General features: G+C 51.6%; 1 protein-coding gene across 6 annotated transcripts; it reads right to left on the reverse strand.

The window, feature by feature from the left end:
* Window positions 1–18,243: 18,243 nt before the first annotated feature.
* Window positions 18,244–57,067, reverse strand: LOC123345519 (zinc finger protein 850-like). 6 transcript variants are annotated; one of them, XM_044982492.1, is made up of 4 exons: window positions 57,008–57,061; window positions 52,645–52,758; window positions 51,473–52,315; window positions 18,244–22,183 (listed from the first exon to the last, which is right to left on the reverse strand). In XM_044982492.1, the coding sequence occupies exons 1-4, from the start codon at window positions 57,039–57,041 to the stop codon at window positions 20,526–20,528; spliced, it is 2,649 nt and encodes an 882-aa protein (XP_044838427.1). In that variant the 5' UTR covers window positions 57,042–57,061; the 3' UTR covers window positions 18,244–20,525. The 6 variants fall into 6 exon arrangements, 2 of the variants coding, with proteins under 2 accessions (XP_044838427.1, XP_044838428.1); XR_006572802.1 differs by lacking the exon at window positions 18,244–22,183 and adding an exon at window positions 44,900–45,120 and having other exon boundaries at window positions 46,326–52,310; window positions 57,008–57,067; XR_006572801.1 differs by lacking the exon at window positions 18,244–22,183 and adding an exon at window positions 44,900–45,120 and having other exon boundaries at window positions 46,326–52,273.
* Window positions 57,068–70,772: the final 13,705 nt, after the last annotated feature.

Raw genomic sequence — 70,772 nt, forward strand, 5'->3', positions numbered from 1 at the left:
CAGTCCTATTGTACTGTCTGCCGTCCACAAGGGAAGGCAAGGGGATGCTGCTGTGTAGCTGAGCGGGCTCCATGCTTGCCGTGGTATGTCGTCTGCATGGGTAACCCAGGAAAAAAGGCGAGAAATTATTTTTTGCCATTGCTTTCAAGGAGGGAGGGGGGCCTGACGACATGTATGCAGAACCACCCGTGACAATGTGTTTGCCCCATCAGGCACTGAGATCTCAACCCAGAATTCCAATGGGCAGCGGAGACGGTGGGAACTGTGGGATAGCTACCCACAGTGCAACGCTTCGAAAGTTGACCCTAGCCTTGGTACTGTGGATGCACACCGCCGACTCAATGCGCTTAGTGGGGGCACACACAATCGACTGTATCAAATTGATTTCTAAAAAATTGACTTCTATTAAATTGACCTAAATTCTTAGCGTAGACATACCCTCAGAGTGCAGCGAGCAACTCTCGCTGGTGGCTGCTCAAAGACTATTTCCTAAAATACTTAATTAACTTTAGCAAAAACCATGAGATGTGCACACAGGCAGTGGTTGGCAACATGTCTGTACATGGACACAAGTGTCCACAGTAAAAATGTTGAGGTCCATGGGGGCTGCTCCCCGTCCTTGCTGTTGCTGGTGGAGGCGTGGCCAAGCGGCTCTGCACGATGCCTCCGTTCTCCCTTCCTGAGCGCTGACTCCACAGCTCTGAGCCCTCCTCTGGCTCCTACTTGTGCTGCCGCTGCTTCCGGGAGCTGCTTGAGGAAAGTTGCATGGAGCCTGAACACACCTCCCGCATCTCACACTCCTGCCCCAGCCCTGATCCCCCTCCCATCCTCCAAACGCCTTGGTCCCAACTTCAAGCCCCCTTCTGCACCCCAAATCCCTCATCCCCAGCACCGCACCACAGCCTGCACCCACAGCCAGAGCCCTCACCACGGCTCCCCACATCCCAACCCCCTGCTCCAGCCCAGAGCCCCATCCCACACCTCATTTTGGGCCCCAGCCCAGAGCCCCATCCCACACCTCATTTTGGGCCCCAGCCCAGAGCCCATACCGCCTCCCACACCCAACCCCCTGCCTCACCCTGGAGCCCCCTCAATGTCCATCACTGAGTCTGGTAATTTTGTCAAGTGTCCATTGTGCAACATGGTGGTGCTGACCCCTGAACAGAGGTAAGCGGGGGAAGGGTCCCACTGTGGGGAACTTTCCTGGCTCATACATCACATCCCAGTGGAATCGAATAGCAGAAGGATCTGAGTCCTTGTTCCCACTCCCTTCACCCAGGGGCCTGTCGGACCTCGAGGACACCCCATCCACTCTAGTCCCCGTAACCTGGACAAGGCTGGGCCAAGGATTCCTGAGGGGCTCAACCCCAATCTTGTCATGATCACTCAGGACAGGGGTGACAGTGTCCCCACTGTGGGATATTCTCTTCGCTCTGGATGCTTCCCTGACATCTTCACTGACCACTGCATAGAGTTCAGAACAAATACAATTCATTAAACAGCAAGTAATTTAAAAAAATGGGAAAGATGAAAAGAAAACACGTCACCCCGCTCTGTGGGCACAGGGGGAACCACGACCAGTGTCTCTGGATTGTCAGGGCAGTTCACAGACTGTTCCTCACAGGCCCTGACTGTGCTGCAGGTTGGACACGTGCTCTAGTGATGGCCACATGCCCTCAGGCTCTAGGTGGCAGGACCCTTCTTCCCAGCATCAGTCATTTCCTGTCAGAGTTATGCTCCCCCTCCAAGTCTGGCTTGCAAGGCCTCTTGGCTGGGGGTATCTCACTGCGCTGGGCCCTCTGCCCAGGGTTCCCCTCACTCTTCCCAGCTACTGACAGCCCCCGGGCTCCAGACTGCCCCAGCTCCCCTCTGCCTTGGCGCCGCTGCTGCTCTGCCTCCAGCTCGGCTCTCTGGGCTGCACCTCTCTGCTTCTGGAGGCTGCTGCTCTGACTCCAGCCCACTCAGGTTGCTGCTCTCCCCTTCTCTGGCAGGCAGCTCCAGCTCACACAGAGGACAGGCTCCCGACTCTATAGTAAACTAACTAAAGGTTCATTGCCTAAGGAAAGGAAGTGAGAGTTATTGAGAGGTTAAAGCAGGTAAAATATATGCACAGGTGAGTCACAGTTTGTAATTCCAAAGGGTGGCAGTGATTTAACAAACTGCCAGCTTCCCAAAAGTCATTTCAGGGTACCCAGATTGTCTCTGAGGAGCTCCACTTTCTATCTGGTACACTTCCCTGTAAGAATCCAAACAGTCCAGAGATAAAGGCGCTTTCCTTGAATCCATACTTATGGTGTCTTCTCACACACAGAAAAGGCTGACAGGGTCACTACCCACGTGGGCTTTTCCTCTCATGACAGAGAGTGAGGAACGCATTTTGAGTCTTTGACCTCCAGTCCTCACGCACAACGCCCAGTTGCTTTGAAATTAGCTCTTTTCTGTTAAAGTTCTCCATTTGCATTCCATGAGCTATCTTCCTCATTTGATTGGGTTAGTTAGTTACGAGGTGTACACAATGGAAATGTTCCCTACTACATTATAACAAGATACACTTAAGTGAAAACAATGCAAGTAACATCCCATTAGTTGTCATGAAGTTTAAACACCAACTACACTCTTATACATTTAACAATCACTTTGATCTATCCTAATAGACAAGTGAATTGGTCTGGGGCTCTGGCATGTGCTGGCACCTGTTCTGCACGCAGTGGAAAATACAGTACGAAGATATATATATATATACACACACACACACAGAGAACATGAAACAATAGGTGTTACCGTACACACTCTAAGGGGGGTGATCAGTTAAGGTGAGCTATTACCAGCAGGAGAAAAAGAAAAAAACAACTTTTTGTAGTGGTAATCAAAATGGCCCATCTCCAGCAGTTGACAAGAAGGTGTGAGGAACAGTAGGGGGGGGGGGGAAATAAACATGGGGAAATAGTTTTATTTTGTGTAATGACCCATCCACTCCCAGTCTTTATTCAAGCCTAACTGAATGGTGTCCAGTTTGCAAATTAATTCCAATTCAGCAGTCTCTCGTTGGAGTCTGTTTTTGAAGGTTTTTTGTTGTAATATTGTGACTTTTAGGTCTCTAATCGAGTGACCAGGGAGACTGAAGTGCTCTCCAACTGGTTTTTTAATGTTATAATTCTTGATGTCTGATTTGTGTCCATTTATTGTTTTACATGGAGACTGTCCGGTTTGGCCAATGTCCATGGCAGAGGGGCATTGGTGGCACATGATGGCATATATCACATTGGTAGATGTGTAGGTGAACGAGCCTCTGACAGTGTGGCTGATGTGATTAGGTCCTATGATGGTGTCCCCATAATAGATATGTGGACAGAGTTGGCTACCGGCTTTGTTGCAAGGATAGGTTCCTGGGTTAGTGTTTTTGTTGTCTGATTGCTGGTGAGTATTTGCTTCAGGTTGGGGGGCTGTCTGTAAGCGAGGACTGGCCTGTCTCCCAAGATATGTGAGAGTGAGGGATCATCCTTCAGGATAGATTGTAGATCCTTGATGATGTGCTGGAGAGGTTTTATTTAGGGGCTGAAGGTGACGGCTAGTGGCGTTTTGTTCCTTTCATTGTTGGGCCTGTCCTGTAGCAGGTGACTTCTGGGTACCCTTCTGGTTCTGTCAATCTGTTTCTTCACTTCAGCAGGTGGGTACCTTAGTTGTAAGAACACTTGATAGAGATCTTGTAAGTGTTTGTCTCTGTCTGAGAGGTTGGAGCAAATGCAGTTCTATCTTAGAGCTTGGCTGTAGACAATGGATCGTGTGATGTGGTCTGGATGAAAGCTGGAGGCATGTAGGTAAGTACAGCGGTCAGTAGGTTTCCCGTATAGGGTGGTGTTTATGTGACCATCACTTATTAGCGCTGTAGGGTCCAGGAAGTGGATCTTTTGTGTGGATTGGTCCAGGCTGAGGTTGATGGTGGGATGGAAATTGTTGAAATCGTGGTGGAATTCCTCAAAGGCTTCTTTTCCATGGGTCCAGATTATGAAGATTTCATCAATGTAGCATAAGTAGAGTATGGGCGTTAGGGGACAAGAGCTGAGGAAGCGTTGTTCTAAGTCAGCCATAAAAATGTTGGCATCCTGTGGGGCCATGCGGGTACCCGTAGCAGTGCTGCTGACTTGAAGGTGTACATTGTCCCCAAATGTGAAATAGTTATGGGTGAGGACAAAGTTACAAAGTTCAGCCACCAGGTTTGCCGTGACATTATCAGGGATACTCTTCCTGATGGCTCGTAGTCCATCTTGGTGTGGAATGTTGCTGTAGAGAGCTTCTACATCCATAGTAGTTAGGATGGTGTTTTCTGGAAGATCACTAATGGATTGTAGTTTCCTCAGGAAGTCAGTGGTGTCTCGAAGATAGCTAGGAGTGCCAGTAGCATAGGGCCTGAGGAGGGAGTCCACATAGCCAGACAATCCTGCTGTCAGGGTGCCAATGCCTGAGATGATGGGGCTCCCAGGATTTCTAGGTTTATGGATCTTGGGTAGCAGATAGAATACCCCTGCTCAGGTTTCTAGGGATGTGTCTGTGTGGATTTGCTCTTGTGCTTTTTCAGGGAGTTTCTTGAGCAGATGGTGTAGTTTCTTTTGGTAACCCTCAGTGGGATCAGAGGGTAATGGCTTGTAGAATGTGGTGTTGGAGAGCTGCCTAGCTCTACTACTATACTCTACTACAGTTACTATGTTCTTCCAGGTCTTTAACAATAAAAGTTTACATTTCAAAGCTCTAATCTATCTAATGTGGCATGGCTCTAATTACCATTTACACACTTTTCAAACGTCTCTAAAAGTTGATTTTGGGTCAATTATCCTGCAAGTTTCTTAACCCTTTCTGGCCGTGTGTCACAGAAGATTAGATCCTGTGTGGATTCTCCCATGTTTAATGAGATGTGATCTCTGTGTGAAACTTTTCCCACAGTCCAAGCACTTATGGGGTCTCTCTCCTGTGTGGACTGCCTGATGTCTAATAAGGGATGACCTGTTTGTGAAACTTTTCTTACAATCCAAGCAATTATGCGGTCTCTCGCCTGTGTGGATCCTCTGATGTGTTCTAAGATATGATTTCTGTGTGAAACTTTTCCCACAGTCTAAGCACTTATGGGGTCTCTCTCCTGTGTGGACTGCCTGATGTTTAACAAGGTCTGACCTCCATATGAATCTTTTTCCACAGTCCAAGCACTTATGGGGTCTCTCTCCTGTGTGGATTGCCTGATGTTTAACAAGGTCTGACCTCCATACAAAACTTTTTCCACAGTCCAAGCACTTATGAGGGCTCTCTCCTGTGTGGATTGCCTTATGTTTAACAAGGGCTGATGTATTTCTGAATCTTTTTCCACATTCCAAGCACTTATGGGGTCTGTCTCCCGTGTGGATTACCTGATGTTTAACAAGGTCTGACCTCTGTATGAAACTTTTCCCACAGTCCAAGCATTTATAGGGTCTCTCTCCTGTGTGGATTGCCTGATGCTTAACAAGGTCTGGCCTACGTATGAAACTTTTCCCACAGTCCAAGCACTTATAGGGTCTCTCTCCTGTGTGGATTGCCTGATGCTTAACAAGGTCTGACCGCCTTATGAAACTTTTTCCACAGTCCATGCACTTATGGTGTCTCTCACCTGTGTGGAATGCTTGATGTTTAACAAGGTCTGACCTCCATATGAAATTTTTTCCACAGTCTAAGCACTTATGAGGTCTCTCTCCTGTGTGGATGGCCTGATGTTTAAAAAGGGCTGATCTGTCTCTGAAATTTTTTTCACAGTCTAAGCACTTAAGGGGTCTCTCTCCTGTATGGACTGCCTGATGTTTAACAAGGTCTGATCTCTGTATGAAACTTTTCTCACATTCCAAGCACTTATGGGGTCTGTCACCTGTGTGTATTACCTGATGTTTAACAAGGTCTGACCTACGTATAAAACTTTTCTCACAGTCCAAGCACTTATGAGGTCTCTCTCCTGTGTGGACTGCCTGATGTTTAACAAGGTCTGACCTACGTATAAAACTTTTCTCACAGTCGAAGCACTTATGTGGTCTCTCTCCTGTATGGATTGCCTGATGCTGAACAAGCACTGATCTCCATGTGAAACTTTTCCCACAGTTCAAACACTTATAGGGTCTCTCTCCTGTGTGGATTCCCTGATGTTGAACAAGGTCTGACCTCTGTATGAAACTTTTTCCACAGTCTACGCATTTGTGGGGTCTCTCTCGTGTTTGGCTTATCTGCTGTGTACTTAGAACTGACTTCCAATCCAAACATTTCCTGTACTCAAGGGATTGATAGGGTTTCTCTCCCGAGTGGCTTCTTCCATGATTATTGAGGTCTGAGCGGTTATTGAAGGTTTCTCCATGGTCCAAGCATTGAAGGGGTTTCCCTCCAGCATGGACTATCTGATGTGTCACAAGCTGTGATCTCAGACTGAATCCTTTCTCACATTCGAGGCACTGACAGAGTTTTTCTTCCTTGGGATTTGTTTGCTGGGCTGTGGGATCCTTATCTCCTCCCCAACATTGAATGGATTCATCCACTTTCTTCTTTGGGTGGTTTCCCAGCGGCCCCTCTGACCTGTGCCAATTTCCACAGGTTTCTCTCTCTTCCAAGCACTGGGAAAAATTCCCTTCAGGTCTTCCCACAAAGTTACCCTGTGGTTCCACTTCCCCAGGAATGTGCTCATGATGATTCCCCTCCTCCTTCTCACTCACTCTCTCATCACCTGCTGGGAGAGAGAGAATCCAGATAGGAGTCATTGTGCTGGGGAGAAAGAGGAATAGCACAGGGGGAAAACCCAACACGCTAACACTGTGAAGACTGAGCAATTGGATTCTGCCTCCACATCCCACCCAAACACTCAGAGGGATGGAAAGATGGGAAGGAAACCCCTGCAGCTAACAGGACAGGTGGGAAGCCGTGAGCAATATCTGCTGACTCCAGCCCTGCTCTGGGTGAGATGAGGAAGAACTGAGGGCTTTTACTCATACCACATTTTTGGGATTCTCAACTTTTTCCTTCATTAGCCAAATGGTTTCTGTGGGTATGGCTACACTTGAGAGTTGCAGCGCTGGTCGTACAGCTGTGAAGGAACAGCGCTGGTGTGTGGCCACACTCACAGCTACCAGCGCTGCAGTGTGGTCACATTTGCAGCATTTGCAGCGCTGTTGGGAGTGATGCATTATGGGCAGCAACGTGCTTTTCAAAAGAGAGGGGTGGGGTGTAGTGTGTAGTGTGACAGGGAGCAGAGGGGAGAGAGAGAGAGTGGATTTTTGGAGCCAACACTGTGTGTTAGCTTCCTGCCTTGAAAAATCAGAAAATGTTCCCGACCCCTTAGTCTTAACTCTTAATTGCAAACAGCCTGCATCCCAACGGACTCCCTTTCTCTGTCAAGCAAACACTCACTCCCTGCCTGCCTCATTCACAGGGGGTTATCTCATTTGATTGTTCACAGCCAGGTACAGATTGATCACAGCAAACAGGAGCTGTGTTTCTTTAGATAAGCAGCTCCGGTGGAGCTCCGAGTTCACAACAAAACAAAGAGAGGCTGCATAACAAAACAAAGGGAATAATTTAGTTAAAAGCATTTTGGGATATCTCCTAAAACCCTGGAGGCCAATAACAGCGCTGGTGTGTGGCCACACTTTACGAGCAGCACTGCAACACCATGCTTATTCCCCATGCAGACCCAGGTGAATGGCCAGCGCTGCAGCCAGGGAGTTGCAGCGCTGGATGTGCCCTGCAGGTGTGGACACTTACTAATTGCAGCGCTGGAAAGCCTCCACCAGCGCTGCAACTCTCAAGTGTAGCCATACCCTAAGCCAGTCCTCACCTGTGCGGGTGCCTCTTGAGATCTCTCTTTCCTCCGAGGCCACGAGATCGGGCACCCACGGCTCTTCCCCTTGTTCCAGCCGGACGATCAGCTCAGGTTTGAGAATGGGAAACCCTGCGCAGGGGGTGAAATCAGACCAGATCAGGGTGCATGGAGGACTGAGAGAGTGTCTGTAATAAAAGACATTCCATGTCCCGGTGCTGTACTGGGAGAATCTGGAATCCAAGGGGATGGGAACATGGTCACTGAGCCCCGTTGGGGGAGGGAGACGTCTGGGTAGGTAGGGGGAATTGTTACGCCCTCACTAGCAGTTCCCAGGATCTGTGCACTTTGGGGGCTTTGCTGATGCACACACAGCTCTAGAGTTAAACCCCTGCCTATTTCTAAACCTGCAGAGCCCTCCCTATAGCTGGAGTAACTCCCAAGGAGGCAGGTGAACAGGGAATCTCTGTGTGAATGAGAAACAATATAGATGGGACAATACACGGCTTCTCCCCCTTGAAACCTGGAGGGGTTGGGATGGTTCAGCACATCCATTAGGTTTGACAGCTTTATCCCACTGGTGAGGGTATGGAGTTGCAGGTCTCTCTCACATGGCAGCTGTGGATTATAGAACCCATTCCCCTTCAGTCTACCTGACAAGAACCTGATCAGATTCAGCAATGTACATCATACATTTTCTAATAACTGAGGGGACGGGAATCTCTTACCCAGCGAGGTCACTGTCTCGTAGTTCTCCTGCATGACGTCCCTGTAGAGGGCTCTCTGAGCGGGGTCCAGCAGAGCCCCCTGCCCCTGGGTGAAATACACAGCCACCTCCTCGAAGGTCACTGGCATCTGAAACAACAAGAGTCCCCCACTCAGCACCTGCTGCCCCAGGTACAATCACACTAGTCACGAGAAAGGAAGAAAGAAAAAATAAAATCATAAATAAAACCAGACAAGCAGAATTCCCTCCCACCCTGTTCAGAGCAGCCAGGAGGCTTCAGGGGGTGGGAGAAGGTGAGAGCTCCTTGTCCCCCCAGCACACGGAGCAGGGCAGGGTCTTCTCATTTCCCACACACCTGCCAGCCACAGGCTGATATGGGAAGCAGAGCTCTGAGCCGGGGACAGGGACAGGAATCCCAAGAGCTTCCCTGCGTATTTCACAGCAGCCTCTGCCCAGTGGGGTCAGGCTCCAGCACTGGGAGTCTGGAAAATGTTCCTGGCCCTGCCGAGGGGGCGTTATGTCCTGTTTGAGAAATGGCAGAATGTCCACCACCCCACCACCCTCCGTCAATGGCCCTGCTTCATCCTGTGTCTTTCCTGCCCCTCCCCCTCTACAACACGCTCCCCACAGCTCACTGAAAATCCCCTACCTGAGCAGGCTCCATCACAGCCATTTCCCTTCCCTGTCTCCTGGAAGACGGGACGATCTGGAGCAAAATGCGGATGTGATTCCTCAGCCTGTCAGGGCGAGAGGGGCGATTGGGGAGGTTACAGAAGCAACTTGAGTCCATGTCACGCCCTGATTCCCCCCAGGGCTCTCTCCCTGCAGACAGACGCTCTGGACTCTGCCATGCTGCCAGGTCAGGCCCCTCCTAGCAGAACTAAACCCACCGGGGACACTTTTAAACCCTCCCGGGAACAGCATCTCTGCGCCAAATGCTAGAAAAAGAGCAGAATCAAAAGAGCCACTTTGGGAAGCTCCCCATATTATCATATAACCCCTCTAGCTCCTCCCCTTCTCCCCAGGCAGTGTGGTGCTCAAGAGTCGGCAACTGGCTTTTCCTCTCTCAGCTCCTCCCCTTCTTCCCAGGAGAGCTGACTGCCCCGGGGTGCAGGGAATGGAGCCGGGCAGGGCTGGGAGCTGGGAACCTCCCTCCCCACTTCCTGCTCCTGCTGCCCTTCCAGTCTCTCCGCTCCCCCTTTTATCTTCTTCCCTCACTCTGTGGGAATGGGCGACTGCCCCATTGCCCTGGGCCTTGGCTCTCATCAGGCAGATCATCCACTGACACTGCTAACGGGGTTTGAACCTGCCTGTGTCCATGAGGGCAACAGCTCTGGGACTTGCAGACACACAGGGAGCCCCCTCTCCACGTAGGCCAAACTCACCAGCAGGTGCCAGAAAGGGGCCCTTTGGGCAGAGTCACTTTCCTGTCCACCCTCAGCCCTGTCCCCGAGGTCTCTCTCCATCACCTGCAGGCTCCGGCTCAGGAGCTGGTGTCAGCAGAGCCAGGGGCTCCCCCAGGGACTGGTCCCAGCCACCGGAGAAAGTCCCCACCTAGCCTGGGCACAGAGAGGCTTTAACAGAGGTCTCTCCTCTGCTGGGTAAGAAGCAGCATCTCAATCTGGAGTCCCCAGTCAAAATGGAGGAGGCAGCAGCTTCTGACCCAGGGAGCTCAACTCTAGAGGTCTCATAACATGAGCAGGGAGAGACGCACACACCAGCATCCTCCTCTCCCTTAGCAATAACAGGAGCCCTTTGGTGGCAGCAGATAAGGATGAGTCTCCCTGTCCTGTCCCTGCAGCCCCCAGAGACAGGCAGGCAGATGGTGAGGGGGTGGAATCTCCATCCTTAGAGGTTTTTAAGGCCTGGATTGACAAAGCCCTGGCTGGGATGATTTAGTTGGGTTTGGTCCTGCTCTGAGCAGGGGGTTGGACTAGATGGCCTCCTGAGGTCCCTTCCAACCCTGAGATTCTATGATTCTATAACCTCATTGGCCCATTCACACTCACCCTCTGCCAGAGCCAGCAGTGACTCAGGTCTCAGAATGGGTCTGGCTCAGATCTGAATCCTGCCTGGAAATCAGACCAGGGCTTTGAGCAGCCCTGAACACTCAGGAGACAGATCCCAACCAACATCAGGAGTGTCTCTTTTTTTAAAGAAACTTTATTTTTTCTTTATTTAAATTCTAGACTTTTGGGTGCATAACTCATGGGGTTTGAATTCTTGGGGTTGTCGATCTATCTTGAGATCGTATATCTGTGCTTAGTAAACAATACCCTAGACATTTCCTTTTTGGAAGCAATTCATACAAGATACTCTAAGGCCCCTAGGGACAGATTATTAAAAGGATTTCAGCCACTAGTGGCATATTACAAAGTATCCAGGTGCCTTCAACCTTGAAACTTCTGGCCCTTAGTGAATATTCGGGAACCAAGTTCTACACACAAATGGGACATAGGATAAAGCACTGGGGTGCTGGACAGAGAGACAAAGCAATTGGCTAAGGCAACCCCCATTGGTGCATCAACGCAAACTGAAGGAGTTTTGAGACCAGCCCATGAGATCAGTCCGCACTGAACTCAAATTACAATATTGCAATAGAAAAGGGAACTGTTGCAGTGTCATCCTGAGATGTGATTGCCAAGCTACTAGCAACTATCAATATTTTCCATGACTATTTGCCTTTAAAAATATGAATTCCAGGGCACAATGACATTCACCTGCACAATGTTAATGAAGTTTAGGATGAAGAGCTCAGAGTAAGAAAAACAATACAGTATTTTAAAGGGAAATAATTTAAAGGAGTGAAACTCCATAGACTGGTTTACAAGGGGAATCAAACGCAGGGGAACAGGCACATTTATGAAGTGCTGGGCAGCTCTAAGAGAGCATATAAACCGTGAACCAGATTCTTTTAAACACTAAAAAGAGGTGTGACCATTTTTGGAGGGGTGGGGGAAGGGGAGGAGGAGGATCTGTAAATATTTCACTGGATCAAGTCTCCTTTAGCAGCTCAGTAACATCTTATACGGGGGGAGAGGGGCCCTGTCCAGGCTCTGCGATGCACTGGGTCTTTAAGGACACGGCCCTGGGAAATGGGAGCTAAAATCCTGCCAAAGGGGGCAGGAAAAGCCCCTCTGCTCTGCCCGCCCTCACCCTGTTTTTGCATCCACTGCAGCTGGCTCACGCCGGGGGGAGGTGGGGTTTTTACTCCTCTGCCGCCACCCCCCATCCCCGGGTTACCCCCCTCTGCCCTGTCTAGCAACGCCTGAACCCCGGCTTTCACTCCGATCTGCCCCCAGCACGGCCCGGCCCGGCCGGGCTCCCCCCACCCCGCCCCCACCGGAGCTGGCGGCAGCTTTCCCGGGCCCCGGGCGGGAATCGCAGCCAGCTCCGCTGGGAGCAGCCTGGGGCCAAACCTCCCCCTGCAGCCCGGGGGTGCCGGGGGGGGCAGGTCTCTCTCACCTTCCCTCCGAGCGGGGCCCCCGGGGCAGGGGCCGGGCCGGGCCGGGGGCTCTGCCCTGGGAGAGGCTCCTGGGCGGGGAGCAGCGGGAAGGGCCCTGCTGGAGATTCCCCTCTCCCGGCTGCAGCCAGGGCTCCGGGCACCCAGCACCAGCCGCCCCCGGGGCTCGGGGATCTCGCCAGGAGCCTGGGAGCCAGAGTCACCGCAGCGGCTGCGAGTCACTTCCTGCGGCCGGGCCGGAGCCCAGCGCTCGCTGCCCGGAGCCGCCCCCCGGCCGCTCCTGGGTCCTAGCGCTGAAGGGATCGCGCTGCAGCAGCTCTGGCTCCGGCTCCTGTTCCACTCCCAGGCTCTACGGGCCCATCATGAGCATCTAGCCCAGGGGTTCTCACGACCAAATTTTTGGTGGCCTCAGCCCTGGTCTACACTATGAGTTTAGCTGTTTAGGTCAAATGTAACAGTGTTAGATCGATTTAACCCTGCACCCGCCCACACGACATAGCCATTTTTGTCGACATAAAGGGCTCTTAAAATTGATTTCTGTACTCCTCCCTGATGAGGGGATGAGCGCTGAAATCACCCCTGCTGGGTCGAATTTGGGGTAGGGTGGATGCTATTCAACAGTATTGGCCTCCAGGCGCTATCCCAGAGTGCTCCATTGTGACCGCTCTGGACAGCACTCTCAACTCCCATGCACTGGCCATGTAGACTGTTTGGCCACCGTGGTGAGCTGATCATGGAGTCCCAGAATCACAAAAGAGCTCCAGCATGGACCGATCGGGAGGTGCATGGACCGAACGGGAGGTGGGGAGACGAATCCTTGCTATCTGAACTCCATTCTAAAAGACGAAATGCCGGAATATTTGAAAAAATCTCCAAAGGCATGAAGGACAGAGGCTATAACAGGGACCCGCAGCAGTGCCGCGAAGGGTGACCAGACAGCAAGTGTGAAAAATTGGGATGAGAGTGGGAGGAAATAGACACCTATATAAGACAAAGCCCCCAAAAATCAGGACTGTCTCTATAAAATTGGGACATCTGGTCACCCTAGTGGTGCGTGAAGCCTACCAAAGAACCAGAGAGGCAAACGGCCTCTCCGGGACAGAGCCCCAGACTTGCCACTTCTATGATGAGCTGCATGCCATTCTAGGGAGTGCCCCTACAACTGCCCCACCCCTGTGCTTCCCTCCTCCGCCACCCCTCCCAGGCCACCTTGGCAGTTATCCCCCCATTCGTGTGATGAATTAATAAAGAATGCATGAATTTGAAACAACAATGACTTTATTGCCTCTGCAAGTGGAGATCAAAGGGGGGGAGGAGAGGGCGGTTGGATTACAGGGAAGTAGAGTAAACCAAGGGGGCAGGTTTTCATCAAGGAGAAACAAACAGAACTTTCACACCGTAGCCTGGCCAGTCATGAAACTGGTTTCAAAGCTTCTCTGATGCACAGCGCGTCCTGCTTTGCTCTTCTAACCGCCCTGGTGTCTGGCTGCGCATAATCAGCGGCCAGACGATTTGCCTCAACCTCCCAACCCGCCATAAATGTCTCCCCCTTACTCTCACAGATATTGTGGAGCACACAGCAAGCAGTAATAATGATGAGAATATTGGTTTCGCTGAGGTCTAGCCGAGTCAGTAAACTGCGCCAGGGAGCTTTTAAACATCCAAAGGCACGTTCTGCCACCGTTCTGCACTTGCTCAGCCTATAGTTGAACTGCTCCTTACTACTGTCCAGGCTTCATGAGCCATGGGAGCAAGGGGTAGGCTGGGGTGCTACTCGGTTTCAGAGTAGCAGCCGTGTTAGTCTGTATCCGCAAAAAGAACAGGAGTCCTTGTGGCACCTTAGAGACTAACAAATTTATTTGAGCATAAGCTTTCATGGGCTACAGCCCACTTCATCAGATGCATGCAGTGGAAAATACAGTAGGAAGATATATATATACACACAGAGAACATGAAACAATGGGTGTTACCATATACACTATAAGGAGAGTGATCAGTTAAGGTGAGCTGTTATCAGCAGGAGAGAAAAAGAACTGTTTGTAGTGGTAATGAAAATGGTCCATTTCCAGCAATTGACAAGGAGATGTAAGGAACTGGGTTGGGGGGGGGGGGGGATGGTTTTACTTTGTGTAATGGCCAATCCACTCCCAGTCTTTATTGTAATTTATTTTCTGCTAGCTAGTAAGTCTGCCGCTGTGTAAAGTGATATTTGAACATTTGTTAATATTTTTCACAGCCTCTCAGCTAGCTACCTGGGTTGCCAAACTGGCAATTTAAAAACCTCAGACACTCCAGCAGGAGTGCCGGAACCTCCCCTGCCCCACCTCTTCCCCTGAAGCTCCACACCTGCCCACCTCTTCCCCCAAGGCTCCTCCCTCATCCACTCCTCATCCTCCCTCCCTGCCCAGGTCAGGAGGGACTTGCCTGTGGAGCCAGGCCTGGGAGCCGCAGCCGCCCGATGTAGGTAGGAGGCAGCCCTGGCTGAGTAGGGGCTGGTGTGGGTGATGACCCAGTGCCTCCCCACCCAGAGTAACTAGACTTTGGGTGTCCGCTCAGTAGATCTGACCGGACAATGGCAGGTTTCCTTTTTAACTGGACTTTCTGGTCAAAAACTGGGCACTTGGACACCTTAGCAGCACCCAATGTGCAATAAGTGCTGGGAACATGCCAGGGACAACTTCTGCTTTCTTATGGTGGGAGAAGTAACAATGGGAAAACCTGGGTTAGACTCGGTTCTGACCAGCAGGGAGGAATTCACTGGTCTAGATGAAATTATTCTAAGGTGGGTGCACAACTGGTTGAAGACTGTACCCTGAATAGTTATCAATGGTCTGGTGTCAAACTGGGAGGGGAATCATAGAACTTAAGATCAGAAGGGACCATTATGATCATCTAGTCTGACCTCCCGCAAGATGCAGGCCACAAAAGCTGATCCACCCACTCCTGAAATAATTCTCTCCCTTGACTCAGCTGTTGAAGTCCCCAAATCCTGATTTAAAGACTTCAAGTAGCAGATAATCCTCCAGCAAGCGACCCCTGCCCCATGCTTCGGAGGAAGGCGAAAAACCTCCAGGGCCACTGCCAATCTACCCTGGAGGAAAATTCCTTCCCGACCCCAAATATGAATGACGGGGGGGAGGAGCCCCAGGTGGCTTTTCCACACTCCCAGCAGGGAACAGGGAGGTGAAAAGCCCCAGGTGGCTTCCTCCACTCTTTATAGAGAACAAGGAGTGCTGGAGGGGCAGCCCACCCACAGCCTGTGGGGCAGCTAGGGTCCTGGGGTGGAGCCGAATTATCGGGTGCTCTGAACCCACCGGCAGCCAAGCTCCTTGCTCCTCACCACTCCCAGCTCGCCACATCCCAGGTCTTCTCCCTCCCTCCTAGCGCTTCCCATCCCCCACTGCCTAACAGCTGTTTGGTGGCACTTAGGACTTTCCAGGGGGGAGGGGGAGGAGTGGGGACGTGGCACTCTCAGGGGAGGAGGCACAGAAGAGGCAGGGCAGGGGCAGGAACCTGGAAGAAGGGGATGGACTTGGGGCAGGTCTGGGGTGGGGACTTTGGGGAAGGGGTGGAATGGAGGTGGGGTGAGGGCGGTGCAGGGGCTGGGCCAGGTGTGGGAAGGGGGAGGTCAAGCACCCACCGGGCAGAGGGGAAGTTGGCGCCTATGGAGGGAGCTGCCGCTGGAGATGACAGACTGGGCTCTCAGCTGCCAGCACGGCCCCTCTTAGGTCAGTGGAAGGGCTCCTCGGCAGGACACGCCCCAGCAACCCAAGGAGGGTAGCGTGGACATCAGCTACTGCAGTAATTACTATGGCAGCTGTAAGTCAACCTAATATAGGTCAACTTAGGTTTGGAGTGTAGATGCCCCTTACAAGCAAAGGGATTTCTCTCACCCAAGAGCTTTCAGCAGTCCCTGCTCACTGGGAAGCTTTCCAGCGAGGATCACTGCCCCCAGTTCAACGATGCTCCTGTCGTCTTTCAAGAGATCTTGCTACTGTGAGTAGAGATGGGGGAGGAGAAGTGGCCAGAGGCCTTCCTCCCCCTTTATACTCCCACCCTTTATAGTGTAAAAGTCATTGCTGGGTGATGGCCTATGTGAGCTCTAAACCGTCTTTCAAATGAATTGTAAATGTCTTTGTTTACCGCCTTCCTCCTGTTGGTGGACGGCCAGACAGTAGTTTTCTAACATAGATGGTCAGTTCTTTGTCGTCTCTGAGGAGTTAGTCTGTGGGGTGTTCCCCAGAACGTCAACATATTTCAGTAACAAATAAAGGTACCATATATCCGGGTTTTCCCAGGCAGAGCTTCTTTTTGGAACCCGTTTCTCTGTCCGAGTGTGATTTTCCCATAACAGCAAATGTCCAGGGGTTTTGCAGAGCAGATGGGCTACAGCTCAGAAATAGCCCTGATTGGTCACCTTCCCAATTGGTCTATTCCCCGGCATCCACAGCTGATCGGTCCATTCCTCTGCATCTGTAGCTGATTGATTGCTGCCAGATCCCACCCACCCAGGCCCCAGCTCCCAGCCCTGGGGAGCGGGTCCTGCAGGCAGGTGCTGACGGATGGCTGTTGCTGTGTTCTGGGCTTGTATCAGCGCCCTGCCACTGTGACAGTGACTGACACTGCCCTCACTTCGTGAGTACTCCCCCCGCAACCCTCCAGCACCCACAATTCTACCCCCCAGCTCCCACTCCTCGTCAGTGTCCTCTTTTTGGGCATGTGGAATATGGTCACCCTAGTAACAAACATACAGTAAAATCTCACTATTCTACCCATTTTCTTCTGTAGCGGTGTAAGCTGGTGGTCGGGGCTCGACCCTCCGGCTGGCAGGAGGGGAGCCACACCGACTCGCTCTTTGTCCCCTCTAACGGGTGGGACGGCAAGAATCAGGGTAGCACTGTCTCACATCTCCAGCCCTCTGGAGCAGGGGCTGAACAACAATCAGTCTCAGTACCTTCAGGCCCTCTGGATCAGGGGGCTGAATGGCAGTTCCATACAGGTCCAAGCCCTCTGGAGCAGGGGGCTGGATAACAGCAATCAGTCTCAATATAGATCCAGGCCCTCTGGAGCAGGGGGGCTGGGTAACAGCAATCAGTCTCAATATAGACCCAGGCCCTCTGGAGCAGGGGGGCTGGGTAACAGCAATCAGTCTCAATATAGACCCAGGCCCTCTGGAGCAGGGGGGCTGGGTAACAGCAATCAGTCTCAATTAGACGCCCAGGCCCTCTGGAGCAGGGGGCTGGGCGACAGCAATCAGTCTCAAGGGAAGGTTCACAGGTTCAGACCCTCAGGCAGGGGCTGAACACCAGGCACCCAGTCAATTAGGTAAGCCCAGGCCCTCAGTCAGGGCGGGGCAACAGCAGTTCAATATAAACCCCGGCCCTCTGGAGCAGGGGGCTGGGTAACAGCAATCAGTCTCAATAGAAGGTTCACGGGTTCAGACCCTCAGGCAGGGGCTGAACACAAGGCACCCAGTCAATGAATGGAAGCCCAGGCCCTCAGTCAGGGCGGGGCAACAGCAGTTCAATATGAGCCCAGGCCCTCTGGAGCAGGGGGCTGGGTAACAGCAATCAGTTTAGGGCTCAGGTCCTGGTGTCAGGAGCTGGGCAATGACAGCAACCCAGTTTAGTGCAGGCAGCTCTGTCTGCGCTGGGATGAGGGGGAGACTGCCACCCGTGAGTGGGGTGGCAGGGGGGACACAGGCCCACCCACTCCACTGTGTCCCAGCCTGGGGCCCTATTAGCGGCTAGCACTGCCGCTGGTCAGTGGGGTCCTGACCGCAACACACTGACATGGGCACCTCGGTGCCTATAGCCTGACAGGGGTCAGCTATCCCCGGGCTACATTCCATTTCCCCCTCTCCCGGTACCTGCTCCTCGGTTGCCGGGAGTTCGGACCAGTCCATCGGCATGGGGTCTGAAGGACCAGGGCTTGGGGGCAGGTCCGGCAACTCCTGCTGGAAGTCCGGCCAGGCTGCCTCCGATGGTTCCTCCGGATAACAGCAGGGCGGAAGCGGCGGCTCCTCCTCGTACCGGGCGGGAGGAAGTCCTAGCGGCTGCTCCGGGTTCGGATCCCGGGGAAGCTCCGCGGGTTCCTCATCGTACCGGGCGCGGGGCAATGGGGGCCAGTCCTGATCGCCGCCTTGGGTCCTGGAGGGTTCCCAGTCTGGAGCTCCCGCCGGCACGTCTGCTCGCGGCGGTGGCTGGCTCCTGACTGAGCTCTGGCGTTCTCCTTTTCTACTTCCTGTCCCGCCCCTTGACTTCCGGGGGGCGGGGACAGGACGTGATGACTCAGCCCACTTGGGCGTCTGGGAGGGAGCTCCCTCTGCTGGGCAGGAGGGGAGCCACACCGACTCGCTACAAGCGGCTAAACCAGTTTCACTTCTCGCCTCATTATTTGGTTGTATTACTTGCAAAAGTTTTAGCATCATTATACTAAAAGAAAGAGAAAGAAACACAAGTCTTCCCATCTACAAATGATCTGGACTAACCTAGAAAAACCCGGGAACTAATTTCACCAATAGATGCAAACAGGGCTCTAGGATCTGTAAGGTCAAACTGTGCTTTAGAGTCAATGGAATTTCCCCAGCCACTCCTGGCTCTGTGGCACTTTCTTCTCCAGCCCTCTTGAGTCTGACTTAGGATCATAGACATCAAACCTGTGATTCCTAGGCATGGAGAGCCAGGGACACGTTGGTAAGTGACACCTTGAGAGGCAGAGGGGTAGAATGAGGAGAAGATAAAACTGTCCATTGCTGGGACAGAGGCAGCTCTGTGGAGAGTGGAGTGAGTCCCTGCTCCCACTTTTTTAGCATCTAGTTAATTCTGGTGCATAAGGAAGAAAATGTACAAACACTCAATGCTTTACAGCAGGGCCTGGAGTAATGTGAGACTATCTGGGAATGAGACAATCCGGCCCCAAAGGGGGAACTCCGGGACTAATGACCACCCAGCAAAAGGGAGGAGGTCAGAACACGTAAGTAAAGGTATGATTTTACTACAGATTCGAAGAAGTCACAGAATCTGTGACTTCCAGAGACCTCTGCGACTTCAGCCCATGGCGGCTCAGAGCTGTGGGGTCCCCAAAGCTCTAAGCTGCTGCAGGCTGTGGGGGTACCCCACAGCACTCAGCTACCGGGCTGGCCCCCCGATCTATGAGTCGCTGTGGGGGGCAAGGCAGCCCCGGAGCTCCGAGCCATGAGAGGCAGGGGGCCAATGCAGCTCCCAGCCAGGGCCCCCACATCTGCCCAGCTGCCATGGGACACCAGAGCCCCAGCAATGGGTGCTGCAGCCTTCTCTCGCCCCATTTTGTCACGGATATTATTAATAAGAGTCCCGGACAGGTCACAGGCTTCCGTGAATATTTCTTTATTGCCTGTTACCTGTCCATGACTTTTATTAAAGATATCCATGACAAAACCTTAGCCTTACACATAAGATGCTCAGGATGAGGTTACACTAGGAAATCTGGTGGAGGGTCACAGAGTTGCGCTGGCTAATCCCAACCACATTTCCTACCGTAGACAGATGCTCGGAAGCACAGGTGGGATCTCTCGGCCTTCCTCAAATGGCTCTGTGGGAATCAGCCCCTCTCAGTGGTGCTGTCTGAATGCAGAGGGGGCAGGGAGATGGGGCAGAGGGAGAGAGTGATGAGGCAGCACCTCTCTACCCCTCTGCTCTCCCTCGCCTCTTATCCCATGATCCTCAAACACTCAATACCCCAGCACCCAGCTCCACCAGCCCCAATCATTCAATCCCCAGTTCCCTCCCCAAAACCCATCCTCCTGGTCCCTCAATACTTGATCCCCCAGAACCCAATGCCCAGGGGGATTTGGGGAGGGGAGAAGTTACCAGCCCCCAGGGACACTCCCCCTACAGGGAACAGGTCAGTGGGGTGGCCCAACCCAGGGGCTGGTCGAAGATGGGGGAGGGGACAGGTGTCTAGCGTGAAGGTGGGGCCTGGCCCAAGTGTCTTTCTCCTCATCTCCATGGCAGGGGGATCCCGGCTGGGAGGGGAAGGGAGAGCAGGAAACTTCAGCCAGGCAGAGGGAGCATCTGGAGGAGTTTCTCTCTTTCCCTTCCCCCACCTGTAGCCCATCAGCTCAGCAGCCAGGGCTGCAGCAGGGAGGAGGGACTGACCGGGGAAGAGCCAGAGGGTCACTGACCAGCTTATGCTCGGCTGCTGCTGGATCCTCACCTCAGCAATGGGCAGCTGGATCCTTGGGAGCCTAACACCCCTGATGTGTGTGGGAACGAGGAAATGGGTTTGTCACCATGGCCAGCCCTAGTCAGGGCCCTGAGAGAATTTCCCTGCTCTGTGGAGGAGCCTGAAATGACAGTTCCACTTGGAGCATTTTCCACACTGAGAACATCTCAGAGGTTTCTTCCCTGTGTGGATTTGTGGATCCCTGATATTCCAGGAACACCAAATGAAGCTTCCACCACATTCAAGGTCTCTCTGATGTGTGGATCACTGATGCTTGAAGTCAAATTGAATCTTTTCCTGCAGTCAAGCTATTTCTAGGGTCTCTCGCCTTTGTGGATTTTCTGATGTGTGGTCAGCTCTGAACTCTTACTGAAGCTTTCCCCACAATCAAAGCATTTATACGGTCTCTTGCCTGTGTGGATTTTCCCATGTTGATTAAGGTTTGAGCGCTGACTGAAAGTTTTCCCACACTCCAGGCATTTATGGGGTCTTTCTCCTGTGTGGATTCTCCTATGTTTAGTAAGGGATGAACTTTCCATAAAACTTTTCCCACACTTAAGGCATTTAAAGGGTCTCTCTCCTGTGTGAACTCTCTGGTGTATAGTAAGATATGACTTCTGAATAAAACTTTTCCCACACTCAAGGCACTTAAAGGGTCTCTCTCCTGTGTGGATTCTCCCATGTTGAGTAAGGTGTGAGCTTTGACTGAAAGTTTTCCCACAGTCCAGGCATTTATAGGGTCTTTCTCCTGTGTGGATTCTCTGATGCTTAATAAAGAATGATTGACGAACGAAACTTTTCCTACACTCAAGGCATTTATAGGGTCTTTCTCCTGTGTGGATTCTCCCATGTTTAGTAAGGGATGAACTTTCCTTAAAACTTTTCCCACACTCCAGGCATTTGTAGGGTCTTTCTCCCACGTGGATTCGCTCATGTTTAATAAGGGATGAACTTCCCAAAAAACTTTTCCCACACTCAAGGCATTTATAGGGTCTCTCTCCTCCATGGATTCTCCCATGTTTAGTAAGGTGTGAGCTTTGACTGAAAGTTTTCCCACAGTCCAGGCATTTATAGGGTCTTTCTCCTGTGTGGATTCTCCCATGTTTAATAAGGGATGAACTTTCCATAAAACTTATCCCACACTCAAGGCAACCATAGGGTCTCACTCCTGTGTGGGTTCTCTGATGTGTAGTAAGCTTTGAGTTATACATAAAAGTTTTCCCACACTCCAGGCATTTATAAGGTCTCTCTCCTGTGTGGGTTCTCTGATGTGTAGTAAGATGTGACTTCTGAATAAAACTTTTCCCACACTCAAGGCATCCATAGGGTCTCTCTCCTGTGTGGGTTTTCTGATGTTTAGTAAGCTTTGAGTTGTGAGTAAAAGTTTTCCCACAGTTCAGGCATTTATAAGGTCTCTCTCCTCTGTGGGTTCTCTGATGCGTAGTAAGCTTTGAGTTATGAATAAAAGTTTTACCACACTCAAGGCATTTATAAGATCCCTCTGATGCGTGAACTTTCTGGTGTATAGTAAGTTGTGACTTCCGAATGAAGCTTTTCCCACAGTCCAAGCATTTATGGGGTTTCTCTCCTGTATGGATTGCCTGATGTCTAGTAAGTTTTGTTCTGTCAATAAAATTTTTCCCACACTCAAAGCAATTATATGGTCTCTCTCCTGTGTGGATTCTCCTATGTTTAATAAGGTATGAGCTCTGACCAAAAGTTTTCCCACAGTCCAAGCATTTATATGGTTTCTCGCCGGTGTGGGTTCGCTCATGTTTAATAAGGTTCCATCGCGTACTGAAAAGTTTCTCACACTGAAGGCATTTATAGCATCTCTCTCCCGTGTGGATTTTCCTATGTTGAGTAAGGTGAATGCGCTGACTGAAACTTTTCCCACACTGAAGGCATTTGTATGGTCTCTCTCCCGTGTGGATTTTCCTATGTTGAGTAAGGTGAATGCGCTGAGTGAAAGTTTTCCCACACTCCAAGCATTTATGGGGTTTCTCACCTGTGTGAGTTTTGTGATGTGTATTAAGGGTTGATTTCAAATTGAAACTTTTCCCACACTCAAGGCATTTATAGGGTCTTTCTCCTGTGTGGATTCTCCGATGTGCAGTAAGGTATGAACTCTGACTAAAACTTTTCCCACACTCAAGACATTTATATGGTTTCTCTCCTATGTGCAGTCTCTGGTGCACAATAAAGTTTGATTTCTCACTGAAGCTTTTCCCACAGTCTACACATTTATAGGACTTCTCTCCTGTGTGGGTTCTCCAATGTTTAATAAGGCTTGCACTGAAATGGAAACTTTTCCCACGGTCAAGGCATTTGTAAGGTTTCTCTTCATTGTGACTTGTCTGCTGGACTGTGATTTCCTTGGGATCCTTGCATCCTCCACCACGTTGAATGGATTCATCCAGTTTCTTCCTGGGATAGTTTCCCAGCTGCATCTCTGATCTGTGTCGATCTCTCCAGGCATTTCCCTGTTCCAAGCACTGGGAAAAATTCCCTTCAGCTCTTCTCAAAAATATCCCCTGCAGTTCCACTTTCTCAGGACCTTCCACCTGCTGATTCTCCTTCTTGTTCTCAGTCACTGTCCTGTCACCTGCTGGAGGAGAAAGAATCCAGACAGGAGTCACTGCCTGTGCCGGGGGGAAAGGACAGAAAGGGGAATAGCAAAGAGGGAAAACACAACACAGTGATTGTTGGGGAGATGGAGACGTTGGATTCTGCCTCCACATCCCACCCAAACACTCCCAGGGGAGGAAAGTCAGGGAGGAAATTCCCGACAGCTAATAGGATGAGTGGGAAGCTGTGACTAATATTTGCTTTCAGGATATGACACCTACTGACTGCAGCCCTCACCTGGGTGAGATGGGACAGAGCTCAGGGCTCTCGCTCATGGCACATTTTGGGAGTCCCAGCTTTTTCCTTCATGCTCAGGATGGTTCTTTCTCAGTTTCCCTGACTCCTCACCTGTGTGGATGCCTCTCGGGCTCTCCCTTTCCTCATCAGCCTGGAGATCCGGGACCCACGGCTCTTCCCCTCGTTCTAACCGGGCGATCAGGTCAGGTTTGGGAATGGGAAATCCTGCACAGGGGATGAAATCAGGGAAGGTCAGGGCGCATGGAGCATTGGTAGGGTATTTGTCACAGGGAACATTCCCTGAGTTTAATCTGACCCTACATGGGACTGTGGAAACTCAGACCCTTTGGGAGCAGCAGATATCTGGGGGTGGGGTGTTGCCACACCCTCACTAGGAGACCTGAGGGTAGATGCATCTGGGGGACTTTCTGGCACACACAGCTCTGGTGTTAAAATCCTGCCTATTTCCAAACCAGCATGTAGGTGCTGGAACTAACCATGATGGGGGAGCTGCCGCACCTCCTGGCTTGAAGTGGTTTCCTTTATATCCAGGGTTTATAGTTTGGTTCAATGGCTCTCAGCACCCCCCTCTGTACAACCTGTCCCAGCCCCCCTGAGTCTGCAGCCCTGAGAGCCTCCCCATGGACGGAGCTAGTCCCAAGAGGGCCAGTGAGCGGAGTGTGAAGGAGAAATAACACAGGCAGGGAATCCCCTGCTTCTGGCCCCTTGACAGCTGCAGAGAGGGGGATGAATTAGCCTGTCCATTAGGTTTCTGCCTCCCCTGTTGCCTCGAAGGGGGTGTGGAGATGCACGTCCCTCTCACAGTGGAGCTGTGGACTCTACCAGGGGTTCTCAACCTTTTTCTCTCTGAGCCTCCCCGCTCTCCACCCCCAACATGGTATAAAAACGCCACAGCCCACCTCTGCCAGACCAACTGGTTTTTTGCATATGAAAGCCAGGGCCAGCATTAGGGGGTGGGGAGCAGGGCAAATACCCAGGGTCCCATGCCACATGTAGCCCCGAAAAGCTAAGTTGCTCAGGCTTCAGCTCCAGCCCCATGCAGTGGGGCTTTTACTTTGTGCCCTGGGCCTCAGCAAATCTAATTCTGGCCCTGCTTGGTGGCCCCCCTGAAACCTGCTCGCAGCCCCACAGGGGCCCCTGGCTGAGAACCACGGCACTATGTGACCCCAACTGAGCAGAGTCAGACATGCAGACCCCATGGCTTAAAATAGCTGAGGGGACGGGAACCCCTTACCCAGCGAGGTCACCGACTCGTAGTTCTCCTGCATGATGTCCCTGTAGAGGGCTCTCTGAGCGGGGTCCAGCAGAGCCCCCTGCCCCGGGGTGAAATACACAGCCACCTCCTCGAAGGTCACCGGCATCTGGAAGAACAAGAGTCCCCCACTCAGCACCTGCTGCCCCAGCCACAATCCCACTAATCATGGGGGAGGAAGCTTGGAAAAGCAGAATCCTCCCCCCACCCCTGCTCAGAGCAGCCAGGAGGCTTCAGGGGGTGGGGAGAAGGTGAGAGCTCCTTGTCCCCCAGCACACGGAGCAGGGCAGGGTCTCCTCATTTCCCACACGCCTGCCAGCCACAGGCTGATGCGGGAAGCAGAGCTCTGAGCCGGGGACAGGGACAGATATCCCAACAGCTTCCCTGCGTATTTCACAGCAGCCTCTGGCCAGTGGGGTCAGGCTCCAGCACTGGGAGTCTGCTCAGTTTTCCCAGCCCTGCCCAGGGGGGTGTTGTGCACGGCCCAGGCTGGTTCCCTCCGCCCCCACCCACCGGGGCTGGCGGCAGCTTTCCCGGGCCCCGGGCGGGAATCGCAGCCAGCTCCGCGGGGAGCAGCCTGGGGCCAAACCTCCCACTGCAGTCCGGGGGTGCCGGGGGGGGCGGGTCTCTCTCACCTTCCCTCCGAGCGGGGCCCCCCGGGGCAGGGGCCGGGCCGGGCTGGGGGCTCTGCCCTGGGAGAGGCTCCTGGGGGGGAGCAGCGGGAAGGGCCCTGCTGGAGATTCCCCTCTCCCGGCTGCAGCCAGGGCTCCGGGCTCCCAACACCAGCCGCCCCCCGGGGCTCGGGGATCTCGCCAGGAGCCTGGGAGCCAGAGTCACCGCAGCGGCTTCGAGTCACTTCCTGCGGCCGGGCCGGAGCCCAGCGCTCGCTGCCCGGAGCCGCCTCCCGGCTGCCTCTGGGTCCTAGCGCTGAAGGGATCGCTCTGCAGCATCTCTGGCTCCTGTTCCGCTCCCAGGCGCTAAGGTCAGAAGGGCCTGTCATGAGCGTCTAACCCAGGAGTTCTCATGACCAAATTTTTGGTGGCCTCAGGCCTGGTCTACACTAGGAGTTTAGCTGTTTAGATCAATTTAACTCTGCACCTGCCCACACAACAAAGCCATTTTTGTTGACTTAAAGGGCTCTTAAAATCAATTTCTGTACTCCTCCCTGACAAGGGGATTAGCACAGGGCTTCGGGGGGGGGGGGGGAGGCTAAGTGCGGCAATTTGCCACAGGGGCCCCCACGAGAGTTTTTTGGGGCCCCTGGAGCGGGGTCTTTCAGTCGCTCCGGGGACCTGGGAAAACTTTTGCAGGGCCCGGAGCTTCTTCGTTCCCAGTCTTCGGTGGCAAGGGGTCCTTCCGCTCCGGGGCGGAAGGACCCCCCACCTCCGAATTACTGCTGAAGCAGGACCCGCTGCCGAAGTGCAGCAGGGTCTTCGGCGGTATTTTGGAAGCGGGGGGGTCCTTCCATTCCAGGACCCACCGCCGAAGTGCCTCAAAGACCCATGGCAGGGACCCCCTGCCGCCGAAGTACCGCCGAAGGCCCCACTGCACTTCGGTGGCAGGTCCCGCTTCGGCAGTAATTCAGCAGCAGGGGGGTCCCTGCCATGGGCCTTTGGGGCACTTCGGCAGCGGGTCATGGAGTGGAAGGACCACCCACCGCTGAATTACCACCAAAGCGGGGGGGCCACCACCGAAGACCCCAGGCCCCTGGAATCCTCTGGGCAGCCCTGGATTAGCATTGAAATCAACACTGCTGGGTCGAATTTGGGATCGTGCGGACGCTATTCAACAGTATTGACCTCCAGGAGCTATCCCAGAGTACTCCATTGCCAATGCACTGGCCAGGTAGACAGGAAAAACATCAGGAACTTTGGAATTTCATTTCCTGTTTGGCCAGCGTGGTGAGCTGATCAGCATAGGTGACCATGGAGTCCCAGAGTCACAAAAGAGCTCCAGCATGGACCGAATGGGAGGTACTGCATCTGAGCACTGTATGGGGAGACGAATCCGTGCTGTCAAATGAAATGCCAGAATTTTGAAAAAATCTCCAAGGGCATGAAGGACAGAGGTTATAACAGGAATCCGCAGCAGTGCCACATGAAGCCTACTAAAGAACCAGAGAAGCAAACGGCCTCTCCGGGGCAGAGCCCCAGACATACAACTTCTATGATGAGCTGCATGCCATTCTAGGGAGTGCCCCTACAACTACCCCACCCCTGTACTTCCTTCCTCCTCCCCCCCCCTCCCGGTTATGCCCCCAGTTATGCCCCCATTGGTGTGATGAATTAATAAAGAATGCATGAATTCGAAACAACAATGACTTTATTGCCTTTGCAAGCGGAGATCAAAGTGGGGAGAGGAGGGCGGTTGGATTACAGGCAAGTAGAGTAAACCAAAGGGGTGGGTTTTCATCAAGGAGAAACAAACAGAACTTTCACACTGTAGCCTGGCCAGTCATGAAACTGGTTTCAAAGCTTCTCTGATGCACAGCGCGTCCTGCTGTGCTCTTCTAACCGCCCTGGTGTCTGGCTGCGCATAATCAGCGGCCAGACGATTTGCCTCAACCTCCCACTCCATCATAAACGTCTCCCCCTTACTCTCACTGATATTGTGGAGCACACAGCAAGCAGCAATAACGATGAGAATATTGGTTTTGCTGAGGCCTAACCGAGTCAGTAAACTGCACCAGGGAGCTTTTAAACATCCAAAGGCACATTCTGCCACCGTTCTGCACTTGCTCAGCCTATAGTTGAACTGCTCCTTACTACTGTCCAGGCTTCATGAGCCATGGGAGCAAGGGGTAGGCTGGGGTAGGTGTGACCGTGTGGTGCTGCCCTGGGAGAGCAGCCTGAGGCAGAAGCCTCCAGCTGGCATGATATTCCAGGCAGGACTGAATCTCCATTAGATGAAACTTAAAGAAGAGAATGACCTGGAGTCATTCCCATTTTTGTTCAGGTGCCCCCCCGTGGCCAACCTCACTGAGGCTGGCCAGGAGCACCCATGTCTGCCCAGGCACCCCCGACCAACCTAACCGAGGTTGGCCAGGAACACCCACGGGACGATGACGATGGCTAGCAGTCCTATTGTACTGTCTGCCGTCCACAAGGGAAGGCAAGGGGATGCTGCTGTGTAGCTGAGCGGGCTCCATGCTTGCCGTGGTATGTCATCTGCATGGGTAACCCAGGAAAAAAGGCGAGAAATGATTTTTTGCCATTGCTTTCATGGAGGGAGGGGGGCCTGACGACATGTATGCAGAACCACCCGTGACAATGTGTTTGCCCCATCAGGCACTGAGATCTCAACCCAGAATTCTAATGGGCAGCGGAGACGGTGGGAACTGTGGGATAGCTACCCACAGTGCAACGCTTCGAAAGTTGACCCTAGCCTTGGTACTGTGGACGCACACCGCCGACTCAATGCGCTTAGTGGGGGCACACACAATCGACTGTATCAAATTGATTTCTAAAAAATTGACTTCTATTAAATTGACCTAAATTCTTAGCGTAGACATACCCTCAGAGTGCAGTGAGCAACTCTCGCTGGTGGCTGCTCAAACACTATTTCCTAAAATACTTAATTAACTTTAGCAAAAACCATGAGATGTGCACACAGGCAGTGGTCGGCAACATGTCTGTACATGGACACAAGTGTCCATAGTAAAAATGTTGAGGTCCATGGGGGCTGCTCCCCGTCCTTGCTGTTGCTGGTGGAGGCGTGGCCAAGCGGCTCTGCACGATGCCTCTGTTCTCCCTTCCTGAGCGCTGACTCCACAGCTCTGAGCCCTCCTCTGGCTCCTACTTGTGCTGCCGCTGCTTCCGGGAGCTGCTTAAGGAAAGTTGCATGGAGCCTGAACACACCTCCCGCACCTCACACTCCTGCCCCAGCCCTGATCCCCCTCCCATCCTCCAAACCCCTTGGTCCCAACTTCAAGCCCCCTTCTGCACCCCAAATCCCTCATCCCCAGCACCACACCACAGCCTGCACCCACAGCCAGAGCCCTCACCCCAGCTCCCCACATCCCAACCCCCTGCTCCAGCCCAGAGCCCCATCCCACACCTCATTTTGGGCCCCACCCCAGAAACCGCACCCCCAGCCCAGAGCCCATACCGCCTCCCACACCCAACCCCCTGCCTCACCCTGGAGCCCCCTCCAATGTCCATCACTGAGTCTGGTAATTTTGTCAAGTGTCCATTGTGCAACATGGTGGTGCTGACCCCTGCACAGAGGTAAGCGGGGGAAGGGTCCCACTGTGGGGAACTTTCCTGGCTCATACATCACATCCCAGTGGAATCCAATAGCAGAAGGATCTGAGTCCTTGTTCCCACTCCCTTCACCCAGGGGCCTGTCAGACCTCGAGGACTCCCCTTCCACTCTAGTCCCCATAACCTGGACAAGGCTGGGCCAAGGATTCCTGAGGGGCTCAACCCCAATCTTGTCATGATCACTCAGGACAGGGGTGACAGTGTCCCCACTGCGGGATACTCTCTTCGCTCTGGATACTTCCCTGACATCTTCACTGACCACTGCATAGAGTTCAGAACAAATACAATTCATTAAACAGCAAGTAATTTAAAAAAATGGGAAAGATGAAAAGAAAACACGTCACCCCACTCTGTGGGCACAGGGGGAACCATGACCAGTGTCTCTAGATTGTCAGGGCAGTTCACAGACTGTTCCTCACAGGCCCTGGCTGTGCTGCAGGGGTGCTGCAGGTTGGACACGTGCTCTAGTGATGGCCACATGCCCTCAGGCTCTAGGTGGCAGGACCCTTCTTCCCAGCATCAGTCATTTCCTGTCAGAGTTATGCTCCCCCTCCAAGTCTGGCTTGCAAGGCCCCTTGGCTGGGGGTATCTCACTGCGCTGGGCCCTCTGCCCAGGGTTCCCCTCACTCTTCCCAGCTACTGACAGCCCCCGGCTCCAGACTGCCCCAGCTCCCCTCTGCCTCGGCGCCGCTGCTGCTCTGCCTCCAGCTCGGCTCTCTGGGCTGCACCTCTCTGCTTCTGGAGGCTGCTGCTCTGACTCCAGCCCACTCAGGTTGCTGCTCTCCCCTTCTCTGGCAGGCAGCTCCAGCTCACACAGAGGACGGGCTCCCGACTCTATAGTAAACTAACTAAAGGTTCATTGCCTAAGGAAAGGAAGTGAGAGTTATTGAGAGGTTAAAGCAGGTAAAATATATGCACAGGTGAGTCACAGTTTGTAATTCCAAAGGGTGGCAGTGATTTAACAAACTGCCAGCTTCCCAAAAGTCATTTCAGGGTACCCAGATTGTCTCTGAGGAGCTCCACTTTCTATCTGGTACACTTCCCTGTAAGAATCCAAACAGTCCAGAGATAAAGGCGCTTTCCTTGAATCCATACTTATGGCGTCTTCTCACACACAAAAAATGCTGACAGGGTCACTACCCACGTGGGCTTTTCCTCTCATGACAGAGAGTGAGGAACGCATTTTGAGTCTTTGACCTCCAGTCCTCATGCACAACGCCCAGTTGCTTTGAAATTAGCTCTTTTCTGTTAAAGTTCTCCATTTGCATTCCACGAGCTATCTTCCTTGTTTGATGGGTTAGGTGGTTACGAGGTGTACACAATGGAAATGTTCCCTACTACATTATAACAAGATACACTTAAGTGAAAACAATGCAAGTAACATCCCATCAGTTGTCATGAAGTTTAAACACCAACTACACTCTTATACATTTAACAATCACTTTGATCTATCCTAATACACAAGTGAATTGGTCTGGGGCTCTGGCATGTGCTGGCACCTGTTCTGCCAGCGCCAGAGAGTTTACACCAGGAAATCTGGTGGAGGGTCACAGACATGCGCTGCCTAATCTCAACAACAAGACCATTGTGACCAGCCCTAGTCAGGGCACTGAGAGAATTTCCCCCATGTATGGAGGAGTCCCTGGTGTGCAGTATCGAGTTAGTGCCACATGGAGCATTTTCCACACTCAGAACATCTCAGAGGTTTCTTCCCTGTACAGATTTGCAGATGCCTGATACTCTACTATACCTTACTGGCTACACAGAGGCCAAAGCAGAGTTCCCTTGAAGCAACCCAGCCTTGGGCTCCCTCCCAGACAGCCAGTGAAATATGTTGGTGATTCCTGAAAATCTTGTTCATCATATAAAAAGTTCTACAAATTCAAAGGATCAGACACATCACCCACCAAGTTCATGAATACTTCAGTTCTTACCAAAATACACGCTTACAGCCAATTCTTATTAACTAAACTAAGATTTATTAAAAGGAGAAAAGAGAGAGAATATTGGTTAAAAGATCATTATACAGACAGACATGAATAGAGTCCTGAGGGCAGTTTCACTGCAGAGATGGTGCTTTAGAATTGCAAAGAGTCCTTTTCAGAATCCTTTCATCAGGCTCTAGTCCTCTGTCCAAATGTTCAATATCAGTGCAATCCAGCTGGACTGGAGACCTGTCTTATGACTCAAACTCCGCCCCGAATAAAGTTTAAGATCTGAGATAAAAGGATCAGATCCCAAGAATTTTTCTAGAGATTTTTTCAGCCTCTCCTCAGCAGGCAGTCCTTGGGTGAACAATAGGCTTTTGAAGTAAGCTTCTATTTCCTAAATGTCACAGGTAAATAATTACAAGGATTAACAGAAGGTAATTATCCATAAAGCAGTTCGTAGATAGTTAACCACAAACTTTAAAGAGACATGCAATGACATTATTACACCCAAGTTTCATCTAAATGTTAATATTCTCTTTTGATCTCTGACTTAACAAAAGACAACCCTAGATAGGAACCGTTTGTTTACATTGTTAACCTCTAACAAGCTAAAGGTAAACATAGACTACTACAAAAAGAACAGGAGTACTTGTGGCACCTTAGAGACTAACAAATTTATTTAAGCATAAGCTTTCCTGGGCTAAAACCCACTTCATTGGATGCACACAGTGGAAAATACAGTAGGAAGATATATATATACACACACACACAGAGAACATGAAACAATAGGTGTTACCGTACACACTCTAAGGGGGGTGATCAGTTAAGGTGAGCTATTACTAGCAGGAGAAAAAGAAAAAAACCCAACTTTTTGTAGTGGTAATCAAAATGGCCCATCTCCAGCAGTTGACAAGAAGGTGTGAGGAACAATAGGGGGGAAAAATAAACATGGGGAAATAGTTTTATTTTGTGTAATGACCCATCCACTCCCAGTCTTTATTCAAGCCTAACTGAATGGTGTCCAGTTTGCAAATTAATTCCAATTCAGCAGTCTCTCATTGGAGTCTATTTTTGAAGGTTTTTTGTTGTAATATTGTGACTTTTAGGTCTCTAATCGAGTGACCAGGGAGACTGAAGTGCTCTCCAACTGGTTTTTTAATGTTATAATTCTTGATGTCTGATTTGTGTCCATTTATTGTTTTACATGGAGACTGTCCGGTTTGGCCAATGTCCATGGCAGGGGGCATTGGTGGCACATGATGGCATATATCACATTGGTAGATGTGTAGGTGAATGAGCCTCTGACAGTGTGGCTGATGTGATTAGGTCCTATGATGGTGTCCCCATAATAGATATGTGGACAGAGTTGGCTACTGGCTTTGTTGCAAGGATAGGTTCCTGGGTTAGTGTTTTTGTTGTCTGATTGCTGGTGAGTATTTGCTTCAGGTTGGGGGGCTGTCTGTAAGCGAGGACTGGCCTGTCTCCCAAGATATGTGAGAGTGAGGGATCATCCTTCAGGATAGATTGTAGATCCTTGATGATGCGCTGGAGAGGTTTTATTTAGGGGCTGAAGGTGACGGCTAGTGGCGTTTTGTTACTTTCATTGTTGGGCCTGTCCTGTAGCAGGTGACTTCTGGGTACCCTTCTGGTTCTGTCAATCTGTTTCTTCACTTCAGCAGGTGGGTACCTTAGTTGTAAGAACACTTGATAGAGATCTTGTAAGTGTTTGTCTCTGTCTGAGAGGTTGGAGCAAATGCAGTTCTATCTTAGAGCTTGGCTGTAGACAATGGATCGTGTGGTGTGGTCTGGATGAAAGCTGGAGGCATGTAGGTAAGTATAGAGGTCAGTAGGTTTCCCGTATAGGGTGGTGTTTATGTGACCATCACTTATTAGCTCTGTAGGGTCCAGGAAGTGGATCTTTTGTGTGGATTGGTCCAGGCTGAGGTTGATGGTGGGATGGAAATTGTTGAAATCGTGGTGGAATTCCTCAAAGGCTTCTTTTCCATGGGTCCAGATGATGAAGATTTCATCAATGTAGCATAAGTAGAGTATGGGCGTTAGGGGACAAGAGCTGAGGAAGCGTTGTTCTAAGTCAGCCATAAAAACGTTGGCATCCTGTGGGGCCATGTGGGTACCCGTAGCAGTGCTGCTGACTTGAAGGTGTACATTGTCCCCAAATGTGAAATAGTTATGGGTGAGGACAAAGTTACAAAGTTCAGCCACCAGGTTGGCCGTGACATTATCAGGGATACTGTTCCTGATGGCTCGTAGTCCATCTTGGTGTGGAATGTTGCTGTAGAGAGCTTCTACATCCATAGTAGTTAGGATGGTGTTTTCTGGAAGATCACTAATGGATTGTAGTTTCCTCAGGAAGTCAGTGGTGTCTCGAAGATAGCTAGGAGTGCCAGTAGCATAGGGCCTGAGGAGGGAGTCCACATAGCCAGACAATCCTGCTGTCAGGGTGCCAATGCCTGAGATGATGGGGCTCCCAGGATTTCTAGGTTTATGGATCTCGGATAGCAGATAGAATACCCCTGCTCAGGTTTCTAGGGATGTGTCTGTGGATTTGCCCTTGAGCTTTTTCAGGGAGTTTCTTGAGCAGATGGTGTAGTTTCTTTTGGTAACCCAGAGTGGGATCAGAGGGTAATGGCTTGTAGAATGTGGTGTTGGAGAGCTGCCTAGCTCTACTACTATACTCTACTACAGTTACTATGTTCTTCCAGGTCTTTAACAATAAAAGTTTACATTTCAAAGCTCTAATCTATCTAATGTGGCATGGCTCTAATTACCATTTACACACTTTTCAGAAGTCTCTAAAAGTTGAACTTGGGTCAATTATCCTGCAAGTTTCTTAACCCTTTCTGGCCGTGTGTCACAGAAGATTAGATCTTGCGTGGATTCTCCCATGTTTAATGAGATGTGATCTCTGTGTGAAACTTTTCCCACAGTCCAAGCACTTATGGGGTCTCTGTCCAGTGTGGATTCTCTGATGTCTACTAAGGGATGACCTGTTTGTGAAACTTTTCTTACAATCCAAGCACTTATGCGGTCTCTCGCCTGTGTGGATCCTCTGATGTATTATAAGATATGATTTCTGTGTGAAACTTTTCCCACAGTCTAAGCACTTATGGGGTCTCTCTCCTGTGTGGATTGCCTGATGTTTAACAACGTCGGACCTCCATATGAATCTTTTTCCACAGTCCAAGCACTTATGGGGTCTCTCTCCTGTGTGGATTGCCTGATGTTTAACAAGGTCTGACCTCCTTACAAAACTTTTTCCACAGTCCAAGCACTTATGAGGGCTCTCTCCTGTGTGGATTGCCTGATGTCTAACAAGAGCTGATGTATTTCTGAATCTTTTCCCACATTCCAAGCACTTATGGGGTCTGTCTCCTGTATGGACTGCCTGATGTTTAACAAGGTCTGATCTCTGTATGAAACTTTTCTCACAGTCCAAGCACTTATGGGGTCTCTCACCTGTGTGGATTGACTGATGATAAACAAGGTCTGACCTACGTATAAAACTTTTCTCACAGTTCAAGCACTTATGCGGTCTTTTTCCTGTATGGATTGCCTGATGCTGAAGAAGGGCTGATCTCCATGTGAAACTTTTCCCACAGTTCAAACACTTATAGGGTCTCTCTCCTGTGTGGATTCCCTGATGTTGAACAAGGTCTGACCTCTGTATGAAACTTTTTCCACAGTCTACGCATTTGTGGGGTCTCTCTCGTGTTTGGCTTATCTGCTGTGTACTTAGAACTGACTTCCAATCCAAACATTTCCTGCACTCGAGGGGTTGATAGGGTTTCTCTCCCGAGGGGCTTCTCCCATGATTATTGAGGTCTGAGCGGTTATTGAAGGTTTCTCCACGGTCCAAGCATTGAAGGGGTTTCCCTCCAGTATGCACTATCTGATGTGTCACAAGCTGTGATCTCAGAATGAATTCTTTCCTACATTCGAGGCACTGATAGGGTTTTTCTTCCTTGGGATTTGTTTGCTGGGCTGTGGGATCCTTATCTCCTCCCCAACATTGAATGGATTCATTCACTTTCTTCTTTGGGTGGTTTCCCAGCAGCCCCTCTGACCTGTGCCAATTTCCCCAGGCTTCTCTCTCTTCCAAGCACTGGGAAAAATTCCCTTCAGGTCTTCCCACAAAGGTCCCCTGCAGTTCCACTTTCCCAGGAATGTGCTCATGATGATTCCCCTCCACGTTCTCACTCGCTCTCTCATCACCTGCTGGGAGAGACACAATCCAGACAGGAGTCATTGTGCTGGGGAGAAAGAGGAATAGCACAGGGGGAAAACCCAACACGCTAACACTGCGAAGACCGAGCAATTGGATTCTGCCTCCACATCCCACCCAAACACTCAGAGGGATGGGGTATGGCTACACTTGAGATTTGCAGCACTGGTGGAGGCTTTCCAGCGCTGCAATTAGTAACTGTCCACACCTGCAGAGCACATCCAGCACTGCAACTCCCTGGCTGCAGCGCTGGCCGTACACCTGGGTCTGCTTGGGGTGTAAGGATTGCAGTGCTGGTGCTGCAGCGCTGCTCGTAAAGTGTGGCCACACACCAGCGCTGTTATTGGCCTCCAGGGTATTAGGAGATATCCCAGAATGCTTTTAACTAAATTACTCCCTTTGTTTTGTTATGCTGCCTCTCTTTGTTTTGTTGTGAACTCAGGGCTCCAGGAGCTGCTTATCTAAAAAACAAACACAGCTCCTGTTTGCCGTGATCAATCTGTAACTGACTGTGAACAATCAAATGAGATAAACCCACTACCTTGCTGTGAATGAGGCAGGCAGGGGGATGAGTGTTTGCTTGACGAGAGAAACAGCGGGGGGAGGGTGAGAAAGGGAGTCCATTGGAGCAGCTGCTTATCAGGTCTGCAGGCTGTTTGCAGTTAAGAGTAAGGGGTCGGGAAAAAATTCTGATTTTGCAAGGCAGGGAGCTGATACACAGTGTCGGCTCCAAAAATCCACTCTCTCTCTCTCCCACGGTCCCTGTCACATTGCACCCCACCCCCCTCTTTTGAAAAGCACGTTGCTGCCACTTGAACGCTGGGATAGCCGCCCATAATGCATCACTCCCAACAGCGCTGCAAATGGTGCAAATATGGCCACACTGCAGCGCTGGTAGCTGTGAGTGTAGCCACACACCAGCGCTTTCCCTACACAGCTGTAACTCCCAGCGCTGCAACTCTTAAGTGTAGCCATACCCATGGAAAGATGGGAAGGAAACCCCTGCAGCTAACAGGACAGGTGGGAAGCCGTGAGTGATATCTGCTGACTCCAGCCCTGCTCTGGGTGAGATGAGGAAGAATTGAGGGTTTTTACTCATACCACATTTCTGGGATTCTCAACTTTATCCTTCATTAGCCAAATGGTTTCTGTGTCAGTCCTCACCTGTGCGGGTGCCTCTTGAGATCTCTCTTTCCTCCGAAGCCTCGAGATCGGGCACCCACGGCTCTTCCCCTTGTTCCAGCCGGGCAATCAGCTCAGGTTTGGGAATGGGAAACCCTGCGCAGGGGGTGAAATCAGAGCAGATCAGGGTGCATGGAGGACTGAGAGAGTGTCTGTCATAAAGGACATTCCATGTCCCGGTGCTGTGCTGGGAGAATCTGGAATCCAAGGGGATGGGAACATGGTCACTGAGTCCCCTTGGGGGAGGGAGACGTCTGGGTAGGTAGGGGGAATTGTTACGCCCTCACTAGCAGTTCCCAGGATCTGTGCACTTTGGGGGCTTTGCTGAGGCACACATAGCTCTGGATTTAAACTCCTGCCTATTTCTAAACCTGCAGAGCCCTCCCTCTAGCTGGAGTAACTCCCAAGGAGGCAGGTGAACAGGGATTCTCTGTGTGAATGAGAAACAATATCGATGGGACAATACACGGCTTCAACCCCTTGAAACCTAGAGGGGTTGGGATGGTTCAGCACATCCATTAGGTTTGACAGCTTTATCCCACTGGTGAGGGTATGGAGTTGCAGGTCTTTCTCACACGGCAGCTGTGGATTATAGAACCCATTCCCCTTCAGTCTACCTGACAAGAACCTGACCAGATTCAGAAATGCATGTCCTACATGTTCTAATAACTGACAGGGCCGCCCAGAGGATTCCGGGGGCCCGGGGTCTTCGGCGGCGGGGGGCCCTTCCGTTCCGGGACCCGCGGCCAAAGTGCCCCGAAGACCTGCGGCGGGACCCCCCGCTGCCGAATTACCGCCGAAGCGGGACCCGCCGCCGAAGCGCAGCCCGGTGTTCGGCGGTAATTCGGTGGCGGGGGGGTCCCCGCCGCGGGCGGGTCCCCGCCACGGGCCTTCGGGGCACTTCGGCGGCGGGTCCCGGAACAGAAGGGGCCCCCCGCCGCCGAAGACCGGGCTGCGCTTCGGCGGCGGCGGGTCCCGCTTCCCCCCCCGCCCCGGCCCCAGCCTCTTACCCGAGCGCGTCTCCGGCGGGGCTTGAGCTCCGTCCCGCTCAGAGCCGCGTGGTGAGGGGGCGGGGCTGTGAACTCCATGCCGAGCGGAGGCAGCTGAGCTCAGCCCGGAGCTTGCAGCCCCGCCCCCTCCCCACGCTGCTCTGAGCGGGGCGGGGCTCAGACCCCGTTGGAGCTCCCAGCCCCGCCCCCTCACCACGCGGCTCGGATCGGGGCGGGGCTCAGGGGCTCGGCCGGAGACTCGGCGATTGATGCGCTGAGGCTCCAGAAGAGGGGCGGAGGCGGGAGCCTCCGCTCTTCTCTTGGGAGCCCCTGCAGAGCCCGGGGCCCGGGGCAAATTGCCCCCTTTGCCCCCCCCTCTGGGCAGCCCTGATAACTGAGGGGACGGGAATCCCTTACCCAGAGAGGTCACCGTCTCGTAGTTCTCCTGCATGACGTCGCTGTAGAGGGCTCTCTGAGCAGGGTCCAGCAGAGCCCCCTGCCCCTGGGTGAAATACACAGCCACCTCCTCGAAGGTCACCGGCCCCTGAAACAACAAGAGTCCCTCACTCAGCACCTGCTGCCCCAGGTACAATCACACTAGTCACGAGAAAGGAAGAAAGAAAAAATAAAATCATCTCCGAAGTTCTGGGAGGGCCAGACAAGCAGAATTCCTCTCCCACCCTGTTCAGAGCAGCCAGGAGGCTTCAGGGGGTGGGAGAAGGTGAGAGCTCCTTGTCCCCCCAGCTCATAGAAGCAGGGCAGGGTCTCCTCATTTCCCACACGCCTGCCAGCCACAGGCTGATCCGGGAAGCAGAGCTCTGAGCCAGGGACAGGGACAGGGACAGGAATCCCAACAGCTTCCCTGCGTATTTCACAGCAGCCTTTGGCCAGTGGATTCAGACTCCTGCACTGGGAGTCTGGAAAATGTTCCTGGCCCTGCCGAGGGCGTTATGTCCTGTTTGAGAAATGGCAGAATGTCCACCACCCCACCACCCTCCGTCAATGGCCCTGCTTCATCCTGTGTCTTTCCTGCCCCTCCCGCTCTACAACACGCTCCCCACAGCTCACTGAAAATCCCCTACCTGAGCTGGCTCCATCACAGTCATTTCCCGTCCCTGTCTCCTGGAAGACGGGACGATCTGGAGCGAAATGCGGACGTGATTCCTCAGCCTGTCAGGGCGAGAGGGGCGATTGGGGAGGTTACAGAAGCGACTTAAGTCCATGTCACACCCTGATTCCCCCCAGGGCTCTCTCCTAGCAGAACTAAACCCACCGGGGACACTTTTAAACCCTCCCGGGAACAGCATCTCTGCGCCAAATGCTAGAAAAAGAGCAGAATCAAAAGAGCCACTTTGGGGGGCTCCCCATGATATCAGCGTGTAACCCCCTCTAGCTCCTCCCCTTCTCCCCAGGTAGTGCGGTGCTCAGCAGAGTCGGCAACTGGCTTTTCCTCTCTCAGCTCCTCCCCTTCTTCCCAGGAGAGCTGACTGCCCCGGGGGTGCAGGGAATGGAGCCGGGCAGGGCTGGGAGCTAGGAACCTCCCTCCCCACTTCCTGCTCCTGCTGCCCTTCCAGTCTCTCCGCTCTCCCTTTTATCTTCTTCCCTCGCTCTGCGGGAACGGGCGACTGCCCCATTGCCCTGGGCCTTGGCTCTCATCAGGCAGATCATCCACTGACACTGCTAACGGGGTTTGAACCTGCCTGTGTCCATGAGGGCAACAGCTCTGGGACTTGCAGACACACAGGGAGCCCCCTCTCCACGTAGGCCAAACTCACCAGCAGGTGCCAGAAAGGGGCCCTTTGGGCAGAGTCACTTTCCTGTCCACCCTCAGCCCTGTCCCCGAGGTCTCTCTCCATCACCTGCAGGCTCCGGCTCAGGAGCTGGTGTCAGCAGAGCCAGGGGCTCCCCCAGGGACTGGTCCCAGCCACCGGAGAAAGTCCCCACCTAGCCTGGGCACAGAGAGGCTTTAACAGAGGTCTCTCCTCTGCTGGGTAAGAAGCAGCATCTCAATCTGGAGTCCCCAGTCAAAATGGAGGAGGCAGCAGCTTCTGACCCAGGGAGCTCAACTCTAGAGGTCTCATAACATGAGCAGGGAGAGACGCACACACCAGCATCCTCCTCTCCCTTAGCAATAACAGGAGCCCTTTGGTGGCAGCAGATAAGGATGAGTCTCCCTGTCCTGTCCCTGCAGCCCCCAGAGACAGGCAGGCAGATGGTGAGGGGGTGGAATCTCCATCCTTAGTGGTTTTTAAGGCCTGGATTGACAAAGTCCTGGCTGGGATGATTTAGTTGGGTTTGGTCCTGCTCTGAGCAGGGGGTTGGACTAGATGGCCTCCTGAGGTCCCTTCCAACCCTGAGATTCTATGATTCTATAACCTCATTGGCCCATTCACACTCACCCTCTGCCAGAGCCAGCAGTGACTCAGGTCTCAGAATGGGTCTGGCTCAGATCTGAATCCTGCCTGGAAATCAGACCAGGGCTTTGAGCAGCCCTGAACACTCAGGAGACAGATCCCAACCAACATCAGGAGTGTCTCTTTTTTAAAGAAACTTTATTTTTTCTTTATTTAAATTCTAGACTTTTGGGTGCATAACTCATGGGGTTTGAATTCTTGGGTTTGTCGATCTATCTTGAGATCGTATATCTGTGCTTAGTAAACAATACCGTAGACATTTCCTTTTTGGAAGCAATTCATACAAGATACTCTAAGGCCCCTAGGGACAGATTTTAAAAGGATTTCAGCCACTAGTGGCATATTACAAAGTATCCAGGTGCCTTCAACCTTGAAACTTCTGGCCCTTAGTGAATATTCGGGAACCAAGTTCTACACACAAATGGGACATGGGTTAAAGCACTGGGGTGCTGGACAGAGAGACAAAGCAATTGGCTAAGGCAACCCCCATTGGTGCATCAAAGCAAACTGAAGGAGTTTTGAGACCAGCCCATGAGATCAGTCCGCACTGAACTCAAATTACAATATTGCAATAGAAACAGGAACTGTTACAAGTCGCTACTAGCAACTATCAATATTTTCCACAACTATTTGCCTTTAAAAATATGAATTCCAGGGCATAATGACATTCACCTGCACAATGTTAATGAAGTTTAGGATGAAGAGCTCAGAGTAAGAAAAATAATACAGTATTTTAAAGGTCAATAATTTAAAGGCGTGAAACTCCATAGACTGGTTTACAAGCGGAATCAAACGCAGGGGAACAGGCACATTTATGAAGTGCTGGGCAGCTCTAAGAGAGCATATAAACCGTGAACCAGATTCTTTTAAACACTAAAAATAGGTGTGACCATTTTTGGAGGGGTGGGGGAAGGGGAGGAGGAGGATCTGTAAATATTTCACTGGATCAAGTCTCCTTTAGCAGCTCAGTAACATCTTATACGGGGGGAGACGGGCCCTGTCCAGGATCTGCGATGCACTGGGCCTTTAAGGACACGGCCCTGGGAAATGGGAGCTAAAATCCTGCCAAAGGGGGCAGGAAAAGCCCCTCTGCTCCCCCCGCCCCGCCCCGCCCCCACCGGAGCTGGCGGCAGCTTTCCCGGGCCCCGGGCGGGAATCGCAGCCAGCTCCGCTGGGAGCAGCCTGGGGCCAAACCTCCCCCTGCAGCCCGGGGGTGCCGGGGGGGGCGGGTCTCTCTCACCTTCCCTCCGAGCGGGGCCCCCCGGGGCAGGGGCCGGGCCGGGCTGGGGGCTCTGCCCTGGGAGAGGCTCCTGGGGGCGGGGGAGCAGCGGGAAGGGCCCTGCTGGAGATTCCCCGCTCCCGGCTGCAGCCAGGGCTCCGGGCTCCCAGCACCAGCCGCCCCCCGGGGCTCGGGGATCTCGCCAGGAGCCTGGGAGCCAGAGTCACCGCAGCGGCTGCGAGTCACTTCCTGCGGCCGGGACGCAGCGAGCCCGGCCATTGCTCCCAGCCAGCGGCTCCTGGGTCCTAGCGCTGAAGGGATCGCGCTGCAGCATCTCTGGCTCCGGCTCCTGTTCCACTCCCAGGCTCTACGGGCCCATCAGGAGCATCTAGCCCAGGGGTTCTCACGACCAAATTTTTGGTGGCCTCAGCCCTGGTCTACACTATGAGTTTAGCTGTTTAGGTCAAATTTAACAGTGTTAGATCGATTTAACCCTGCACCCGCCCACACGACAAAGCCATTTTTGTGGACATAAAGGGCTCTTAAAATTGATTTCTGTACTCCTCCCTGACGAGGGGATGAGCGCTGAAATCACCCCTGCTGGGTCGAATTTGGGGTAGGGTGGATGCTATTCAACAGCATTGGCCTCCAGGCGCTAACCCAGAGTGTTCCATTGTGACCGCTATGGACAGCACTCTCAACTCCCATGCACTGGCCATGTAGACTGTTTGGCCACCGTGGCGAGCTGATCATGGAGTCCCAGAATCACAAAAGAGCTCCAGCATCACAGCATGGACCGATCGGGAGGTGCATGGACCGAACGGGAGGTGGGGAGACGAATCCTTGCTATCTGAACTCCATTCTAAAAGACGAAATGCCGGAATATTTGAAAAAATCTCCAAAGGCATGAAGGACAGAGGCTATAACAGGGACCCACAGCAGTGCCGCGAAGGATGACCAGACAGCAAGTGTGAAAAATTGGGATGAGAGTGGGAGGTAATAGACACCTATATAAGACAAAGCCCCCAAAAATCAGGACTGTCTCTATAAAATTGGGACATCTGGTCACCCTAGTGGTGTGTGAAGCCTACCAAAGAACCAGAGAGGCAAACGGCCTCTCCGGGGCAGAGCCCCAGACTTGCCACTTCTATGATGAGCTGCAGGCCATTCTAGGGAGTGCACCTACAACTGCCCCACCCCTGTGCTTCCCTCCTCCCCCACCCCTCCCGGGCCACCTTGGCAGTTATCCCCCCATTCGTGTGATGAATTAATAAAGAATGCATGAATTTGAAACAACAATGAAGTAGAGTAAACCAAAGGGGTGGGTTTTCATCAATGAGAAACAGAACTTTCACACCGTAGCCTGGCCAGTCATGAAACAGTAAAAATGTTGAGGTCCATGGGGGCTGCTCCCCGTCCTTGCTGTTGCTGGTGGAGGCGCGGCCAAGCGGCTCTGCACGATGCTCTGTTCTCCCTTCACGAGCGCTGACTCCACAGCTCTGAGCCCTCCTCTGGCTCCTACTTGTGCTGCCGCTGCTTCCGGGAGCTGCTTGAGGAAAGTTGCATGGAGCCTGAACACACCTCCTGCACCTCACACTCCTGCCCCAGCCCTGATCCCCCTCCCGCCCTCCAAACCCCTTGGTCCCAACTTCAAGCCCCTTTCTGCACCCCAAATCCCTCATCCCCAGCTCCACACCACAGCCTGCACCCACAGCCAGAGCCCTCACCCCCCCACACACACACCCAACCCCCTGCTCCAGCCCAGAGCCCCCTCCAATGTCCATCACTGTGTCTGGTAATTTTGTCAAGTGTCCATTGTGCAACATGATGGTGCTGACCCCTTCACAGAGGTAAGCGGGGGAAGGGCCCCACTGTTGTGGGGAACTTTCCTGGCTCATACACCCCACCCTGGTGGAATCGAATAGCAGAAGGATCTGAGTCCTTGTTCCCACTCCCTACACCCAGGGGCCTGTCGGACCTCGAGGACACCCCATCCACTCTAGTCCCCGTAACCTGGACAAGACTGGGCCAAGTATTCCTGAGGGGCTCAACCCCAATCTTGTGATCACTCAGGACAGGGGTGACAGTGTCCCCACTGCGGGGTACTCTCTTCGCTCTGGATGCTTCCCTGACATCTTCACTGACCACTGCATAGAGTTCAGAACAAATACAATTTATTAAACAGCAAGTAATAAAAAAAATTAAGGAAACAAATGGGAAAGATGAAAGGAAAACACGTCACCCCGCTCTGTGGGCACAGGGGGAACCACAACCAGTGTCTCTAGATTGTCAGGGCAGTTCACAGACTGTTCCTCAGAGGCCCTGGCTGTGCTGCAGGGGTGCTGTAGGTTGGACACGTGCTCTGGCGGTGGCCACATGCTCTCAGGCTCTAGGTGGCAGGACCCTTCTTCCCAGCATCATTTCCTGTCAGAGTTATGGGGGTTTCAAGTTGAGGACCAGCATGTATCCCCCCACCCTAAAATCCTAGGGTAGGTCTCCTTTTTGCTGCCACCACCCAGTCAATTTACGTGGGCCGGGACACCCCTGTTTTCCCCCCTCCTCTTTCCAAAGACGTTCCCTGGGGAAACACAGATCAACTCACAGAGGGAGAAACCTCCCCGTCTCCTCCCTCCCCTCTCTGCCCGGAGATAAGCTTGTCTCACCACCGAGAGAGAGTTTCTTAGCCCCTTCCCCCTGTATCCACAGTAGAAGGGATTTAATCAAATCTTGAAAGAAAGAATTTATTAAAAGAAAAACAAGAAAATACACAATCTCTATGAGTCCAAGCTGGACATTCATAGGGTATAACTTACTAATTTCTGGAGAGAATCCTCCCTCCTTCTCAGTACAAACAATACAGGCAGAATTAAGAATAATCAATAACAAACACACAGAATTGCAAACATAGGATTATTAGATGAGGACACAAGTACCTTTCTAATACTCACTATCTTGACTAGAAGAAATTAGTTCAGAAAGATGGAAACTTGCAGAAGACTTGATTAAACATCTGGACCCTTGTAACTCCAAACGGCTAAGAACAGCACACACCAGAAGAGAGAGAAAAAGTTCCCTCCTAGGAATTTTAAATTCTCTTCCCTGATTGGTCCTCAGGTCAGGTGTTCACCAGGTACTATGTGTTAACCCTTTACAGGTGGAAACTTAACCCTTAACTAACTATTTATGACATGCCCCCCAAATCGCCAACAGTGGGATTCACTGGCGGTGATTTCCTCCTAGAACTGTAAAACAAACCGAGTATTAAAACACATGCACTATTACATAGACTAGTAAGCATGAAAACATGTCAAGAACACTTTTTAACCACTTGATTCTGGGAAACTTTCACGAGAGAGTGCATCAGCAACTTTGTTGGAAGCTCCTGAAATGTGTTGAATGTCAAAGTCAAAGTATTGGAGAGCTAAGCTCCAGAGGAGAAGTTTCTTGTTGTTTTCCTTGTTAGTGTGAGGCCACTTTAGCGCAGCATGGTCAGTTTGTAGCTGGAACTGCCGGCCCCAAACGTATGGGCGTAGCTTTTCCAAGGCATACACAATGGCGTAACATTCTTTTTCACTGATGGACCAGTGGCTTTCCCTCTCAGACAGTTTCTTGCTGAGAAACACGACAGGATGGAAGTTGTGATCCGGTCCTTCCTGCATTAGAACCGCTCCTACCCCACATTCAGATGCATCGGTGGTAACTAGGAAGGGTTTGTCAAAGTCTGGGGCCCGTAATACAGGGTCAGACATGAGCATCGCCTTAAGCTGGGTAAAGGCTTTCTGACACTCATCAGTCCACTTAACTGCATTTGGCTGGGTTTTCCTGGTCAGATCAGTTAGTGGGGCAGCGATTTGGCTGTAGTGTGGTACAAATCACCTGTAATAGCCGGCCAAACCTAAGAAGGATTGGACCTGTTTCTTTGACCTTGGGACAGGCCACTGTTGGATAGCCACCACCTTGGCCTGTAGGGGGTTGATGGTTCCTTGACCCACCTGGTGTCCTAGGTAAGTCACTCTGTTTTGGCCTATTTGACACTTTTTGGCCTTAACAGTTAGTCCTGCCTGCCTGATGCGCTCAAAAACCATTTTCAAATGTTCTAGATGTTCGGGCCATGAATCAGAAAAAATGGCCACATCATCGAGGTATGCAACTGCACAGTCTCCCAATCCCGCTAGTAGACTATCCACCAGCCTTTGGAGTGATCAGTTAAGGTGAGCTATTATCAGCAGGAGAGAAAAAGAACTGTTTGTAGTGGTAATAAAAATGGCCCATTTCCAGCAATTGACAAGGAGATGTAAGGAACTGGGTTGGGCGGGGGGGGGGGGGGGAAATGGTTTTACTTTGTGTAATGGCCCATCCACTCCCAGTCTTTATTGTAATTTATTTTCTGCTAGCTAATAAGTCTGCCGCTGTGTAAAGTGATATTTGAACGTTTGTTAATATTTTTCCCAGCCTCTCAGCTAGCTACCTGGGTTGCCAAACTGGCAATTTAAAAACCTCAGACACTCCAGCAGGAGTGCCGGAACCTCCCCTGCCCCACCTCTTCCCCTGAAGCTCCACACCTGCCCACCTCTTCCCCCAAGGCTCCTCCCTCCTCCACTCCTCTTCCTCCCTCCCTGCCCAGGTCAGGGGGGACTTGCCTGTGGAGCCAGGCCTGGGAGCCGCAGCCGCCCGATGTAGGTAGGAGGCAGCCCTGGCTGAGTAGGGGCTGGTGTGGGTGATGACCCAGTGCCTCCCCACCCAGAGTAACTAGACTTTGGGTGTCCGCTCAGTAGATCTGACCGGACAATGGCAGGTTTCCTTTTTAACTGGACTTTCTGGTCAAAAACTGGGCACTTGGACACCTTAGCAGCACCCAATGTGCAATAAGTGCTGGGAACATGCCAGGGACAACTTCTGCTTTCTTATGGTGGGAGAAGTAACAATGGGAAAACCTGGGTTAGACTCGGTTCTGACCAGCAGGGAGGAATTCACTGGTCTAGATGAAATTATTCTAAGGTGGGTGCACAACTGGTTGAAGACTGTACCCTGAATAGTTATCAATGGTCTGGTGTCAAACTGGGACGGGAATCATAGAATCATAGAACTTAAGATCAGAAGGGACCATTATGATCATCTAGTCTGACCTCCTGCAAGATGCAGGCCACAAAAGCTGACCCACCCACTCCTGAAATAATTCTCTCCCTTGACTCAGCTGTTGAAGTCCCCAAATCCTGATTTAAAGACTTCAAGTAGCAGATAATCCTCCAGCAAGCGACCCCTGCCCCATGCTTCGGAGGAAGGCGAAAAATCTCCAGGGCCACTGCCAATCTACCCTGGAGGAAAATTCCTTCCCGACCCCAAATATGAATGACGGAGGGAGGAGCCCCAGGTGGCTTTTCCACACTCCCAGCAGGGAACAGGGAGGTGAAAAGCCCCAGGTGGCTTCTTCCACTCTTTATAGAGAACAAGGAGTGCTGGAGGGGCAGCCCACCCAGAGCCTGTGGGGCAGCTAGGGTCCTGGGGTGGAGCCAAATTATCGGGTGCTCTGAACCCACCGGCAGCCAAGCTCCTTCCTCCTCACCACTCCCAGCTCGCCACATCCCAGGTCTTCTCCCTCCCTCCTAGCGCTTCCCATCCCCCGCTGCCTAACAGCTGTTTGGTGGCACTTAGGACTTTCCAGGGGGGAGGGGGAGGAGTGGGGACACGGCGCACTCAGGGGAGGAGGCAGAGAAGAGGCAGGGCAGGGGCAGGAACCTGGGAGAAGGGGATGGACTTGGGGCAGGTCTGGGGTGGGGACTTTGGGGAAGGGGTGGAATGGAGGTGGGGTGAGGGCAGTGCAGGGGCTGGGCCAGGTGTGGGAAGGGGGAGGTCAAGCACCCACCGGGCAGAGGGGAAGTTGGCGCCTACGGAGGGAGCTGCCGCTGGAGCTGACAGACTGGGCTCTCAGCTCCCCACACTGCCCCTCTTAGGTCGGTAGAAGGGCTCCTCGGCAGGACACGCCCCAGCAACCCAAGGAGGGTAGTGTGGACATCAGCTACTGCAGTAATTACTGTGGCAGCTGTAAGTCAACCTAATATAGGTCAACTTAGGTTTGGAGTGTAGATGCCCCTTACAAGCAAAGGGATTTCTCTCACCCAAGAGCTTTCAGCAGTCCCTGCTCACTGGGAAGCTTTCCAGCGAGGATCACTGCCCCCAGTTCAACGATGCTCCTGTTGTCTTTCAAGAGATCTTGCTACTGTGAGTAGAGATGGGGGAGGAGAAGTGGCCAGAGGCCTTCCTCCCCCTCTATACTCCCACCCTTTATAGTGTAAAAGTCATTGCTGGGTGATGGCCTATGTGAGCTCTACACCGTCTTTCAAATGAATTGTAAATGTCTTTGTTTACCGCCTTCCTCCTGTTGGTGGACGGCCAGATAGTAGTTTTCTAACATAGATGGTCAGTTCTTTGTCGTCTCTGAGGAGTTAGTCTGTGGGCTGTTCCCCAGAACGTCAACATATTTCAGTAACAAATAAAGCTACCATACATCCGGGTTTTCCCAGGCAGAGCTTCTTTTTGGAACCCGTTTCTCTGTCCGAGTGTGATTTTCCCATAACAGCAAATGTCCAGGGGTTTTGCAGAGCAGATGGGCTACAGCTCAGAAATTGGTCTATTCCCCGGCATCCACAGCTGATCGGTCCATTCCTCTGCATCTGTAGCTGATTGATTGCTGCCAGATCCCACCCACCCAGGCCCCAGCTCCCAGCCCTGGGGAGCGGGTCCTGCAGGCAGGTGCTGACGGATGGCTGTTGCTGTGTTCTGGGCTTGTATCAGCGCCCTGCCACTGTGACAGTGACCGACACTGCCCTCACTTCGTGAGTACTCCCCCCGCAACCCTCCAGCACCCACAATTCTACCCCCCAGCTCCCACTCCTCGTCAGTGTCCTCTCTTTGGGCACGTGGAATATGGTCACCCTAGTAACAAACATACAGTAAAATCTCACTATTCTACCCATTTTCTTCTGTAGCGGCTAAACCAGTTTCACTTCTCGCCTCATTATTTGGTTGTATTACTTGCAAAAGTTTTAGCATCATTATACTAAAAGAAAGAGAAAGAAACACAAGTCTTCCCATCTACAAATGATCTGGACTAGCCTAGAAAAACCCAGGAACTAATTTCACCAATAGATGCAAACAGGGCTCTAGGATTTGTAAGGTCAAACTGTGCTTTAGAGCCAATGGAATTTCCCCAGCCACTCCTGGCTCTGTGGCACTTTCTTCTCCAGCCCTCTTAGAGTCTGACTTAGGATCATAGACATCAAACCTGTGATTCCCAGGCATGGAGAGCCAGGGACACGGTGGTAAGTGACACCTTGAGAGGCAGAGGGGTAGAATGAGGAGAAGATAAAACTGTCCATTGCTGGGACAGAGGCAGCTCTGTGGAGAGTGGAGTGAGTCCCTGCTCCCACTTTTTTAGCATCTAGTTAATTATGGTGCATAAGGAAGAAAATGTACAAACACTCAATACTTTACAGCAGGGCCTGGAGTAATGTGAGACTATCTGGGAATGAGACAATCCAGCCCCAAAGGGGGAAGTCCGGGACTAATGACCACCCAGCAAAAGGGAGGAGGTCAGAACACGTAAGTAAAAGGTATGATTTTGCTACGGATTCAAAGTCACAGAATCTGTGACTTCCAGAGACCTCTGCGACTTCAGCCCATGGCAGCTCAGAGCTGTGGGGTCCCCGAAGCTCTAAGCTGGTGCAGGCTGTGGGGGTACCCCACAGCACTCAGCTACTGGGCTGGCCCCCAGATCTATGAGTCGCTGTGGGGGGCAAGGCCGCCCCGGAGCTCCGAGCCATGGGAGGCAGGGGGCCAATGCAGCTCCCAGCCAGGGCCCCCACATCTGCCCAGCTGCCATGGGACCCCAGAGCCCCAGCAATGGGTGCTGCAGCCTTCTCTCGCCCCATTTTGTCACAGATATTATTAGTAAGAGTCCCGGACAGGTCACAGGCTTCCGTGAATATTTCTTTATTGCCTGTTACCTGTCCATGACTTTTATTAAAGATATCCATGACAAAATCTTAGGCTTACATATAAGATGCTCAGGATGAGGTTACACTAGGAAATCTGGTGGAGGGTCACAGAGATGCGCTGGCTAATCCCGACCACATTTCCTACCATAGACAGATGCTTGGAAGCACAGGTGGGATCTCCAGGCCTCTCACAAATGGCTCTGTGGGAATCAGCCCCTCTCAGTGGTGCTGTCTGAATGCAGAGGAGGCAGGGAGATGGGGCAGAGGGAGAGAGTGATGAGGCAGCACCTCTCTACCCCTGTGCTCTCCCTCGCCTCTTACCCCATGATCCTCAAACACTCAATACCCCAGCACCGAGCTCCACCAGCCCCAATCATTCAATCCCCAGTTCCCTCCCCAAAACCCATCCTCCTGGTCCCTCAATACTTGATCCCCCAGAACCCAATGCCCAGGGGGATTTGGGGAGGGGAGAAGTTACCAGCCCCCAGGGACACTCCCCCTACAGGGAACAGGTCAGTGGGGTGGCCCAACCCAGGGGCTGGTCGAAGATGGGGGAGGGGACAGGTGTCTAGAGTGAAGGTGGGGCCTGGCCCAAGTGTCTTTCTCCTCATCTCCATGGCAGGGGGATCCCAGCAGGGAAGGGAAGGAAGAGCAGGAAACTTCAGCCAGGCAGAGGGAGCATCTGGAGGAGTTTCTCTCTTTCCCTTCCCCCACCTGTAGCCCATCAGCTCAGAAGCCAGGGCTGCAGCAGGGAGGAGGGACTGACCGTGGAAGAGCCAGAGGGTCACTGACCAGCTTATGCTCGGCTGCTGCTGGATCTTCACCTCAGCAATGGGCAGCTGGATCCTTGGGAGCCAAACACCCCTGATGTGAGGGGGAACGAGGAAATGGGTTTGTCACCATGGCCAGCCCTAGTCAGAGCCCTGAGAGAATTTCCCTGCTCTGTGGAGGAGCCTGAAATGACAGTTCCACTTGGAACATTTTCCACACTGAGAACATCTCAGAGGTTTCTTCCCCGTGTGGATTTGCGGATCCCTGATATTCCAGGAACACCAAATGAAGCTTCCACCACATTCAAGGTCTCTCTGTTGTGTGGATCACTGATGCTTGAAGTCAAATTGAATCTTTTCCTGCAGTCAAGCTATTTCTAGGGTATCTCACCTTTGTGGATTTTCTGATGTGTGGTCAGCTCTGAACTCTTACTGAAGCTTTCCCCACAATCAAAGCATTTATACGGTCTCTTGCCTGTGTGGATTTTCCCATGTTGATTAAGGTTTGAGCGCTGACTGAAAGTTTTCCCACACTCCAGGCATTTATGGGGTTTCTCTCCTGTGTGAGTTTTGTGATGTGTATTAAGGGTTGATTTCAAACTGAAACGTTTCCCACACTCAAGACATTTATAGGGTCTTTCTCCTGTGTGGATTCTCCCATGTTTAGTAAGGGATGAACTTTCCACAAAACTTTTCCCACACTTAAGGCATTTAAAGGGTCTCTCTCCTGTGTGAACTCTCTGGTGTCTAGTAAGATATGACTTCTGAATAAAACTTTTCCCACACTCCAGGCATTTATGGGGTTTCTCTCCTGTGTGAGATTTGTGATGTGTATTAAGGGTTGATTTCAAACTGAAACTTTTCCCACACTCAAGACATTTATAGGGTCTCTCTCCTGTGTGGATTATCCCATGTTGAGTAAGGTGTGAGCTTTGACTGAAAGTTTTCCCACAGTCCAGGCATTTATAGGGTCTGTCTCCTGTGTGGATTCTCTGATGCTTAATAAAGAATGATTGACAAACGAAACTTTTCCCACACTCAAGGCATTTATAGGGTCTTTCTCCTGTGTGGATTCTCCCATGTTTAGTAAGGGATGAACTTTCCATAAAACTTTTCCCACACTCCAGGCATTTGTAGGGTCTTTCTCCCACGTGGATTCGCTCATGTTTAATAAGGGATGAACTTTTCAAAAAACTTTTCCCACACTCAAGGCATTTATAGGGTCTCTCTCCTCCATGGATTCTCCCATGTTTACTAAGGTGTGAGCTTTGACTGAAAGTTTTCCCACAGTCCAGGCATTTATAGGGTCTTTCTCCTGTGTGGATTCTCCCATGTTTAATAAGGGATGAACTTTCCATAAAACTTATCCCACACTCAAGGCAACCATAGGGTCTCACTCCTGTGTGGGTTCTCTGATGTGTAGTAAGCTTTGAGTTATACATAAAAGTTTTCCCACACTCCAGGCATTTATAAGGTCTCTCTCCTGTGTGGGTTCTCTGATGTGTAGTAAGATGTGACTTCTGAATAAAACTTTTCCCACACTCAAGGCATCCATAGGGTCTCTCTCCTGTGTGGGTTTTCTGATGTTTAGTAAGCTTTGAGTTGTGAGTAAAAGTTTTCCCACAGTTCAGGCATTTATAAGGTCTCTCTCCTCTGTGGGTTCTCTGATGCATAGTAAGCTTTGAGTTATGAATAAAAGTTTTACCACACTCAAGGCATTTATAAGATCCCTCTGCTGCGTGAACTTTCTGGTGTCTAGTAAGTTGTGACTTCCGAATGAAGCTTTTCCCACAGTCCAAGCATTTATGGGGTTTCTCTCCTGTATGGATTGCCTGATGTCTAGTAAGTTTTGTTCTGTCAATAAAATTTTTCCCACACTCAAAGCAATTATATGGTCTCTCTCCTGTGTGGATTCTCCTATGTTTAATAAGGTATGAGCTCTGACCAAAAGTTTTCCCACAGTCCAAGCATTTATATGGTTTCTCGCCGGTGTGGGTTCGCTCATGTTTAATAAGGTTCCATCGCGTACTGAAAAGTTTCTCACACTGAAGGCATTTATAGTGTCTCTCTCTTGTGTTCAGACATGGATGTCTAATATAGTTTGAGTGCTGACTGAAACTTTTCCCACACTGAAGGCATTTGTATGGTCTCTCTCCCGTGTGGATTTTCCTATGTTGAGTAAGGTGAATGCGCTGAGTGAAAGTTTTCCCACACTGAAGGCATTTGTATGGTCTCTCTCCCGTGTGGATTTTCCTATGTTGAGTAAGGTGAATGCGCTGAGTGAAAGTTTTCCCACACTCCAAGCATTTATGGGGTTTCTCACCTGTGTGAGTTTTGTGATGTGTATTAAGGGTTGATTTCAAATTGAAACTTTTCCCACACTCAAGGCATTTATAGGGTCTTTCTCCTGTGTGGATTCTCCGATGTGCAGTAAGGTATGAACTCAGACTAAAACTTTTCCCACACTCAAAACATTTATATGGTTTCTCTCCTATGTGCAGTCTCTGGTGCACAATAAAGTTTGATTTCTCACTGAAGCTTTTCCCACAGTCTACACATTTATAGGACTTCTCTCCTGTGTGTGTTCTCCAATGTTTAATAAGGCTTGCACTGAAATGGAAACTTTTCCCACGGTCAAGGCATTTGTAAGGTTTCTCTTCATTGTGACTTGTCTGCTGGACTGTGATTTCCTTGGGATCCTTGCATCCTCCACCACGTTGAATGGATTCATCCAGTTTCTTCCTGGGATAGTTTCCCAGCTGCATCTCTGATCTGTGTCGATCTCTCCAGGCATTTCCCTGTTCCAAGCACTGGGAAAAATTCCCTTCAGCTCTTCTCAAAAATATCCCCTGCAGTTCCAATTTCTCAGGACCTTCCACCTGCTGATTCTCCTTCTTGTTCTCAGTCACTGTCCTGTCACCTGCTAGAGGAGAAAGAATCCAGACAGGAGTCACAGCCTGTGCTGGGAGGAAAGGACAGAAAGGGGAATAGCAAAGAGGGAAAACACAACACAGTGATTGTTGGGGAGATGGGGACATTGGATTCTGCCTCCACATCCCACCCAAACACTCCCAGGGAAGCGAAGTCTTGGAGAAAATTCCCGACAGCTAACAGGATGAGTGGGAAGCTGTGACTAATATTTGCTTTCAGGATATGACACCTACTGACTGCAGCCCTCACCTGGGTGAGATGGGACAAAGCTCAGGGCTCTCGCTCATGGCACATTTTGGGAGTCCCAGCTTTTTCCTTCATGCTCAGGATGGTTCTTTCTCAATTTCCCTGACTCCTCACCTGTGTGGATGCCTCTCGGGCTCTCCCTTTCCTCATCAGCCTGGAGATCCGGGACCCACGGCTCTTCCCCTCGTTCTAGCCGGGCGATCAGGTCAGGTTTGGGAATGGGAAATCCTGCACAGGGGATGAAATCAGGGAAGGTCAGGGCGCATGGAGCATTGGTAGGGTATTTGTCACAGGGAACATTCCCTGAGTTTAATCTGACCCTACATGGGACTGTGGAAACTCAGACCATTTGGGAGCAGCAGATATCTGGGGGTGGGGTGTTGCCACACCCTCACTAGGAGACCTCAGGGTAGATGCATCTGGGGGACTTTCTGGCACACACTGCTCTGGTGTTAAAATCCTGCCTATTTCCAAACCAGCATGTAGGTGCTGGAACTAACCATGCTGGGGGAGCTGCCGCACCTCCTGGCTTGAAGTGGTTTCCTTTATATCCAGGGTTTATAGTTTGGTTCAATGGCTCTCAGCACCCCCCTCTGTACAACCTGTCCCAGCCCCCCTGAGCCTGCAGTACCGAGAGCCTCCCCAGGGGTGGAGCTAGTCCCAAGAGGGCCACTGAGCGGAGTGTGAAGGAGAAATAACACAGGCAGGGAATCCCCTGCTTCTGGCCCCTTGACAGCTGGAGAGACGGGGATGAATTAGCCTGTCCATTAGGTTTCTGCCTCCCCTGTTGCCTCGAAGGGGGTGTGGAGATGCACGTCCCTCTCAGTGGAGCTGTGGACTCTACCAGGGGTTCTCAACCTTTTTCTCTCTGAGCCTCCCCGCCCTCCACCCCCAACATGGTATAAAAATGCCACAGCCCACCTCTGCCATGCGAACTGGTTTTTTGCATATAAAAGCCAGGGCCAGCATTAGGGGGTGGGGAGCAGGGCAAATACCCAGGGTCCCATGCCACATGTAGCCCCGAAAAGCTAAGTTGCTCAGGCTTCAGCTCCAGCCCCATGCAGTGGGGCTTTTACTTTGTGCCCTGGGCCTCAGCAAATCTAATTCTGGCCCTGCTTGGTGGCCCCCCTGAAACCTGCTCGCAGCTCCACAGGGGCCCCTGGCTGAGAACCACAGCACTATGTGACCCCAACTGAGCAGAGCAGGGCCGCCCAGAGGGGGGGGGCAAAGGGGGCAATTTGCCCCGGGCCCCGGGCTCCGCAGGGGCCCCCAAGAGCATAGGCGGCAGGTTATATATTTGTGAGGTGCCCGGGCTCCAGGAATATTCAGGGCCGGGTGCCCTGCTCCAGCAATAGTTGGAGCTGGGTCTCTAACCGCGGCCCTGACTGGATCGGGCCCCGCCCCCCCTGGGCCTCCCCGCCACCACGACCCTGCCTGGAGCAGGTACCAGCCTTTTCCTGCCACCCTCTCCCTGCGTGTTCCCCCGCCCCACCGCGCCCCGTCCCTGCCTGGCAGAAAGCAGCCTGGCCTCTCCCCTGCCTGATCTGTGCTTCGGGAGGGCTCCCAGCAGAACTGCTGTCTGCTGCCGCAGGGTCCTAGTGCCTGCCATCCACTAATGGCAAGGCAGGCTGCCCTTACCGTGAGCCTCTCCAACGCCCCAAACCCTCAGCCCCAGCCCCAGCCAGAGCCCTCATCCCCCCTGCACCCTAATCCTCAGGCCCAGCCAGAGCCCTCATCCCCCCGCACCCTAATCCTCAGCCCCAGCCAGAGCCCTCATCCCCCCGCACCCTAATCCTCAGCCCCAGCCAGAGCCCTCATCCCCCCGCACCCTAATCCTCAGCCCCAGCCCTGAGCGCCCCCACATCATGAACCCCTCATCCCCCTGCACCCTAATCCATAGCCCCCGCACCCTAATCCTCAGCCCCAGACGGAGCCCTCATCCCCCCGCACCCTAATCCTCAGCCCCAGCCCTGAGCGCCCCCGCATCATGAACCCCTCATCCCCCTGCACCCTAATCCTCAGCCCCAGCCAGAGCCCTCATCCCCCCGCACCCTAATCCTCAGCCCCAGCCCTGAGCCCCCCCCCGCAGCATGAACCCCTCATCCTCAGCCCCAACCCTCATCCCTCTGCACCCTAATCCTCTGCCCCAGTCCTGAGCCTCCCCCCACAGCATGAACCCCTCATCCCCAGCCAGAACCCTCATCCCTCCACACCTTAATCCTCTGCCCCAGTCCTGAGCCTCCCCCCACAGCATGAACCCCTCATCCCCAGCCAGAACCCTCATCCCCCCACACCCTAATCCTCTGCCCCAGCCCTGAGCCCCCCCGCAGCATGAACCCCTCATCCCCAGCCCCACAGCCCTCACCCCACATCCCAACCCTCTGCCCTAGCCCTGAGCCCCCCCGCATCATGAACCCCTCATCCACAGCCCTCACCCCACCCCTCTTCCCTAGCCCTGAGCCCCCTCCTGCATCATGAACCCCTCATCCTCAGCCCCACAGCCCTCACCCTGCACTCCCTCCTATCCCCAAACTCCCTCCCCCTTCCCACATACCCCTTCCCAACCCCAAACTCTGTCCCAAAGCCTGCACCCTTCACCCCCTCCTGCACACCCACCCCCTGTCCCAGCCCAGAGCCTGCACCCAGCACCCAAACTCCATCCCGAAGCCTGCACCCTGCACCTCTCCTGCACCCTAATCCCCAGCCCAGGATTTGCACCCCAGACCTCCCTGGGGGGGCAGCACCCCCATGTAAAAGGGCACCGGGTCCAGGGAGGGACACAGGGGCCTGAGGACAGGTGGATCACCGGCCTGCAGAGGGCACTCTGTGCTGGAACAGAGCTAATTCCCAGTGTCACCAGCAGGAGGTGCCGCAGGGGTGAGTCCAACCCGTCTACAGCTACCATCCCTTTCACTTCTCAAATGCCAAATTATAGTGTATATGTAATTTCAGTGCCACAGGGAGATTCATGTCAGGGGAGGGGGTAGTAGCTTCATTTAAAATTAGCCACTGGGGGGAAGGATCACATGAGAAGAGCAATATCCTTCCCAACCCTACCAAGGGAGACCCCCCTCCCCTGCATTCCCTGAGGCTTCAGAGGGGTTAATTCAGTGGTTCTCAAACTTTTGTCCTGGTGACCCTTTCACATAGCAAACCTCTGATGTGCCCCCCCCCCCTTTATAAATTGAAAACACTTTTTTATATATTTAACACTATTATAAATGCTGGAGGCAAAGCGGGGTTTGAGGTGGAGGCTGACAGCTCACGACTCCCAGTAATAACCTTGTGACTTCCTGAGGGATCCTGACCTCCAGTTTGAGAACCCCTGGATTAATTTAATTTTAGCACCCTGTGTCCATTCATATGCATGTGCTATTTTGAGCATTTCAGTTTTGACAACATAGGCTCATCCCAGATTCTGGAACAAGCTCAAATGCTCAGTTTGTGGAGTATGTACATAAGCTATAGTAAAGAAAAACGCACAGTAACTGTCTCCAGTTTGTGAGGGACCACATGGAGCCAGTCTCTAGGAAACAGATAAATGCATGGAGATTAAGTCCATTAATGGCTATTAGCCAGGCTGGGTAAAGAATGATGTCCCTAGCCTCTGTTTCTCAGAGAGTGGAGATGGATGGCAGGAGTGAGATCACTTGACCATTACCTGATAGGTTCACTCCCTCTGGGGCACTTGGCATTGGCCATTGTCAGTAGACAGGATACTGGGCAGGATGGCCTTTGGTTTGACCCAGTATGGCTGTTCTTATGTTCTAACCTAAATGAACCCAAAGTTATGGAGACAGATATGAGTTAAGGAAGTCAGCAGAGTATCAGAAACCTGGAAAAATCTCTGCCTGGATGGGTTCAGGTGTTTGGTTACAAGCTGAGGTGGTTCAAAAGTTTCGGATTTTTTTTTTAAGCAGAATTTTTTTATTCTTTCTTTAAACAATCAAATACAGCAAGCAGCAAATATTTGGCCATACAGTTCTGAAACCTCAAACCATATTCAGGTTTTGGCAGACTAATTTCAGCTTTTCAATTAAAAAAACACAACAAATTTTTAAGGAAAGCAGACATTGTCCGTGATTTTTTTCTGCTTTTTAAAAACCCCTAGTTTTCGATCCAGAAAAAGTTTTGATGGAAAATATTTGTCCAACCCTTTTAATGAGCTTTATGCCTTTTAGCACTAGCTGATGCAGAGAACCAGTGATACCTTGTAAAGAAGTTTTCTCAAAACTGGGTTTGTGCCGAAATGCAGAAGGTTTATTTTTCCCAGGGACGCCTGTGGAGGGGAGCAAGTGGGGCAATTTGCCGTGGGCCCCACAAGGCCCAGGAGAATATAGTGTTGCAATTTTTTTATAGAAGGGGCCCCCAAAATTTCGTTGCCCCAGGCCCCCTGAATTCTCTGGGCGGCCCTGGAGCAGAGTCAGACATGCAGACCCCATGGTTTAAAATAGCTGAGGGGACGGGAATCCCTTACCCAGCGAGGTCACCGACTCGTAGTTCTCCTGCATGACGTCCCTGTAGAGGGCTCTCTGAGCGGGGTCCAGCAGAGCCCCCTGCCCCTGGGTGAAATACACAGCCACATCCTCAAAGGTCACCGGCATCTGAAACAACAAGAGTCCCCCCACTCAGCACCTGCTGCCCCAGCCACAATCGCACTAGTCATGGGGGAGGAAGGTTGGAGAAGCAGAATCCTCCCTCCGCCCCTGCTCAGAGCAGCCAGGAGGCTTCAGGGGGTGGGAGAAGGTGAGAGCTCCTTGTCCCCCAGCACACGGAGCAGGGCAGGGTCTCCTCATTTCCCACACGCCTGCCAGCCACAGGCTGATGCGGGAAGCAGAGCTCTGAGCCGGGGACAGGGACAGGAACCCGAGCAGCTTCCCTGCGTATTTCACAGCAGCCTCTGGCCAGTGGGGTCGGGCTCCAGCCCTGGGAGTCTGCTCAGTTTCCCCCGCCCCCTCCATGGGCCTGTTCTGCACGGCCCAGGCTGGTTCCCTCCGCCCCGCCCCCACCGGGGCTGGCGGCAGCTTTCCCGGGCCCCGGGCGGGAATCGCAGCCAGCTCCGCTGGGAGCAGCCTGGGGCCAAACCTCCCCCTGCAGCCCGGGGTGCGGGTCTCTCTCACCTTCCCTCCGAGCGGGGCCCCCCGGGGCAGGGGCCGGGGGCTCTGCCCTGGGAGAGGCTCCTGGGGGGGGGAGCAGCGGGCAGGGCCCTGCTGGAGATTCCCCTCTCCCGGCTGCAGCCAGGGCTCCGGGCTCCCAGCACCAGCCGCCCCCCGGGGCTCGGGGATCTCGCCAGGAGCCGGGGAGCCAGAGTCACCGCAGCGGCTGCGAGTCACTTCCTGCGGCCGGGCCTGAGCCCAGCGCTCGCTGCCCGGAGCCGCCTCCCGGCTGCTCCTGGGTCCTAGCGATCAACCCAGCGAATTGCAGCCCCCTGGGTCCCACCGCCCCTGGGCTCCAGCAGCTTCTGCCCGCATTAAGGGGGCATCGTGCATAGAAGCCTCCCTGTTAGTGACCGGACAGAAAGGAGACATCCCGACCCCAGGGCGGGGGAGAAGGGGCGTTTCTGATGGAGACTGGGGATTGTTCCAGAGACTCCCCGAAATCCTCAAGCCCATGGGGGTGAGAGCTCCTGATCCTAGAGAGGCTGCCCTGAGCCCTAGCAGCAGGGGACACATTTCTCGGGGACAGTGATTCTGTGGGACATCTCACCCTAGACAAAGGAATGTCGTTTTTCCGGTGCTTAATTTGTGCCTCTGGGCTGGGCGGTTCAGAGCCCCGGCACCTCTGGGCTTGCTGCATCAATTATGAATGTAAAAAAAAAAAATCTCCCTGGGAGTTTCTGCCATAGGATTTGGAAAAAGGCTGAGAATGTATTTACATCTCAGGTAAACAGACCCCTCGAGCTAAGGGGAGAGGGGGGTGACCCCCTTCCATTGCACCGGAGGGGGCAGGAACTGCACAATTTTAATTTTAGCAGAGACACAGCTCTGGCAGAGGAGAAAGCTGCAGGACTCTGCCCTGCAAACAGAGGCTCTGTCGCCTGGCTCAGAGCTGAAAATAGACTTTTGTCTGGAGCTCACCCTCAGAAGAATCCATTTGAAAGGTTCATTGGATTCTGGAAGAGCTCGATCCAGCCGCTGTGTTTAAATTGAACTGTTCCGTGACTTCGGGGAAAAGTAACAGACTGTTGCACATGGAGGCCTTAAAGGCAGAACAACCTTAACATTCCTCTGCCTGTACCAGGACAGGGCTGGACTTTTCACAACACCCCTTCCTGGGCACCTTTGGGGCTGGGCAGAGTCGGGGCTCTGAAACCTGGCAAGGGGAGAGGATCTCAGACCCCAGCATCTGCTCTGCTAATTTTAGCTCTACAGCCCAAGCCCCTCTCCCTGCTCCGTCCCCAGCCAGAGTCTGCTGACCCCCACTCTGAGACTTGTTGCAGTGTCTTTTCTTTCCTTAGTTTTTGTTTTGTTTTATTTTTGAAATGTAGATAAACCCTGACTGAGGCAGGGTCCCATGTTAATGAGCGCTGCAGTGAGTGATCCCGTCGTTAAAGATCATATAATAACGCACAGACATTTAGCGCACAGAATTATTTAATAGGCAGATATTACATCCTCCAGTCTTGCCCCTTTTCTCTCCAATAATCAAATATTGTGGTACACACAGGGCCGGCTCTAGACCCCAGCGCGCCAAGCAGGCGCGTGGGGCGGCCCTTTCCCGGGGGGGCGGCAGGCTGGGCCGGCGGACCTGCCGCAGTCATGCCTGCGGGAGGTCCACCGGAGCCCCGGGACGACCGGACCTCCCGCGGGCATGACTGCGGATGGGGCGCTCGTCCCGCGGCTCGGCTGGACCTCCCGCAGGCATGACTGCGGCAGCTCCAGCGAAGCCGCTGGACCTGCGAACCGTCCGGAGGTCCAGCCGAGCCGCGCGACCAGCAGACCCTCCGCAGTCATGCCCGCGGGAGGTCCGCTGCTCCCGCGGCTCCAGGGCGCCTCCCGCGCATGACTGCTTGGGGCGGCCAAAAACGTAGAGCCGCCCCTGGATACACATTGTCCCTTTTATTTACTTACTGAATTTTACTGCACCCCCCCACCTCAGATGTTGATCTCTTTCTCTTTGTGAAGGATTACTAATATAATCAATGCATAAAGATCCCTTATTTTTCCTTTAAATACCCACCTGATAGGAAACCTTTCTGATTTTTGCTTTTTTCCTCTCAATTTAGCCAATCTCTATAAATCTTCTCAGATTTTTCCTCATTATCAAATGCTGCTATAAATTCTCCTCAACATTCACAGATTAGTTCTGTCTGGAATTACTGAATGATACCAGATTCCCTCAGTTTGGGAGGAAATTGACCGCCCTGAGTCATTCCCACCAGGGGAGTTTGGGATTTAAACCCAACAAGGATCAACTTGCCCAGCAACATTTGAAAATGGAGATGTTTCCTCCCTGTTCAAGGAGCTGTGGTGTTGATGTGGGGATGCCAGCAAATCAGCCCCACTGAGACATGGCAAACGTCTCTCCACGCTGGGCTGACTGAGGCATTGCTTGGAGCTGCCTCTCTGGTCACAGGCTACCAGCACCCATGCAAAATGTGGCGCTGTCTTGGCTGGCTGAGCCAGATGTGCAGGAGACAGAAGGCAAAAGGAGAGAGAGAGCAGAAGAAGAGGTGGGGGGAGAAAATGATGCATGAGGAGAAGGGTGGCAGCAAACCCCCAAGTCTTACAGCTGAGCGGGAGTTCAGGATTTAGCTGAAGCTGATGGAGTTGAGGATGTCGGCAGATTTCCCCACTCTGACTAGCCTTGGTCAGGTCGTCCTTGAGCATCAGCATGAGGAAAGCCCAACAGTGCCATGCTGATGCTGGGTCTCAGGTTTGGTAGCCATGATGGTCAATCTTGCTCCTTCCTGTCCCTGGGAGCCCCAGATAAAATGTCCAAGCAGAAGAGCGAAGCAGCTCCCATTAACATTAACCTTTCAAGACACATGTGAGATTACAGCTATAACATTCCCTTCCATTTCCACAATCTTTCAGCCCCTAGCCCCAGGGATTGCAATGGGACTGAGGTAGAATTAGGCGGATGGTGAGCTAAGTTCCCTGTAAGCTGCGTGGCTACACAGCAGCCTATTTAACGCTGTGCCGAGAACCCACCTGGGGACCCGCGGAGGCTGAGAGAAAGGCACCCCTCCCCCGGCCCCTACCTAGACCAGTGCCCAACCTGCCATAGCCAGGGCCACTGCCTAGCCCCAACTATGCCGTGGATTGGACCTGCCGCGGCTGGGGTGCACTTACCCTGGCCCAGCCCCAGCTGTGGTGGCCTGCCCCGGCCCCAAACCTGAACTCGGGTGGCATGGCCCAGCCATGAGCCCGGGGGGCCCGGCATGGATCCAGCCAGCTCGGAGACAGCCACAGCCAGGGCAGTCCGGGCCGAACCCAGGCGGCCATGCCCAAAGCCAGCCACAGCCACGGCAGTGTAGCCTGGCCTGGGCACAGCTGTGGCAGCCCGGCCTGAACCCAGCCATGGTGGCCTGGCCCAGCCCTGAACCCGGGTGGCCCGACATGGACCTAGCCGCGGTCAGGGTGGCTTGGCCTGGCCCTATAATGGGGCACCCCTCTCTGAACTTAGCACTGGCCCGGACCTGCGGGGGCCAGGTGATGGGAGCCTATCCTGCAGCCCCAGCCTCAGAGCTGCCGCAGCGGGGAAAGGCGCCTCTCCCCACCCCCACCAGACCAGGTACTGCTGTGGGGAGACAGAGCTGGGGGGAGTCCTCAATCGCTGACATAGCCCCAGAGCACCCCAAACCCCTCAATCCCAGCCCCACGCCAAAGCCCGCACACCCCTGCACCCCAACCCTCTGCCTCAGCCCTGAGCCGCCTCCCACATTCCGACCCCCTCAGCCCCACCCCCACCACATGAATTTTGTTCTGTGCACCGATATGAAGGCGATGTGTCACACATCCACTCCAGATAGGCCCACAGAACAAAATTCATTCTGCACATGGGTGGGAAAAATGAGAGGGAACAGTGGTGGTAAGGCTGAGAGAACAGGGGCTTTGGGAAACCCAGCTCAGGGATCAGACTCCCTATCGCACAATGTGTGAGTGTATCTCCTGCAAAGAGACCTAGAGGCCAATGGTCTGATTCTCCCCTCACCACAACTTCATGCTGGTGTAGACAGGTCACATGGCCCCAGTGGGATTACTCCTCATTAGCACTGGGGATGGGGGAGAGTAGGATGAGCCCGGGAGCCCAGTCAGACTGGTCCTGATTTGTACTGGGGTCAGGAAAGGGGGCACCATTTTTCAGTGAGTTTTATCTCTACGGGAAGTTTGAGGAGCCTGTGACAGGGCAGGGGTGAGGCTGGTTGGGTGACCTCCCTGTGCATTTCCATCCCAGGCCATGTCTGCATTGCTTTAACAATTCACCTCACCTCTGCACTTGGCAGCCATTTCATGCAAAACAACGGAGACTGGGAATGGGAGAAACTACATTATACTTTATTATTCCAAAGGACAAGGAAAAGGTAACCTCCTTTCCCCACCCCCAGTCCAGCCCACTGCTCCACCCAACTCCTCCAGGCACCAGCAACATTTACACAGTGGCAGAAAAGTGCCAAGAAGCAGGAGAGGCGTTGGGAGCCCGTCACAAAAGCAAACACCCTGAGAGCAGGGAATCCAAAGAGCTCAGGTTAGAGTGATGCAGGGTGGGATGGAGACAGTCGCTATTGTCCCCACACAGGACACTGCGGTAGATGGGGAGGGGGTGACCAGCTGGGCTGTCAGGCTCCTCATCTCCCTCTGACCTCCACAATAGGGATCTGCCTGGCTTCAAAGCTGCCCAGGTCCCCTGACATCCCTGGCCTCCTTCTCAGCTCGGCCCAGCCTCGTCCTCTCAGCAATCAGGAGACGCTGCCCCTCCCCACAACATTTCTCTTGGGCAGGATTCACGGCATCTTATAATTCAGGCACCACTTGACCGGACACTTACAGGAGAATTCCTGTCTCTCTCTGGCTCTGATGCAGCGAGTTCACAGGTCTCAGCCTCAGCTGCCTGGCTCTCAGGAGCAAACCCAGCAGTTTCCCAGCTCTGTTCCACTCCTACCCCCCCAATCTCCCACCCTCTACCCCTCCTGATTATCTCCCACATCACTGCAGGAATCAGACGGTAACTTCCTTCCCAGTTTCAGTGTGAATCTAGCTCACACCCTCAGTGCTTGTGCTGAGGGATACTGAAAATTGTCATTGTTCAAAGAAAAAAACCAATTGACAAGGGGTAGAAAAAGGTTAACATTAAATTAAGAAGGATTGTTCTTGCAAATGAATATTCGTTTCATGGAACCCTCAATAAATCTGAGCTACATCCTGGCACACTAATCTCATATCCAAGTACGAGATCAAACAGCCTTTGGGAACAGAGAAAAACCCACAATACAGGATGGGCGCTAAAACATTTTCACATTCATAACATGAAATCCCAGAAAATCTGAAGACTCAAAATCCAGAAAATAAGTGAACCCATTTTCTTCAAAAGGGGCTAAACCTGCTTTACTTCTCGCCTCATTATTTCATCGTGTTACTTACAAAAGTTTTAGCAGCAGCATCATAAACCAAAAACTGAAACCAGCTTCCCATCTACAAATGATCTGGACTAGCCTAGACAAAAACTGGGAGCAATTTTACCAATAGATGCAAACAGAGCTATAAGAACAGAAAGGTCGAAATGTGCCTTCAGATTCACTTGGAAAGCAATCAACATACCATACATTTACTGGCACAATAAGAATTATGTTCTGTGTTCCATGTTCTGTCTTGTGGAGTTTGTCTTGTGGCCAGAATTGTTGTGTTTAATAGTTTCATAGGACAGTCTAGTTCAAAATCAAACAGAAGGATTAAATCAAAATGCAGACACTAGTTTTATTCAACTTGGAAGACAAAGTGTTTGGATAATATCAGAAAATGGTGATATACTAAAGTGTAATACATTTGCTTAAGTAAGAAAAAAAAACTTCATTGGCCAGATCTTTTAATTGAAAAAAAAATTGTTAAAATTTGCACACCAACAGTCTTTGGAAGCAAGGAAATGAAAGGTTAACCCACTCCCCATATTGTACATGGGATCCTTCTGGCTACCTCAGACTTCTAGCCAGAGGGCTGGGGAGGGAAGGAACTCACCAGAGCAGGGGTCGGCAACCTTTCAGAAGTGCTGCGCCAAGTCTTCATTGATTCACTCTAATTTAAGGTTTCACGTGCCAGCAATACATTTTAACATTTTTAGAAGGTCTCTTTCTATAAGTCTATAATACATAACTAAACTATAGTTGTATGTCAAGTAAATAGGGTTTTTTAAATGTTTAAGAAGCTTCATTTAAAATTAAATTAAAATGCAGAGCCCCGCGGACCAGTGGCCAGGACCTGGGCAGTATGAGTGCCGCTGAAAATCAGCTAGTGTGCTGCCTTTGGCACGCGTGCCATAGGTTGCCTACCCCTGGCACCAGAGGTTGTACCGAGTGGACTCCTCAAAAGTGGGTGTGCTTCTCCTGGCTTGTTGCTCCAAAGCTCTGTAATAAAGTTACTTAATGGAAGGGTGTATGTGGCTTACACTGAATAATAAGACTGAAGTACTGTATAATGGCAATATGTATGTGTTGATTGTTGGGAAAAGGTGTATGAGTGAAGAGTGGAAGTTTCCTTTGTAGGTTAAAAGAAGCCAAAAAGGGGAGAAGGAAAAAGAACAGAACGGGCTTCCAAAATACCAAAACCAAACAAAAAAGCTATAGCAAGCTCAGTCCAAAGATAAGACTCTGGCCCCGTTCAAGGACACTGCTCCCAGCTAAGACTTGGCTGACAACCAAGAAAGGGGGGAAGGGCTTCAATGTGCCCAAGTAGCTGTAAAATCTGCAAAACGCTGCCAGGCATTAATGAAATGTGTCAGGTTTCTTTTCTCACAGGTAAAAGAAGCGCTACCCAAAAACCCTAGCGGCCCTGCCACTCCTTGGAACCAGGAGATTGGATCTATGTAAAGGTCCATCAGCGAAAGGCTGCTTTGGCTCCATGCTGGAAAGGCCCTTACCAAGTCCTGCTGACTACCAACACCGCTGTGAAGTGCCAAGGACTGATAGCCTGAACCCATGCTTCTCACTGCAAAAAGACCCCTCTGCCTCGAGATAATCCCACTCCTACTATTGATCAGCCTGTCTCTCCTTCTGGTATTTCTTTTCCCCCTTCTGAACAGCAGGAGAAAAGGACAAGGTGATGTGCTGGTAACCTCTCCCTTGTCCACTGACAGAGCTAACCTGCATTCCTTATTTGCTACAGAAATCAAAGCACTACAGGGTGTGCTGGTAACCTCTCCCTGTACGATGCTGAGCCACGATTGCTCCAGGAAAGAAGGAGGAATACTCGCGCTGCTGAAATTGCCAAAGTCCAGGAATTCCTGACTACAAAAGATGTTAAGAACTGACCCTGGTGAAGAAACAAAGAATTACACACTGGCAGGAAGAAACTTGTGGGAACCCATGTTTGGGAATGTGGGATTAATTGGATTTGGGGGTTTATTCTACAGGCTGTGCCCTGTGTTTTTGGATAAGTACTTCAGCATGTATTGCCCTCCCTAACTGGATTTTAGATGACAAATACCAAAGGCACCTTGTTGGCACTGCCCCGCCATCTCCTCCATTACACTATTACCCCTGTAATACATCCATATACAGACAATGCCATACATCTGATAAAAGCCAGTGGCCAAGGCCTTCACACTTCAGTGATTTATTTAAATATTGGTTGAAAAAATTATTTTTAAGGTTCATTTGAGTGGAAGAAGACTGGTCAGAGGAGATAAAAGTATATAACATCACTACAAATGAGCTTCAAGAATTTGAAATTAAGGTTTTATAATGGGGTTGATATAATGGGCATTCCAGGGGTCTGTAGTATATCAGGGGGAAGGGGTCCTTATTGTTTTGGTTGCCCAATTAGTAAATAATCAAATTCATACTCAGAGAGTGTGTTCAGTCACTGGAAATTTTACCTGTACTGAAATGATCTCAGTAAGTAACTAAAAATTTAACCTGTGCCATATTATAATATACCCCTGCCTATGCTATTAACGTTAATGCCTCTCGAAAGTACCTGAGAATATTTAAATAATAGATGTGGTATAATGCTATCCCCGAGAGAGATGTACTAGGATATCAAATCACAATAATTAATGCCCCATTAGGGACTGTGAAGTTTACCCTGCCCCAATCCAGCTTTCAAATCACTTTCATGTATCCAAATTGGTCAAGGGGGCTGCTATTTGGCTAGCAGAGCAAAGGGCACAGGTCTCCCCTAGAAAGAAAAGAGGCTTAGCTGGACACTTATGGGATGGTGCAAAAAGTGCAGCGGCAATTTGGAATATTCTTAAAGGCCCAACAACATGATGAGAAATGAGGGCAACTAGAAAAGGCCACTGGTCTTATTACTGGAGCACAGTTGACCCAGGTGCAAGCTGGAGTTGGTGAGTTGCATGTTATTTCCGCCCTTAGTTCAATGACCCAGGAGCTGTTGACAGAGATGGTATCAAAAATCACTGAGGCAGGAAAAGAATTCCAGTGGGATCTAGCATGTTCAGAGATTCAGGATTTCCTGAATGACCAGCTAATGGCCATTCGGAGTGATCCCAATCATCAGGCATGGCCCACTGCCCTTATCAGTGCTTCAGGAGTGCTATCTGATTTGTGGCCATGGAGACACACTTGGAGATTTTCAGGATGGATGTGCAAGTACTCGCAGTGCTCCTTCCAAGCATATGGGCCGGTTGGTGTGGGCTCCAACATACTGAATCCTGCCGGGTCCATGGGGAGGAGATGCATGTGGGACTGGATTATTCACCGTGACATCTGGGAGATTAGACCATCTAGTAATGCCTACCCAATTTGTTGTTAGTGCTCCTGGAATAACTCCTGATATTTGGATTGGAATAGGGAATCAGTGGACATTTTGGCCCTTGGAACTCCCATAGGTTTAGTGTCTAAGGAACTTGAAGCCGGGGGAAGCTGTCACAATGTTTAACAAGGTTTCTTGGGAAGGTCTGGGACAAGGAACTACCCTGACAAGATCGTTACTGTTCTAAGCTAATGGGAGCTGCATATACGTTAAGGCCACCACTTTGCTAGACTTGCATTTTAATCTCACCATGACCATGGGAAATTACATTATTTATTGGCCTGCGGGCAAAGCCCTACAATCAGAACTTAGGTATCAAATTATTTTAATTGGACCACTTTAATACCTGACCGATTTCAGAATTTGAGCTTACCCCTACCAGAGGTGCAGAAAATTTCTGATTTACAGGGTCAAATCCATGTGCTTCAGAATATATATCAAACTGAAAAACATGCTTTCATACAGCCAGTAGAGTGTTTACTTTGTGTACTAATTATGATGTGATGTGCTATGTAACTAAGGCAGTGAAACAACCCCAGAATATTATTACAATGGTACATTAATGCTTGCATTGCTTTTGTTTAGTCTAGGAATGTGGCTGTTGTTGTAAGAAGTGGAATAATAAAAATGCCTTTTATGTTTATACTAATCATGCATTATTGTTATATCCAGCTAAGCTGTATAGGGCTAGTCCTGATCCTTTTGAGCTAGAAACAGAAATGCAAGGCGTGATGCAATTGGAGGTTTAAGAATATTAGTTGTGCTAAAGACAAGCACAAAAGGGGGAAACGTAGAAACAGGGTTAAAGGATTTAAATACAGGCCTCTCAGTTGTAAGAAACAGAGCAACTGTCATGCTAAGTCTTAGCCTAATCTCGTGGGACCTGTAGAAGCAGGGCTCACCTCAGAAGCAGGTGGGAAGACGGCAGAGTAGAGTCAGCGTGTCCCAGCATTGAGAGAGCGATGTTTTGAGAACAGAAGTGAGAAAATACAGGAATGGGTAGGACATAACATAAACAAACTTCAGATGTTTTTAATTAATGCAGGCCACTAAAATGGATAAATGCCTGTGTGATATTGCTTGTACTTTGAAGAAACTAAGGCAGACATGCTCTCTGTCAGCTGGGTTCTTCCCTTGAAATTGCATGTCCTGAATAAAGCTGTCTCTGATTTTGTTGCTTCCAACCTGAGAGTGGAGCTTGTTTCTTCCACAACTATAGAAGTTTACATTTCAAAGTTCAAGTCTATCTAACATGGAATAGCCCTAATTACCATTTACACACTTTTCAAACATGTCTCTAAAAGTTGAATATGGGTCAATTAGCCTACAAGTTTCTTAACCCTTTCTGGCCGTGTGTCACAGAAGTTTAGATCCTGTGTGGATTCTCCCATGTTTAATGAGGTGTGATCTCTGTGTGAAATTTTTCCCACAGTCCAAGCACTTATGGGGTCGCTCTCCTGTGTGGATTGCCTGATGTCTAACAAGGGCTGACCTGTTCGTGAAACTTTTCCCACAATCCAAGCAATTATGGGGTCTCTCTCCTGTGTGGATCCTCTGATGTATTACAAGATATGATCTCTGTGTGAAACTTTTCCCACAGTCGACGCACTTATGGGGTCTCTCGCCTGTGTGGAATGCCTGATGTCTAACAAGATCTGACCTCCGAATGAAACATTTCCCGCAGTCCAAGCACTTATGGGGTCTCTCGCCTGTGTGGATCGGCTGATGTTTAACAAGGGCTGATCTGTCTCTGAAACTTTTTCCACAGTCTAAGCATTTAAGGGGTCTCTCTCCTGTGTGGACTGCCTGGTGTTTAACAAGGTCTGATCTCTGTATGAAACTTTTCTCACACTCCAAGCACTTATGGGGTCTCTCTCCTGTGTGGATTGCCTGATGTTTAACGAGGTCTGACTTCCATATGAAACTTTTCCCGCAGTTCAAGCACTTATAGGGTCTCTCTCCTGTGTGGAATGCCTGATGTCTAACAAGATCTGACCTCTGAATGAAACTTTTCCCGCAGTCTAAGCACTTATGGGGTCTCTCTCCTGTATGGATTGCCTGATGTTTAACAAAGGCTGATCTGTCTCTGAAACTTTTTCCACAGTCTAAGCATTTAAGGGGTCTCTCTCCTGTGTGGATCATCTGATGTGTTGCAAGATATGATCTCTGTATGAAACTTTTCCCACAGTCCATGCACTTATGGGGTCTCTCTCCTGTGTGGATTGCCTGATGTTTAACAAGGTCTGACCTCTGTATGAAACTTTTCCCACAGTCCAAGCACTTATGGGGTCTCTCTCCTGTGTGGAATGCTTGATGTTTAACAAGGTCTGACCTACGTATAAAACTTTTCTCACAGTCCAAGCATTTATGGGGTCTCTCTCCTGTGTGGATTGCCTGATGCTGAATAAGGGATGATCTCCATGTTAAACTTTTGCCACAGTCTAAGCACTTATAGAGTCTCTCTCGTGTTTGGCTTATCTGGTGTGTCATTAGTGCTGACTTGCATCTCAGACATTTCCCACACTCAAGGGCTTGATAGGGTTTCTCTCTCGTGTGGATTCTCCCATAGTTATTCAGGTCTGAGTGGTTACTGAAGCTTTCTCCACAGTCCAAGCACTGAAGGGGTTTCCCTCCAGTATGGATTGTCTGATGTGTCACAAGCTGTGATCTCAGAATGAATCCTTTCCCACATTCGAGGCACTGACAGGGTTTTCCTTTCTTGGGATTTGTCTGCTGGGCTGCGGGATCCTTGTCTCCTCCCCAACATTTAATGGATTCATCCACTTCCTTCCTTGGGTAGTTAACCAGCAGCCCCTCTGACCTGTGCCAATTTCCCCAGGCTTCTCCCTCTTCCAAGCACTGGGAAAAATTCCCATCAGGTCTTCCCACAAAGTTCCCCTGTGGTTCCACTTTCCCAGGAATGTGCTCATGATGATTCCCCTCCTCGTTCTCACTCGCTCTCTCATCACCTGCTGGGAGAGAGAGAATCCAAACAGGAGTCATTGTGCTGGGGACAAAGAGGAATAGCACAGACGGAAAACCCAACATGCTAACGCTGTGAAGACTGAGTAACTGGATTCTGCCTCCACATCCCAGCCAAACACTAAGAGGAGAGGAAAGATGGGAAGGAAACTCCTGCAGCTAACAGGATGGAAAGCCGTGAGCAATATCTGCTGACTCCAGCCGTGCTCTGGGTGAGATGGGGAAGAACTGAGGGCTTTTACTCATACCACATTTTTGGGATTCTCAACTTATTCCTTCATTAGCCAGATGGTTTCTGTGTCAGTCCTCACCTGTGTGGGTGCCTCTTGAGATCTCTCTTTCCTCCGAGGCCTGGAGATCGGGGATCCATGGCTCTTCCCCTTGTTCCAGCTGGGCGATCAGCTCAGGTTTGGGAATGGGAAACCCTGCACAGGGGGTGAAATCAGAGCAGATCAGGGTGCATGGAGGATTGAGAGAGTGTCTGTCATAAAGGACATTCCATGTCCTGGTGCCGTGCTGGGAAAATCTGGAAACCAAGGGGATGGGAACGTAGTCCCCTTGGGAGAGAGAGACGTCTAGAGAGGTGGGGGGAATTGTTACGCCCTCATTAGCAGTTCCCAGGATCTGTGCACTTTGGGGGCTTTGCACAGCTCTGGATTTAAACCCCTGCCTCTTTCTAAACCTGCAGAGCCCAGAGCCCTCCCCATGGCTGGAGTAATTCCCAAGGAGGCAGGAGAACAGGGTTTCTCTGTGCGAATGAGAAACAATATTGATGGGACAATACACGGCTACTCCCGCTTGAAAGCTGCAGAGGTGGGGATGGTTCAGCACGTCCATTAGGTTTGACACCCTTATCCCACTGGTGAGGGTATGGAGTTGCAGGTCTCTCTCACACAGCAGCTGTGGATTATAGAACCCATTCCCCTTCAGTCTACCTGACCAGGGAAGAACCTGACCAGATTCAGCAATGCAGGCCCTACACTTTCTAACAGCTGAGGGGACGGGAATCCCTTACCCAGCGAGGTCACCATCTCGTAGTTCTCCTGCATGACGTCCCTGTAGAGGGCTCTCTGAGCGGGGTCCAGCAGAGCCCCCTGCCCCTGGGTGAAATACACAGCCACCTCCTCGAAGGTCACCGGCATCTGAAACAACAAGAGTCCCCAACTCAGCATCTGCTGCCCTAGCCACGATCGTACTAGTCACGGGAAAGGAAGAAACAAAAAATAAAATCATCTCGGAAGTTCTGGGAGGACCAGAGTAGCAGAATTCCTCTCTCACTCTGCTCAGAGCAGCCAGGAGGCTTCAGGGGGTGGGAGAAGGTGAGAGCTCCTT

This window comes from Mauremys mutica, chromosome 12 (assembly GCF_020497125.1).
Source record: "Mauremys mutica isolate MM-2020 ecotype Southern chromosome 12, ASM2049712v1, whole genome shotgun sequence".
NCBI lineage: Eukaryota > Metazoa > Chordata > Testudines > Geoemydidae > Mauremys > Mauremys mutica.

What these genes read in the sequence shown, in the direction of transcription:
- LOC123345519 (XM_044982492.1), bottom strand. Translation starts at nt 57,041, where the DNA reads ATGCAGGAGAACTACGAGTCGGTGACCTCGCTGG. An exon ending in CGAGTCGGTGACCTCGCTGG is followed by an intron (nt 52,759 to 57,007) that starts GTAAGGGATTCC and finishes TCCCCTGTGCAG; the next exon opens with GATTTCCCATTCCCAAACCT. An exon ending in ATGCCTTCAGTGTGGGAAAA is followed by an intron (nt 22,184 to 51,472) that starts GTTTCAGTCAGC and finishes AGTGTGGGAAAA; the next exon opens with CTTTCACTCAGCGCATTCAC.